Source organism: Dreissena polymorpha, chromosome 7, assembly GCF_020536995.1.
Source record: "Dreissena polymorpha isolate Duluth1 chromosome 7, UMN_Dpol_1.0, whole genome shotgun sequence".
Classification (NCBI taxonomy): Eukaryota; Metazoa; Mollusca; class Bivalvia; order Myida; family Dreissenidae; genus Dreissena; species Dreissena polymorpha.
The window spans coordinates 70,742,310-70,814,398 of NC_068361.1; the positions used below are offsets into that span (position 1 = coordinate 70,742,310).

At 32.9% G+C, this 72,089-nt stretch overlaps 2 protein-coding genes across 7 annotated transcripts; one reads left to right on the top strand and one right to left on the bottom strand.

Annotated features, from left to right (window-relative positions):
• Positions 1-3,749: 3,749 nt before the first annotated feature.
• Positions 3,750-25,023, bottom strand: LOC127838896 (uncharacterized). 6 transcript variants are annotated; one of them, XM_052366962.1, is made up of 2 exons: positions 24,891-25,023; positions 3,750-7,381 (listed from the first exon to the last, which is right to left on the bottom strand). In XM_052366962.1, the coding sequence occupies exon 2, from the start codon at positions 7,344-7,346 to the stop codon at positions 5,946-5,948; it is 1,401 nt and encodes a 466-aa protein (XP_052222922.1). In that variant the 5' UTR covers positions 7,347-7,381; positions 24,891-25,023; the 3' UTR covers positions 3,750-5,945. The 6 variants fall into 6 exon arrangements, with proteins under 6 accessions (XP_052222922.1, XP_052222919.1, XP_052222924.1 ...); XM_052366959.1 differs by lacking the exon at positions 24,891-25,023 and adding an exon at positions 14,721-14,960; XM_052366964.1 differs by lacking the exon at positions 24,891-25,023 and adding an exon at positions 14,506-14,556.
• An 8,554-nt stretch (positions 25,024-33,577) lies between these two features.
• On the top strand, positions 33,578-38,889 carry LOC127837447 (uncharacterized). The gene is made up of 4 exons (XM_052364568.1): positions 33,578-33,745; positions 34,225-34,360; positions 35,431-35,588; positions 37,089-38,889. Exons 1-4 carry the CDS (start codon positions 33,703-33,705, stop codon positions 37,289-37,291), a joined length of 540 nt encoding a protein of 179 aa, XP_052220528.1. The 5' UTR covers positions 33,578-33,702; the 3' UTR covers positions 37,292-38,889.
• Positions 38,890-72,089: the final 33,200 nt, after the last annotated feature.

Here is a 72,089-nt window from a genome sequence, read left to right on the forward strand (position 1 = left end):
AATGTGGCCTTTAATGAAACGTGATATGTCGAAGTTAAACATCGGGCCACAGGACAATTATTGTGTCAGCAAGGGTGGCCGGATTTTAATTACTAATGGGTTTCTAATGGCTGTGTTTCAAAGTACCACATTTAAACAACGGGGGCCGGCCTTTAAAGTAAAGAATAACGATTTTGTCATTGCGGAATTCTATAAATGGCTTCCATTTGATTGTCTAGTTTTGTTCACCAGACCAAAGCCGGGCCACTGGCCAAAACAAACATTTTTCACAAAGGCAAGAAAATGCGGAGTTTTTCTTATACTGCCTGGAAACATAAGTCATGCATTTGCGTACGATTCGAACCGGCAGACCGGCACAATGAACGTAAAATATCCAAGTGAGTATGTATCACTTCAGTGGCGAGTGTCAACTACACAGATGGAACGTTTACTCATGCTAGATCTAAATATTCAACAATTAAAAACTTACATCATCACAAAAATGATTAGAAAACAATTTTTACAACCTGTAGTGGATGACATGTTGAACACGTTCCATATGAAAACCGCATTTTTGTTCACAGTTGAACACTTTCCAGAAGAGTTATGGAGGGACGATAATCTCGTGCAGTGTGTTGTTTTCTGTCTGAAAACATTGAGACGATTCCTGAAGCGTCGATATTGTCCGCACTATACTAATGCACGTGTAAACCTGTTTGCTAATAAATTGCAAGCCCGCGACTGCCAAGCGCTTATTGAAAAAATAACACATATGATTAATTCAAAGCTGATATGTATCTATGACTTACACATTGACGATGTTGGAGCTAGACTGGCAATACATCCCGACACAAGCGCGAAATTAGCGTCTCGGATTGATAATCGGTCAACAATAGTTACGGAGTTGACAAGACGTTTTTTATTGAAACCATTCAATATCATATCATTTATGTGTATGTCAGGAAAGAAACATTTCGAACATGTTTTAAAGTGGCTACATATATGTCTTAGAAGATATAAAAGAGGTGAATACAGGAGTGTACTAAACCTATTTGTGCACCAAGTACAAAACACTATTGCGTCCATGGAGGCATCGTCCAGTATAGCAAATGGAAGGCATGTTTCAAAGGGTATACTCGATAAGTACCAATCCTCTCTGCGTTCAGGAAATGTAGCGAATTATCTAAAGTACGCTTCAATGTTTGCATGTACTAAACAATTTAACCGAGCAGAATCTTTGCTTGCGAAGGTTGAGTCCATTATTACTCCGGATATGGCTTTGGCCTCGACAACGCAGTTTATAAAAATACGCATAGAAGATGCCTTTTGTCCACCAATAGCATTTTTGCAATGCATGTCAAAGTTATTATTTGATGTCTACTTTACCCGACACGAGGCAAACTGCGTATCAATGCATCTTCAATACGAAATGTACGCTACGTCCTCTGATGGCGACACTCATAATAGGTCACTAGATACCGATGACTTAGACATGGCTAATGCAATCGTCTCACCTGTGCCGTTTCTTTATTACCTCCAGTACCTTTCAGCCAGACAGAGAAATGAGCAAAAAGTAGCAAAATCCAAGCTGGAAAAATACTGCACCCAGTGTGTGTACGGTGTTACTGAGCGTACAGTACCGTCTACGTTTAACATGTTTGGTCACATTTTGGAACTCGAGGGGCAACTGCATTATGCGTGGATAGCCTACATCGCTTCCATACAAGTGAAACCGCAGTGCAGTGCGGCATATTGGCATTTGTTCGACTAATAGGGCAATATTTGTATGGAAGAGAAAGACAAGCGATATTGGCGTTGCAGAGCAATATATAAAACATGCCTGAACAATACAACTGAAACAGTCAGATTTGTGGTGATAAATGATGTCATTGCATATTCATGTTTGATAAAATAAGGAAGAATTGTCTTCGTGTGAAACACTTTGGATGTCTTTTGATCGTGTGCATTTTCATTACAATTTCGTCGGGTTAAAATTGTATTCTTTGTCCATATTTCTATTTATTTTACATGGTGTAGATTGCATGTCGATGAGTTAGTACATTTTATTGAATACCAATCTTATTTTCTCTGCCAGACCACTGATTTCTCGTCACAATTACAATTACCGTCCTCTGAACGCGTTCAACACGCATGTGTTTGCTGGCTTAGTGAGTATTTGATAGAGCAGGGTACTTCGGGGTAGTGTATCATTTCGCATTATTTCTCGCTATTCCGTAGAACAGCTGGTTTCACAAGCGCATGTTCTGGTATGTGCCAATTTGTTTTTGCAACGAAAGCAAAAAATAAAACTTAACATCACCTAAGGAGCATATATGTTATTATTTAAAAAAAGCACACGAACAGGAAAGAGTCGTTCATAATATTTCATAGTATTTATTTCAGAAAGAATAATGGTATTTTTAAAGTTGACATTGTAAAATACGTATTTAGCACTTTATTTTGATAACCATTTCCAAAAAAATTCTTACAGAAAATAACACATCTGCAAACATGAATTTGCATCTAAATATAACTTCGATACTAAAACTCTACCTGGTTTTACTGATGTTTAGAAAAGCAGCTTAAAAAATGTGTATCATTATATAACAACGCTATTAAGTGTACAAAATGTGAAAGTTTAAGTTGCAGTTATTTCATAACGTATGTCTCTAATATACTATTATCCATAAAGAGATATTTTTCCAAACAAATATGAAAACGTATGTTTTTTATTTTAAAGTATCAAATACATTACAAAAATGTGGATGAAAAGAGGAACGAGCTTGTGTAAGATGTATGTTTTAAGTGCATTCATAATTTAAACAATACATATGTCCACTTTTTATGCTACACTACACTGAATGGAAAAATTGATACGATTTTAACGTTCCCATTTTTAGAATGTACATATGTACATATAGTTGATGCGCGTAAATAACGTGGCACAACGTTTTCACCGTTAAAAAAATACGTCGGGCACGTTATGCATTGCCTGTAGATTTTCAAATTTCCCGTCGTATCATGAATCTACGGTGGGAAGATTTGTCCGGGGTATTTTTAAAAATTGCAGAATAAATTAGAAGCGTTCGATTATCCGTTTCATTTGTTTTCCTCGTGTTTTATTATAATCAGGAAGTGTATGACACATGTCATGTCTCATGTGCTTGAACGATCGAAACGACTAATCTCGCAACTTAATGGTTGTCATGTAATTGTTACTACTCTGTACATTCCGCTACGCTGCATTAAACAATTGACATTGACATTGACATTGGGTTCCGATTCACTCTGAAATATGTTTTATTATTCTGAACATATTATTTTTTACCAAGTTAGTAATTGGTTCATATCATAACGATTAATAAAAACTACATATATATGTCGCTGTTAGATTCTTACCTTCGTCGGAATCTCCTGCAATACAATTAATTTATTTCACCTTCGACAATTACATGTTCACTAATAAGGCATATACGTTGTTTTAGCAACCTATAGCAAATTGATTTTATTTGACGTTGTAGTTGTCTATTACTATTAGCAATTTATAACGTACAACTTTATCGACTTAATTTGATTCTTAGACACTTTGACATGCCGGGGTCAGAATAACATTTATAATTGACACACCCCTAGCATTTAATACAATTATTATATTGTACTCTATATCGATTGAAAGGACCTCTGGGACGTCGTTTTTTCTTTCCTCATTTTTATTCATGTCACTGAAATCAATGTTTAATGGGAAAAGCACAATAAAAGCTGTAGCTGTATTTACATATTTTTCTTTAGTGTACCATTGCTGCGTCGATCCTTATAGTTGATACACTTATTTGACCAAGTTTAATGGAAATAACTAACTCCAAATGATTATATGGTCCAATTATAGCGTTTAAAATCTATGATCTATACAGAAAATTCAATAGCTCTAAAATGTAATTGCCCTCCCCAGTGAATTAATTTACGTCAAGTGGTCTCGATCAAATTACCACATTCTTTGGTATTCAACCATGTTCACTGTCACTTCACTTTGGTATTCAACCATGTTCACTGTCACTTCACTTTGGTATTCAACCATGTTCACTGTCACTTCAGTTGTAAACAGAGTATCAATAGGATATTTAAGACTAGTTGTGAATAGTGTTACACCCATTCTTACTTGCATTATAAATTATTCATCATTATAATTTATTGTCTAATAAATGTCTAGTAGAACTGTTTATGAAATTGTCGTGTCATGCAATTTACATTGAAGCCCGTTGTATTGCATTAGTTTTTCATTAGATGTTTTACCAATAGCTATGCATCCAAAATAGCCCAATTATTGCAATAGAATTAATTGAAAGGTACGGTAATCGTATTCAGTTAGCAACTTTAAAATGTCTTACATCTTATTAAATAATCGTCGAGCAACAGTGTAGACATATTAAGTGTTTAGTGTATATTTAATTATATAGTTAATATTTATTTTGTCACAATCAGATTTTTCACAATGTTTGTCTCTGACAAGAAAAATATAAGATAAATATAATTGTTTATGTCAAGATAATAAAAATTGTTTATGAAAGTACTGTCATTATTTGATTTCATCCTTAACGTTTACTACCACTACCATTTTGTAGCACTGCCAATTAAATATTCCTGTTATTCCTAAAGTAAAATGCTTCGATAGAAATTAAAACTTGCAGAGACGTAAACTAACATCTTTCATGTGAACATTGGAAATGTACAAGAGTTTGTTTGTTACTCATGATGGAATAAATATAAAGTAAAGCAATCACGCTTCATTTTATGCATACGTAGTCTATTTTGTAATTAAACCAACTCTAAATTTTAAACGTTTACACACCTTTTTTATCACATACAAAGAGTATTTATGCCTTAAACTATTAGGCCCATCATGTTTTTTTTTCAATTTTGTTTCCTTACACATTGATGTACATGCTTAGAAATCCAGCAACCACTGTTTGTGCTTATGCAACCATACATTTTTCCTTACACATTGATGTTCATGCTTAGAAATCCAGCAGCCACTGTTTTTGCTTATGCAACCATACATTTTAGTGTAGGCATTCTATAACGGTAGAAAACTGTCTTCAATCACTGGTTAGAATATAATATACGTCAGACTAAACATGTCCGAAGTATGGGATATGCACTTTTCTATTCATGATATCCACCAATTGATATAAGGTTATATTGATATAAGATAACCGTTTATCGTTCATAGTATGGTTGAATGTAATTGACCGCCCCTCCCCCCCCCCAAGAAAATAAAATAAAAAAAATAAATACATAAAATGAAATATGTTCAAAATGGCATGCTTTCTTTACAGTATGTTTGTATCAGATTCAACAAGGCATATGTCAATATAGAATAATAGCTTTGGCGAGTGCTTTTTCGTTTTCGTGCCGAGCATGATAAACCTGATCTATAATCAACACTAATCTTTTATTCTATTTATCCCACTTTTTATTTTGTAAACCTTTTTGTTTAAACAAAATTAGTTTGACTGGATAATTTCGCTGGACTTATGACGTCATTTCGTCGAAATATTGACGCCATTTCCTGCCGTTGATTATAGATGATATTTAATCAACGGGGCTTTAATCAACCAAATTCGCTGTAAAAGTTGGATAATACTTTTTCCAAAGTACATTTATCACTATTGCCTACACATTGTCACGTTTGGCAATGGCGCAACCAATCCTTCTGAGGCATTATGTTTTAGCATGTATTTTAAAGTGTATATATTTTAAATTGAGTGGAAATGAACGAACTGTGAACATACAGATCAAATGAAAATTTAACACTCGTCGCCAAAAATAACTCTAGAAATATAATGAAAGAATCAGATTACACACTGTTTGTTTCATTACGACGGAAATGAACATGGTCTGATAGGATCATTTTAAAAATGATCAACCATCGAAAACAGAAATGGATGGAAATTTAAAAATAATATAGCTCATTGTTCACGTGCTATGATTACACAGTCAGGTATTCGTGTCTTGTGCTCTTGTTCACACAAGCTGCAAAAATACCGATTAGATTTTTTACAAAAATATTCCACGGATGTTTTACTACCACTGTTGCTGTTTATGTTGCTGCAGTTGTAATTATTCTTATCACATTTTCCACAGATGTAGCAGCGCTGGACATTGTCATACACTGAATACAGTCTACGACAGGTGGCACCAGATTGGAGATTAGTCTTTGTGATATTTACCGATTCATCTTCAGGAACACCAGGAAGTAAAGTTTCAGGCGGTGGATCCTCACTGTAATATATATTGTCGGATTTGACGCACAACAAATCCTTAGGCTGTTTATTCCCATCCTCGTGTGTATTCCTCAATAACTCTTTCGGGTGTGTACGGTCAGCGCAAATTTGTCTAAGGTCATCCTGATATGTCTTCAGTTCACACAAGCGCTGGTCATCCCCTATTCCCGAAATTCTTTCTTTTGTCTGGATATGAAGTCCCTCTGCGACCGAATGATTAAGTCTTAAAACTGTGGCGAGGTCAGCAGCTACAATACCTGCTATTTCGCTCATTTCATGAACATTTGTTTTGTCAACTAGCTGCATGCGATCGTTGCGCATTGTTATTTCGCTCCCATTTGCAAGTGCATCTACACATCTCGTTGGATATGCGTCAGTAATTGATGGCCTAAACTGAAGTTGCAGTAGGTCCTTGAAATCACATGGAAAAGTTATATTTCGTGGGGGCAAGTTGAACACATTTTTAAACAATGGATTAGTTGTTACTTTGCGGACGTGTCCGCATTTCGTACACGATAACTCTTCTTTGTTCTGTGAGAGACAATTACTATTTTTGGGGTCGAATATAAAAGTGCTTTCAGCAGACGAGTAACCGGATATCATCGTAGACGATATCGAGGCGCTACTTCCGCCGCTATCGGAACTATCGGTTACAGTACTGTCGGACACCATGGAAGAAGTAAACATGCTTGATTGCTCGTTTTCACTGTCAGACATGAAATTTTCCCCTCTACAGATTACATACCCAACACTGCTGTGGCATGAACTCTCCATGTCGCTATCTTCCATATAGCATTCACATCTTATCGACATATAACTGGAACTGCTTTCGATGGACACTTCGGACGTGGGTCGCTGACGACTTTCCAAGCTGCTTAAACAGGCAGATGGACTGATTGTTTCGCCTGATGTATAGAAAAGACATGATGTACGTACTATATCGCCGATTTCGATTTCGGAAGCGAATCCGCTTCTACGGCGATCATTGTGGTCTCCTTCCGCGAATCTTAGGACCGTAGCTTTCGACCGCGTGGCGTTCCTTCGCTTCAACAGCATTTCATTACTCTCTCCACTCGCTTCAGCCATCTTGAATGTCGCAACTTAAGTAGTGCCACTTGTGCCTGAAAACATCAGTTTGATAATTAACAAGACTTGTTTTTATGAAACGAGTATCGACCTGTGACTGACGTAATAACATAACATTGTTGACAATATTTTTTAATTGCAAAGGCATTATTGTTTCCGTTTCGGCTTAGATTTAATTACAAAATTAACATTTATTGACACAATTAAAAAAATGTACAGTAATACATTGCACATTCAACGGTATAAACTTTATTTAAGAAACGATCGAATCAGTTTATTCATTCATATCGATTACATATCTTGTATATATTAAAGTGCCTGTTTATAGACCATTTCAATGTTATTGTTTTTATCCCGGATTTTTGGCGCATGCGCAGTGCACTGGTAGGCAAAAGCTCTGGTTACAGTAATGTACAACAACGGATAACGACACGTGTTTAGTCAATATATCGAAAAAAACTCCGAAAAAACACCTAAACAATATTTCAAATATATCATATGTAGAACCAATATAACGTTATTAATACATTTATTAGTTTCTTTAAAAAATACTTGTCATTATCCATCAAAGTAAAGATGGTCTGAAGACTGAAATACCGACATTATATTTTGACACAACAAAAAGGTCTATGAATGAGCCGTATTAATTATTTTGCAGAAGAGCTTCAATAAACTACAATAATAATAATACATCTTTTTATAAAATTATAATTTTTGGTGGAATGTGTACGGTAATGTAAACTGATAAAAAAATATGAGTGATAGAAAGTGTGTGGGTGCAATGAAAATAAACGTACTACAAAGCACTATTAAAAGGAAGTGAATGACGGTATTAACATGTAATTTTAAATTGGGTGGGTTTTGTAAAGTGAATGACACTATTGAGGAATATTAACATACAACTGAAAAAACACAACTTCACATGATGCGAATTGAACTGTATATTCGTGTGTATTGCAAACTCGTTACTACTGAATATGAATGACACATATCTAACATTTTAACACACACACCTACATATCTCTGTATATATTTTTATGACGTCGTTTGTGAATTGCCGTAACAGTAAATCTTCATTCGGAATGACGTGGTTTAAAAAAAACCAATATCCGCTAAAAATGTAATCTGTTCTTACGTAAATTTTATCATTATTAAAGACTTTATTTTTTATAAATTAAATGGGCTTGTATCTTAACGGTGTATAGTTTCTGATAATCTATATGGGACATATGACTTAATCTTGTTGTCTTGTTTTTATGATGTCGTTCGTGAAATGCTGTAACAATAAATCTTCATACGGAATGACGTGGTTTCAAAAAAATACGTAAAATGTTTTTACGTACATTTTATAATTATTAAATACTTTTTTTTATAAATTAAATGGGCAAGTATCTTAACGGTGTACAGTTTCTGATAATCTATATGGGAAATATGACTTATTTTTTTACAATATTTAACATTTCTTATTTAAGAAACAGTTACGTACTTTGCTGGTAATTAATTCAACCAAATTACTGCTAAATACTACAAGAACGAGAAGACACGGTGGCATCATCGTGTTTAATCTGCCAACCAGTGTGGTTTACAAAACCACGTTGTTAGTTAAGTCTCGACAATATCTGATCAAAACGAGATAACAAGTTTGTGTCTTTCTTTTGCCTACCAGTGTAGTCCGGATGTTAACACGCAGGTGCGCGTGACGTCACGCGTGAACTGGTCTATTGTATCGTACTGTTAAAGGGGAATTTTCACGTTTTGGTAAATTGACAAAATTAAAACAAATTGTTTCAGATTCGCAAATTTTCGTTGTGGTTATGATATTTGTGAGGAAACATTAATACTGAACATTTACCATGCTCTTAAACATTAAGTGTATGCATCTTTTGACGATTTAAAAACCTGAACATTATAAAGCGTAGCAACGCGAAACGATTGAATAATTTGGACTGTTCAGTTGTAGTCGTTATATTTTGTGATACTGCGAGGATTGCTTATATAAAGTATAAAATACATCACTTATTGTATGAGCACGGATGGCCGAGTGGTCTAAGCGATAAACTTTTACTCCAGGGGTCAGTGGTTCGAGCCCAGATGAGGGTAACATTTTTCTTTCTTTGTTTTAACTCTTGTTTTTCACTGGAGCTTTTTAGATCCAATGTTTACATTTATCAATATAAAGCATTTTATGACAAATTTTATACATGCACAAATCCGTGGAAAGGCCCATTTAAAGACCGTTGTCGAGGTTTATACATAAGAATACACAATTTCATTCAAAATATTGATATATGTAGACAATTTCTACGTGACAGTATTTTCTTTTATTTTAAAACCACCCATGTTTATCATTCAACATTTTGATGTCTCTGTATTTGTTGTGGTTAAAAAATCGTATGACACCGTATGTTATTTTCGTTTCATCAAGCAGGCAAAATTGTATGTGAAGACAGTGTACACTCAGAAAGCTGAAGTAGCTGAAAGTTAGGGACACCCCCTCTACGGAGGTCCCATCAACATTCGTTAGACTGATTAAAATTAATTATAGACTTGACACTTACCGAATTTTGTATTGTTGATAACAATAGTGTGTGGACTTAAAATAAAAGTCGTGTTACAAAAACAGAATATATTAAAATGCACACGACTGCAAGTTGTGTGCGTCTTTATTTTACCAAACTACTCATCAAAATTAAACAATTCCAAGCCGTAATAAATACCTTACTTAACATCACGTGTTGGGTTGAATTCTAAATGCAAACACCACGGACATGGTTGTTAAAAATTGAACATTTGGTAATATTTATCATGTTTACAGTTTACGTTTACAGTTTCGAGACGATTTAACCTTTCTTACCCATTAGTCGCCTTGCATAAAGCTTAAAAGGGCTTATTCACATTTTGGCAAAATAACAAATTAAACAAAGTTTCGTAGTTTGAAAGAGGGATATATGCATTAAATTGATAACAAGCAAAGTGATACTCCAGACTAAGAAAAATGTTACAAATATATGTTCTTTAATTGACAATCATCAAACAAAATACGAAAAAAAAAATCATGTAAAACTATTTTCATCGATAATTTAGCAAAAAATGTATTAGCAGTATAGCGTTTTAACTACCCTCGAGGTTCAAAAGTCTCGCAGTGTAGCATTAGCTGTTGCACTCACATATTCTGGGTAGAAACTTTTTGATAAATATTTTCCCCTGTTTTTATTACTATTTAAACTACTCCACATATTGCAGTCATGTAATTAAATTCGTAGATGTTTTTTTATTCATTAACAATTGGGCAAAACTTATATGAAATGTGTTACATATAAACATATATTGATATTCATGTATACTAACACGAGAAATTAAACATCCTGAGATAATTACGCGATCGACTTGCCCGTTTACTCGGGAACAGATGAAAATAATAAATAAATAAAATCCTAACAGAGAAAGAAAAAGAAGATTAATATGAAGATGGTACTTATATAAAAATCAAGAATAAATGAATATAGAACAAAATGACAAAGAAACCGTCCAGGTGGTTTTCATGTACATACCTCAAAAACACCAAATTAAAGAGTTACAAATATTACCAAAACAAACAAGAAATTCAGATATGAACGAGTGAAAGACCAGAAATTATTTAAGAAGACATGTTCATTGTATCGTACTTTATCGCCAAAGAAATAACGATCGAGGGTTCTGATTTGAACATGTTAAATGATTTACTACTAAATTACTAGATAAGGCCAGGCAATTGAACAAAGTTATTTATCGGTCGATGAATAATGCGAATACGAAATATTGAGAAGGTAAATCGTCGTGTTCTTTATGGGGAAAAAGGTGAGAATATTGTAATAACACAACATATTCAAAGAGGTAAGATGCGTTTGCCTTAGAATACATCGACAATCGTGCATTGGAATAGAGATTAGAAGATGTTAATATCGAAATAGGATTATCGTCATTCTATCGAATAGCGGAGCAAATATAAAGATGACATTCAGCGAATTATTTATAAATTATTCGGAGAATAGAAATGATATAAGAAGTCATGTCAAGGCTTTAAACGTGTATAGTTTAATTCCACAAGTTAACCCATTTATGCCTAGTGGACGCTCCCATTCTTCTAAATTGGATCAATTTATTTCCAAAAGTTGGGATGTCTAGTATATTTATTTCTATATTTAGTATATTTCTAACTGAAATTCATTTAAGCAAACAGCGCAGACCCTGATGAGACGCCGCATCATGCGGCGTCTCATCTGGGTCTACGCTGTTTGCCAAGGCCTTTTTTCTAGACGCTAGGCATAAATGGGTTAAACATTATTTGCTTATACATGTACATCATAGTGGTATATATAGGTAAACTACGTGCTATACATGTAGAACATGACTTGTTATATATCCGAGTGATACTCGGAGGTAAATTACTTCCTCTATATTGCAAGATGACTTTTGTATATCAAATTGATAAATAACATTTAATCCAATTGCTTTACAAGTAGAACATTACTGTTCATATCTCATAGTGCTGTTTACAGGTTAACTACTAGCTTTACATGCAGATCAAATTGTTGTACATACATAGTAGTTTGTGTACTTTTGGTGTAAATGTTAACCAATTTATGCCTAGCGTCTAGAAAAAAGGCCTTGACAAACAGCGTAGACCCAGATGAGACGCCGCATGATGCGGCTTCTCATCAGGGTCTGCGCTGTTTGCTTAAATTAATTTCAGTAAGAAATATTCTAAATATAGAAATAAATATGATAGACATCCCTAATTTTGGAAATAAATTGATCCAATTTTGAAGAATGGGAGCGTCCACTAGGCATAAATGGGTTGAACAAATACACAGCCAACAGCATGAGTTATTATGTTTATAGTCATCAAGTTAGGTTGCAAGTTATCAACTTATTCTAACGTGACAAGATATACATGTAGCAACCAAAATAACCGATTGACGTCAGTTCAGATATCTACTTGTCAAACACGTCAAGATGTTTGCCCCGACAATATTATGTTTCGGAACTTTCCGCATTCCTATGTCAAAAAAATCTTCGTTTTACTGATTGTTGGAAACATCTGGCAGCGATATGAAAGCAATTGTTTGTTTCTTTACGCGACTTTTAGTCGATGAAACCCTATTTTAAAATCGCACCGTTTGTTACGTTGTTACAATTGAGGTAAAAATTCCTTTTTGCTGTCCGAGGACAAGAAAAAGGGCCTGAAAATATAAATATACATATCTTTACCATAATACGTTTAATTAGATTGCCATTAAACAATGAAGTTTAATACAGACATTAATTTAATTGTGGCGAAATAAATTAAAATGGTTTAATTATAATTAATAGCGATGTGAAAAAGTTTGCATGTAAACAAGTAGTTTATCGGTAAACATCAATTTGCTATATAAAAGTCATAGCCAACCTTCGAAAAACAACTTATTTATGCCTAGCGTCTAGGAAATAGGCCTTGGCGAACAGCGTAGACCCAGATGAGACGCCGCATTATGTGGCGTCTCATCAGGGTCTTCGCTGTTTGCTTAAAGGAATTTCTGTAAGAAATATTCTAAATATAAAAATAAGTATACTAGACATCCCTAATTTTGGAAATAAATTGATTCAATGTAGAAGGATGGGAAAGTCAATTAGGCATAAATGGGTTAATACTATTAAGCGTACTAAATAAAGTTGTACTCGTTAACACAACAGTTATATAGGCTTTGACAATTCACGTTTACCTATAAAACATGATACTTGATATTTCGTGTTTTTCTGTAAATATCAGCATGATAGTCGTCTAATATGTGGTATCATTTGCTCATGGACGACGCCACTACTAAGGCTATTACAGCAATACAAAATAAATTCTACCACGACTCACGAATTGTTTTCTATAGTAAAATAAACAAAATAATTTTGCTTTATTCTGCATTTAACCATAAGCAGAGCCTAATGTTGTGAAAGAAGTTCCACGCAATACAATACATAGTCTACGGAAATGTGCCTTAATGCTTATGAAAGTAGTTCCAAGCAATACAATAAATATTTTAGGGAAATGTGCTTAAATGCTTGTGAAAGTAGTTCCAAGCAATTCAATAAATTGTCTAGAGAAATGTGCTTAAATGCTTGTCAAAGTAGTTCACATCAATACATTAAATTGTCTAGGGAAAAGTGCTTAAATGCTTGTAAATATGCAAACTTTTGACAAACTAATAATTTCTGCATTATGAAGCGCAGTGAAACACAATTATAGTAAAACTATTTTATCTAAGTTTATCAAAATGTCGAAATTGTATTTGATTGCTTTTAAATCGCATTTATTTATATTATAGATTCACTGTATTTAACAAGATATATGGCGTCACATCGAATTTTTAACTCACTGCTGATGATTGAAGCCGACTACATTGTCACTACAACGCATATTTTTCTAACAAAAATGGCATCCTATTGATGCTAGTTATCAAACCACTATTGACCTCATGGTAGAACTCCTACGCAATGGAATTCCAATCCATTGCAAATAATCGCAATAACTAACACTATGCCGGAAATTATTTCTTAAATACATCTTATTCGTGTTTTATCTGATAAAACAAGGATGTCGTATTCTCAATAAATCTTAGTTAAAACAGTTATCGGATATAATCATATATACTATTTAAAAAACATTATGATATGTAATATTTACCCGTTAATTCCAATATGATAAATATTTATAAGTTATAATTCCATTTGATATAAAAAAAATATGAACAATACAGGGTGTTGACTTCTGATAGGGTCTATACATGACAGGGTATTTCCCTGTGAGAAATATAAGATGGTTCCCAATAGCAAACAGTTCACGCAATGAAGTATTGATTCGGATGTAATTTTTAAATACCTATGAAATAACGCTCAGTTTCTTTGTGGACCTTCACCTCTACTTAGGTTACACCCTATCCGTAAACGTGAATATATCTAATAGCGGTGATAAAACATACCCGTCTACGTGAATAGATATAATACGCGGTTATTGAAGCAGAAGAGTAACACATATAACATTACCACGCCCGATATCATGTTATCAGAATATTATATAAATATACATGCTACTTTTTTAAAATAAATATAAAATAGTTATTAATCCAATCCGGTTACCAACACCCCATACATGAGAATGTACTGCATTTCTTATCGTTATGAAGTGCGTAGTCCATGGATTTTTATAACTTCCTGTTAAGATAAAACATTTAATTCAAGTGACATGGCGCATTAAATTGTATCGAGACGGGTATATGAATAAATATTATTATCATAATTTATATAAGTTAAGTATCAACATGCAAAGCGTACATGATCAGCAAAATATTAAGATAATCCCATTACCTTAGAACGATGTCATATATGTCCTTTGTTAACTCTTACGCGATCATGAGCATATTCCTTATAAATGTGTATTCCGCGCGAAACAAAGCTACCCAGTTCAATTCATAATAGGCATTTAATGCACGACTGAAGCTGCATGGAACTTAGAGAATGTTATCTCATTCGTCAACTCTATTTAAGTAAGCGTAATTTTGGTGTAAAGGAACAGTGTTTATAACGATCGGTAACTTGCCTAAAATCAAGTATCATGTTGTAAAGGAACAGTGTGTATAACGATCGGTAACTTGCCTAAAATCAAGTAGGATGTTGTAAAGGAACAGTGTGTATAACGATCGGTAACTTGCCTAAAATCAAGTATCATGTTGTAAAGGAACAGTGTTTATAACGATCGGTAACTTGCCTAAAATCAAGTATCATGTTGTAAAGGAACAGTGTGTATAACGATCGGTAACTTGCCTAAAATCAAGTATCATGTTGTAAAGGAACAGTGTATATAACGATCGATAACTTGCCTTAAATCAAGTATCATGTTGTTAGGATAAGGATGATTTTTCCGCTGATGCAGCTTGATTTTTATGTGAATATGAACTTAGGCATCCAAACATCCGGGTTTTATATTCTTCAATTTATCAGTTTAGTTGACAATCCGCGTTTTAAAAAGACATACGTTCGTTACTAGGGATTTAATACACTGTCTCTTGCGCGAAATTTTACATAGATATATCAATATATGTTAACATAAGATTCATATACAGTCTTCCTTTATTTATATTTATATTTAAATCTGACCGTTTAAAATCGTTTAAACATTTTATATGTACGCCCGCGCTGATCAGAACGACTACATTATTTCGCAATTGGACAGTTTATGGTTACAAAATATATCAAATAAAACATATCAAATAAAATACTTATTTGCACAACACATGAAAGTAATTGGGAAGTAAAGGGTACTACTGTCATGGGCGTATGATGTTCAAATATTAGATAATCATCAAGATGGCAATTACGAATCGTCTTTACAACTTCCGCGTTAACGCTGTGTAAACATGCAGAGGTAACAAATCACATTTGATGAGATGTACCTTCCCTCTTTGGTTTAAGTTCATGGTAGCAAATTAACCCTGTACACCAACCAAACCTGCATCAGATAAACCAAACTGCATACAAAAAAGGAATCTTTAGTTGATATTTTAGTGCATCTTTGCATTGTTTCCTTTGATTCTTTTAGTATATTGACCAAGTAAATTTATGGATCACATGTATAAAGCACACATTTAATCTACATCAGTCAAGTAGTTAGGGGTGATTAAAATTTGTATTTCACTTCTATAGCAGAGTCAGTAATCAAGAAGGCCAATGCAAGGTAAAAGTTTTTATATCGAAAAAAGGATTTTTTGAAAGTCGAGTAAACCAGATCACACTTTGTCATTTTTTTAAATTAGCTAAAAGTTGGCTCCGCTATATTTGGGAGATAATTTTACTCCAGTCAATAATATTCACAAAACGAATACTAGGTTCAGAGTTAGAACACAGTCAGACTCACCTAATACCGATATTAACATGCATGATTGCAAAAGGTATGCCATTCCAATGGTCAAGGGATCTGGCATAAAGTCATTTGCTTTCAATGGTTGTACTCTCTGGAACTCTCTTCCTCAGTATATCAGAGACGCCAAAAGTATTTAATCTTTTAAACACAGTTTTAGGGAGCATTTTTTAAGACAGGTAGATTTTTAATATGCATCTCTTTAAGGTTTCTTACTGTTGATTTAATACGAATGTTAATATAGATAGATTTATTGTGTCTTACCTAGTTGCTGTATGCTTATTTAATGGCATGGCAAATAATTATGTTTAACTTTTAAACACTTGAAATTTGATAACTTCTTAATTATGTCTAGTCTAGAACTTATCAGTATTTATTTTATGCTTGGTTTATAGAGAAATATCAGTAAAATAAAACTGGTATTTCACTGTTTTAAACAGTGAAAAATAACAGTGAAAAATAACGATATTTTTCACTGTTTTACTGTGAAATGACGTTATTTTTTCGACGAAATGACGTCATAAATCCAGCGAAATTATCCAGTTAAACTCTTTAACAATGTAAATTAACGGTGAAAAAAAGCATAAAATAACAAGAAAATGTGTTGGATTTGATGGAATATCGATTTTAATTCACTCGTGGTCATAAAAAAGACATATTTTCACTCGTGTCTGCGCCACTCGTGAAAATATTATTTTATATGATAAAAGAAAATCGATATTCTATCGAATTCAACAAATATCATCTATTTATGATATACTTTGATATTTTTATATACTGTGATATATAACGTTGTCTCCTATGTCATAAAATATTATATCTAAAGGATCACAATGGAAATAATGGTTTTATTGCAAACCCTTTTTTGTGCAATCCTTAACGTATAATGTTGATTGACATGGCTTTGTTTATACATGTAGGTTGTTTTTATTATTTATTGTGTGTATATAATATGCTGCAATGTTAATCTATGCATTTTATGTTGAAATAAATCTATCTATCTATCTATTTTACACGTACAGTTTACTTCTATATGTGTCAATAAAGACGCTGACAATCACATTATAACAGCGTATTTTTGTCAAATTGTGTATTTCACAAAGACATTTTATATATTCATTAATATAAACACATTAATTTATCAAATTACTTAATACATACTGGTGCCAAAAATAAATATTAAATGTGATCAAAGGTTATCTACACATACTCAACATAATAAAAGGAAATTAATCAAATATGAACATAAATCTTAACATTAGGATAGTAAGTGGTTAGTGGACCGATGAGTGCAGTAAATATTGGTAGTCATTGGTGAGTTGTCAAATCAGTCAACATGATCGTCGTGGGTGAGTTGACCTTTCAAAAAAGTTATTATTGATTGTCATGGCAGAATTGACCATTTAAAGTAGTTAATATTGATAGTCACGGATGAGTTGTGGACCATTAGGAGCAGTAAATATTGATAGGCATGGGTAAGTTGTGAACCTTTGAGAGTACATGTAGTTTATATTGATAGTTATGGAAGAATGGGCCATTAAGAGCAATTAAAATTGATAGTCATGGATGAGTTGTAAACCATTTGGAGTAGTTTATATTGATAATTATGGAAGAATAGGCCATACAGAGCAGTTAATATTGATAGTCATGGCAGAATTGACCATTAAAAGGAGTTAGTATTGATAGTAATGGATGAGTTGTGAAGCATTAGGAGCAGTAAATAATGGTAGTCATGGGCAAGTTATGAACCATTAGGAGTAGTTTATATTGTTAATTATGGAAGAATGGGCCATTAAAAGCAATTAATATTGATAGTCATGGATGAGTTGTGAACTATTAGGAGCAGTCAATGTTGATAGTCATGGGTAAGTTGATAACAGTTAGGAGTAGTTTATATTGATAGCCATGAGTGAGTTTACCGTGTATCAATATTGATAGTCATGGGTGAATTAACAATTACAAGCAGTCAATATTGATTAGTGAGGGGACATTCAAAAAGCAGTGAATATTTATAGCCATTTTTAGGCGGCTTCTTAAGAGCACTGAATATTGATAGTTATGGGTAAGTTCATATTTATGAGCAGTGTTTAATGATAGTGATTGGTATGTGGATCATCAAAAAAGATGAAAATTGATAGCCATGACTGAGTGGGCCTCTTTGCGAGCTGTGCACAATCAAATTCATGGGTAAGTGGACCATTGAAGAAGTGCAAATTTATATTGATAGGTACGTGTACCTTTAAGAGCACTGAATAGCTATAGCGATGGGTCAGTAAACTATTAAAACCAGCGTATAATCATAGTCTTGGGAAAATTGACCGTTTAAACGAAGCAGTGAATATTGATATTCATTATTACGTGGACCTTAAAGAGCTGTGAATAATCATATTCATGCAAAAAGTGAACAAATAAAGAAGTTCAAATTGATATTTCAAAGTTCAAAGTTCAATCAAGATATTGATTTAACGTGTACTTTTGAGAGCCATGAATAGCTATAGCGATGGGTCAGTGGACTTTTAAAAGTAGCGTAAAATCATAGTTATTGGAAATTTGACCGTTTAAAGCAGTGAATATTGCTATCCATTAGTACGTGGACCTTTGGGACCATAGTACAATCATATTCATAGGTAAGAGGACCATTTAAAATAGTGAATATAGATTGTCATGGCTGAAAGGACCTTTAAGGGCAGTGAATATTGGTGATTATGGGAGCAGTGTATATTGATAGAGGTAGGCGATTCGGACTCTAAAAGCTGCTGACAATATATAGTCATGGAAAGGTGAACCTTAAAGATTCTTGAATATCGATAAGTAACGAGTAAGTGAACCTGAAATATCTATAACAATGTTAAAAAAGTAAACCTTGAGTAGCATTAAATATCGTAAAGTCATGAGGACGTGGACCTGAAAGAGCATTGAATATCGTTTAGTCATGAGTACGTGAACCTTAAAGAGCACTGAATATCGTTAAGTCATGAGTAAGTGAGCCTTAAAGAGCATTGGATATCGATAACAATGAGTAAATGAACCTTTAAGAGCATCGGATATCGATAACAATGAGTACGTAAACCTCACAAAGCATTGCATATCGTTAAGTCATGAGTAAGTAAACATTAAAGTGCATTTAATATCTATAACAATGAGTAAGTGAACCTTAAAGAGCATTGAATATCGATAACAATTAGTAAATTAACTTTTAAGAGCATTGGCAATCGAAAAGTCATGAGTACCTGAACCTTAAGGGCATTGAATATCGATAGCAATGAGTAGATAAACCTTAAAGAATATTGACTATCGTAAAGTCATGAGTAAGTAAACCTTAAAGGGCATTGAATATCGATAACAATGGGTAAGTAAACCTTTAAGAGCATTGGCTATCGAAAAGTCATGAGTAAGTGAACTTTTAAGAGCAATTAATATCGATAAAGATGGGTACGTAAACCCTAAAGAGCATTGAATATCGTTAAGTCATTAATATGTGAACCTTAAAGAGCATTCAATATCGATTACAATAATTAAGTAAACCTTAAAGAGCATTGGCTATCGAAAAGTCATGAGTAAGTGAATCGAAAAGAGCACTGAATATCGATAACAATGTTTAAGTAAACCTTAAAGAGCATTGAATATCGTTAAGTCATGAGTAAGTGAACCTTAAAGAGCATTGAATATCGATAACAATTAGTAAGTAAACCTTTAAGAGCATTGCATATTTTTAAGTCATTAGTAGGTGAACCTAAAAGTGCATTAAATATTGATAACAATGAGTAAGTAAACCGTAAAGAGCATTGGCTATCGCAAAGTCATGAGTAAGTGAATCTTAAAGAGCACTGAATATCGATAACAATGTGTAAGTGAACCTTACAGAGCATTGAATATCGTTAAGTCATGAGAAAGTGAACCTTAAAGAGTATTGAATATGGATAAAAATGCGTAAGTAAACCTTAAAGAGCATTTGCTATCGAAAAGTCATGAGTAAGGGAACTTTAAAGAGCAATGAATATCAATAAAAATGGGTAAGTACACCTTAAAGAGCATTGAATATCGTTAAGTCATGCGTATGTGAACCTTCAAGAGCAATATCGATAACAATTATTAAGTAGACCTTTAAGAGCATTGCATATCTTTAAGCCATTAGTAAGTGAACCTTAAAGAGCATTAAATATTGATAACAATGAGTAAGTAAACCGTAAAGAGCATTGGCTATCGAACAGTCATGAGTAAGTGAATCTTAAAGAGCACTGAATTTAGATAACAATGTGTAAGTAAACCTTACAGAGCATTGCATATCGTTAAGTCATGAGTAAGTGAACCTTTAAGAGTATTGAATATCGATAACAATGCGTAAGTAAACCTTAAAGAGCATTGGCTATCGAAAGGTCATGAGTAAGTGAACTTTTAAGAGCAATGAATATCGATAAAAATGGGTAAGTAAGCCTTAAAGAGCATTGAATATCGTTAAGTAATTAGTAAGTGAACCTTAAAGAGCATGCAATATCGATTACAATGATTAAATAAACCTTAAAGAGCATTGGCTATCGAAAAGTCACGAGTAAGTGAATCTTAAAGAGCACTGAATATCAATAACAATGTTTAAGTAAACATTAAAGAGCATTGAATATCGTTAGGTCATGAGTAAGTGAACCTTAAAGAGCAATATCGATAACAATTAGTAAGTAGACCTTTAAGAGCATTGCATATTTTTAAGTCATTAGTAAGTGAACCTTAAAGAGCATTAAATATTGATAACAATGAGTAAGTAAACCGTAAAGAGAATTGGCTATCGAAAAGTCGTGAGTAAATGATTTTTAACGAGCACTGAATATCGATAAAAATGTGTAAGTAAACCTTACAGAGCATTGCATATCGTTAAGTCATGAGTAAGTGAACCTTAAAGAGTAGTGAATATCGATAACAATGCGTAAGTAAACCTTAAAGAGCATCGAATATCATTTGTAAGTTCCACATAAGATCGTTGAACATTGATAGTCATGGGTAAGTGGACCTGCAAGAGCAATGAACATCGATAGTCATGTGTGAGTGGGTCTTTAAGTTCAATAAACATCGATAGCCATGTGCGAGTGGACCTTTAAGAGCAGTTAATATTTGAAGTCATGTGTAAGTGGATCTGTAAGATTTACTGATCTATAGCAAATTTCATGGGTGAGTGGACCTTTAATTGCAACCGCATGTACTGAAATAGTCATGGGTAAGATATGCAATATTCTGCATAATATCCCTTCTTTAACAGTATAAGTGTGTAAAACACGAAAGGTATGCAGGTAACAATAAACTACGTGTTTGATTGAGGTGACATCTATCATATATTTAAGGCGACTTTTAATCTGAAATGAATTTCCATCTATTTCTATTGCGTCTTCTGCTACAAGATTCCTTATACGTTTAAGTAAAAACTAATGGTATATTGACTGCACAGTGACGATAGTGTATATATAATATTTATGTCCATGTTTATTAATAGAATTTTTTGGTCAAATAATGCATGTGATAAAATGTTATATATCACATGTTTGGTTTGGAATAAGTCGCACGTTTAAAAACAAAACATTAATAATCACCCACATTTTTATTTCCAGTTTGATTTCCTCATTAAAAGCTTTCATTCACCACATACTTAGATTACACTCATTTACAGTTTTTGGTGCTTTATTTTTTCTTAATTCAAGGGCTTCAAATGGTTAAAAATATAATTTGATTCTGAAAGACTAGAAGCATTTATTATAAATTGGCTATTTATTAAGTAAAACATACTATCACCACCCAGGAAACCCGATACCTTGCGGGTCGTGTAATACCATAGGGGACAGTGCTGTGCATTTTGGCATAAACTTACATAGGATAAGTAAATTGGAAAAATTAAAATTTTCAAAGTCCAATTTGAAACAACTGTGTATGAACATTGATAACAAAGGTATTGGCCTACATGTTGAAAAAATCCTGACAAATTTTCTTAAAAAATGAGCGAAATGTGGCTCCCTGAAGTAGAAGATCGGGCAAAACGGGCCATGTTCAGGCATTTAGGGGAGAACAAACTGCTTTAATTTGCAAGCCACTACAATAATTAAAGGATGTATACAAACTTTCACATGTCTGCCATAACCTCTCAGCAGGGTTTCTCCAGAAAACTATTTATTGTGGAGAAATTTGCGTTTTTAATGACCATGTTGGGAAAACATTGATACCATCTGGGGAAGACCAGGAAACCATATGTGGGCAGTGACTTTATAATTCTTTTTCAGCCATTTTGTTGCAATTTCTTTGCTTTGTAGAGGCCTGCAGTAAGTGTATGTGGGCAGATATGCATTCAATTGTACTTTTAATGCTTTTCATATGATCAATAGTGCCTTTTCAACATTCTCGAGTTGGAGAATGAAGTCGCTAAACTTGCGCTTAATTTTGTTTAGATGGCCTTAAGTTTTCTGTGATTTTACTGTTAAGCGTATTTAAGTAACATTAAAATCGGCACAGACTGGCCTTGGAAAGAATTGTCTATCAAACAAAATAATAGTTGATTTTGACCTTTTAATTTCAATGAGCTGACTTGTTACTCCCCTTTTAACGAATTTGGCCATTGCTAGTTTGTAGCCGCAAACAAGACTTCAACACATGACGTTGATACCGATTTTATACATTTAACCACACAAAGTACAGTTGATTTAAAGAATAACACTTAACTTGTGCACAGACAAGTTTAATCATTGTTATGAATTCTTGAAGGATATTTGCTGGAAAACTTTACAAATAAGTTATTAAATAATTAAACTTTAGTCATTTGTTAAATCATAATGTTTTTGTTATTTTAAGTGTTTAAATTTTAACGTAATTCCCTATGTGTTCGATAACTGGTTCGTCCACCATATTGTCAATATTAACCGCAAGGGGAGTTAGACAGTATAGATAGATGGATAGATAGATATCTGACCTTCTTGAGAAGAAGTTTGATAAGTTATTAATACCACACCACCAGAAAACACTAAGCATGTTTGCTAAAAGCATGTGATATATTAAGAAGATGAAATGGAACACTGTGCAAAAGCAACTTTTCCTGTCTACCCCACTTGCAAATGGAAAAATGCAAGTTGCCAACCAAAATGGGACTAATAAAAGCTCATATTACAGCTAGTTGCTGTAACAAATTGACAATCACAAGCAGTCTTTGATTTTGTGCAATGACAATGATAGATTTTAGAGTAACAATAGCTCTCATGTTGATATAATATGTTTGAATGTTGAAGACATTTTACCTATACTCACTTTATAACAGTATGCATTTTTAATTATTTATATTCCATTCCACCTGTGATCATAACGGTATGTGTTGCGCAAAATTCATTGATGCATCTATATATGAGGTTTTTAGAACCCAGGAAGGGCCATTGTAATGTTTCTTTATCAGAGAACACAGTGACCTTTGACCTAATGGCCAAATAATGTAGTGTGATAATGTAAAAGTCATTTAGGTATCTACATAGGAAGTCTGAAGATTGCAGATGAAAGCATTTTTGTTCTGAAGACAACATTAAAGTTTTCTATTAGAGGTTGAAGTGACATTGACATTTGACCTTGTGATCTGACACTGGATCTGACCTGTAAAACTCATTGAGGTGCATCAATATATGAATTTTGAAGGCTGTAGGTGGAAGCACTTCCATAATACAGTCTATGATAAAGTTTTCTATAAGAGATTTAAGTGACCTTGACCTATGACCTAGTGACCTAAAAGACGGTGGGGTGTATAAATAAAGCTAATAAGGTTGCATCAACATATGGAGTTTGAATGTTGTATGTTCATTTGTTCAAAATTTATTTCATGAAAATAAATCGGGCGGACAAACGGACAAAAAGTCGGGACGGACGTAACATACTGGGACAAGGACGGTCGGGACAAACTGATTCCTATATAGCTATATAGCCCCCCCCCCAACATACTTTGTGGCGGTATAATAATGTGTGTGTGTGGGGGGGCAACACTAGCATTGTGATAGCTTTTTTAAATATCTTAAGTGGACATTGAATAACCACATTATATATACGAAAAATGATTCACGTTTCTGAAATGATGTTGGATGAAAGCCTCATGATATCATTGAATGTATTAAAAAGCATTAAAAGTACATTTGTATGCATATGTGCCCACATACACTTACTACAGGCCTCTACAATGCAAAGAAGTTGCATTAAAATGACTGTAAATTAGGTTTTTTGTCACGAAAAAGAATGATAAAGCCACTGCCCACATATGGTTTCCTTGTCTTCCCCAGATGGTATCAATGATTTCCCAACATGGTCATTAAAACGCAAATTTCTCCACAATAAATAGTTTTCTGGAGAAACCCTGCTGAAAGGTTATGGCAGACACATGAAAGTTTGTATAAATCCTTTAACAATGGTAGTGGCTTGCAAATTAAAGCAGTTTGTTCTCCCCTAAATGCCTTAACATGGCCCTTTTTGCCCGATCTTCTACTTCAGGGAGCCACATTTCTCTCATTTTTTAAGAAAATTTGTCAGGATTTTTTCTATATGAAGGACAATACCTTTGTTATCAATGTTAATACACAGTTATTTCAAATTGGACTTTGAAAAAAAAATTCAAATGTACTTACCCAACGTAAGTTCATGCCAAAATGCACAGCACTGTCTCCTATGGTATTACACGACCCGCAAGGTATCGGGTTTCCTGGGGTGATCACAGGCAATCGATTTATAATGTAAACCTATATACTTTTCGTTCCGAATAGACTTCCTGAAAAAAACACACAATAAAATTCGAAACTTGGTTATTTCAGACTTCAATTAAAATAATTGAAAGTACTATCGAACGTAGCTGAATGCACCAAAGTACACCATGATTCCGCTGTTAAGAATGCTTTTCTATATTCATATCAACATTAACTACTACACTCGAGTACAACATAGGAGTGAATATGTTAAAATTGAAGGTCGGAATAATTTTTAATGGACTGAAGATGTTTACACAAGAGTTAAGGCAAAATATTAAAAAGAGCTGTAAACTACCACAAACAAAACAGGGCAAACAATAATCGACGATTTAATTATAGGATACATAGCGAGTAAATATTTATAATAACTTACCTTTCACTTCAAACTTGACTTAACTTAAAATAAACAATAAAAATATATATCGAGTTGCTTATCGACCACAAACATTTTTATGAAGGTTAAATACAACCTTTAAGTAGTGTAAGAATGAGTTTCAATGTAGCAATACAAATATACTGACCCGCTCTACTGGGTATAGGCTATTTATATTCATATGTTACACTTGGGGAACCCAGAACTGAATAATAATAATAATAATAATAATGATTATAATAGTAGTAATAATAATAATAATAATAATTATTATTATCCATTACTGGTTTTTCCCCAAGTGTAACATGAGAATATAAATAGCCTTTATTATTATTATTAATGTCATAATTTTAAGATCCATTAAAAACTGATTTTAACGAAAGCTTTTGCTATAAACTATACTATAAATTAGTAAATACAGTTGCGAATATCTGTACTCATGTATAAATTTAGTTGATTCGTTCACAACATTCGGCCACTTGAATTATTCTTTTTGCTAGCTTAATAAGTTCCAATTTATAAGTTGTCATCAACATTTGGTGGAGTTCGTTACCAGTAGGTCCATTCCGTTGTTATAACCTCCTTTAAATAGTTTCGCCTTATAGCAGCGATTTAAGACCATTAATATACAAAGTGAAATTATCAAATTTTGAATGCCGGTTTCATTACAAAAGAGACGGTAACGTTCATTTATTTGGGCATTCTGCCTTTCCAGCATTTCTTCCATTGTGAATTCTTATCGGAAGGGCCAAGGTTTCATCTTACTTACTTTCCTCGTTTTGTGGTAGTTAATATAAAACACCAATTATACTTTAATACAGGCTTAAGTACACGACACATATATAAAAAAGAAAATCATTGTGTGAATAAACTGATAATTTCTGTTTAAACCATCCATGCTTCCCTCTCAAAGTGTAAGATCAAGTGTGCACCCATGGAAAGCCATTTTGCGAAAGTGTTCGAACTATACACCTAATGTGACTACCTTTTCAATATTTTATTAATCAAACTCCTAACATTGATCTCCCCTCCCTAACAACTCACAGCGGTATCCACAAAAGCGCTTAAACAAATCACTCCACTCTGATACTTTCGGAAATTTAATAATGTATCAAATTCTTCAGAGTGAATTTCCCTTTTGTATAAAATTGAGGCCGACGAATCACAGTGGTCTCGCCTACAGTTTCGAAATAAACTCTTTCTAGTGGTATTCCATGCAGTGTAGTATTGAAACAAACACCTCACAGTGGTCTACTCTGCTGTGTAGTTTTAAAATAAACAACTTACAATGGTCTCCCCTGCTTTGTGGTATTGAAACAAACATCTCAAAGTGGTCTCCCCAGATGTGTAGTAAAAAATTGAACCAAATACCTCGCAATGGTCTCCCCTGTAGTATACATTTGAAACAAATACCTCTCAGTGGTCTCCCCTGCAGTGTAGTATTGAAACAAGCACGTGACATGGGTCTCTCCTGATGTTTAGTATTGAAATAAATTACTCACATCTGTCTTCCCCGCTGTGAAGTATTGAACCAAACACATCAAACTGTACCACTCTGCCATATAATAGTGAAGTTGTATTGAACCAAACACATCAAACTGTACCACTCTGCCATATAATAGTGAAGGAGTATTGAACCAAAACACATCAAACTGTACCACTCTGCCATATAACAGTGAAGTAGTATTGAACCAAACACATCCAACTGTACCACTCTGCCATATTATAGTGAAGTAGTATTGAACCAAACAAATCAAACTGTACCACTCTGCCATGTGATAGTGAATTAGAATTGAACCAAACACATCCAACTGTACCCTCTGCCATATAATAGTAACGTAGTTTTGAACCAAAGGCATCGAACTGTACCACGCTGCCGTAAAAATAGTGAAGTGGTATTGAACCAAACACATCCAACTGTACCACTCTGCCATATAATAGTGAAGTAATATTGAACCAAACACATCAAACTGTACCACTCTGCCATATAATAGTGAAGTAGTATTGAACCAAACACATCCAACTGTACCACTCTGCCATGTGATAGTGAATTAGAATTGAACCAAACACATCAATCTATACCACTATGTCATATAATAGTGAAGTAGTATTGATATAAACACATCAAACTGTACCACTCTGTCATATAATAGTGAAGTAGTATTGAACCAAACACATCAAACTGTACCACTCTGCCATATAATAGTGAATTAGAATTGAACCAAACACATCCAACTGTACCACTCTGCCTTAAATAGTGAAGTAGTATTGAACCAAACACATCAAACTGTACCACTCTGCCATGTGATAGTGAATTAGAATTGAACCAAACACATCCAACTGTACCACGCTGCCGTAAAAATAGTGAAATGGTATTGAATCAAACACACCAAACTGTACAACTCTGCCATATAATAGTGAAGTAATATTGAACAAAACACATCAAACTGTACCACTCTGCCATGTGATAGTGAATTAGAATTGAACCAAACACATCAATCTATACCACTATGTCATATAATAGTGAAGTAGTATTGATATAAACACATCCAACTGTACCACTCTGTCATATAATAGTGAAGTAGTATTGAACCAAACACATCAAACTGTACCACTCTGCCATGTGATAGTGAATTAGAATTGAACAAAACACATCAAACTGTAACACTCTGCCATGTGATGGTGAATTAGAATTGAAGCAAACACATCCAACTGTACCCTCTGTCATATAATAGTGACGTAGTTTTGAACCAAAAGCATCGAGCTGTACCACGCTGCCATAAAAATAGTGAAGTGGTATTGAACCAAACACATCCAACTGTTCCACTCTGCCATATAATAGTGAAGTAGTATTGAACCAAGCACATCCAACTGTACCACTTTGCCATATAATAGTGAAGTATTATTGAACCAAAAACATCCAACTGTACCACGCTGCCATATAATAGTGAAGTATTATTGAACCAAACACATCCAACTGTACCACTCTGCCATATAATAATGAAGTATTATTGAACCAAAAACATCCAACTGTACCACTCTGCCACATAATAGTGAAGTAGTATTGAACCAAACTCATCCAACTGTACCACTCTGCCATATAAAAGTGAAGTAGTATTGAACCAAACACATCCAACTGTACCACTCTGCCATATAATAGTGAAGTAGTATTGAACCAAACACATCAAAATGTACCACTCTGCCATATAAAAGTGAAGTAGTATTGAACCAAACACATCAAACTGTACCACTCTGCCATTTGATAGTGAATTAGAATTGAACCAAACACATCAATCTATACCACTATGTCATATAATAGTGAAGTAGTATTGATATAAACACATCAAACTGTTCCGCTCTGCCATATAATAGTGAAGTAGTATTGAACCAAACACATCAAACTGTACCACTCTGCCATATAATAGTGAAGTATTATTGGACCAAAAACATCCAACTGTACCACTATGCCATATAATAGTGAAGTATTAATGAACCAAACACATCAAAATGTACCACTCTGCCATATAATAGTGAAGTATTATTGAACCCAAAACATCCAACTGTACCACTCTGCCATAAAATAGTAAAGTAGTATTGAACCAAACACATCAAACTGTACCACTCTGCCATTTAATAGTGAAGTAGTATTGAACCAAACACATCAAACTGTACCACTTTGCAATAAAATAGTGAAGTAGTATTGAACCAAACACATCAAACTGTACCACTCTGCCATATAATAGTGAGGTAGTATTGAACCAAACACATCAAACTGTACCACTCTGCCATATAATAGTGAAGTAGTATTGAACCAAACACATCAAACTGTACCACTCTGCCATAAATAGTAAAGTAGTTATGAACCAAACACATCAAACTGTACCACTCTGCCATAAAGTAGTAAAGTATTAATGAACCAAACACATCAAACTGTACCATTCTGCCATATAATAGTGAAGTAGTATTGAAACAAACACATCAAACTGTACCACTCTGCCATATAATAGTGAAGTAGTATTGAACCAAACACATCAAACTGTACCACTCTGCTATATAATAGTGAAGTAGGATTTAACCAAACACATCAAAATGTACCACTCTTCCATATAATAGTGAAGTAGGATTAAACCAAACACATCAAACTGTACCACTCTGCAATGTGATAGTGAATAAGAATTGAACCAACACATCAAACTGTACCAATTTGCCATATAATAGTTAAGTAGTATTGAACCAAATACATCCAACTGTACCACTCTGCAATATGATAGTGAAGAAGAATTGAACCAAACACATCAATCTGTACCACTCTGTCATATAATAGTGAAGTAGTTTTGAACCAAACATATCAAACTGTACCACTTTGCCATATAATAGTGAAGTATTATTTAACCAAAAACATCAAACTGTACCACTTTGCTATATAATAGTGAAGTATTATTGAACCAAAAACATCAAACTGTACAACTTTGCCATATAATAGTGAATTAGAATTGAACCAAACACATCAAACTGTACCAATTTGCCATATAATAGTGAAGTAGTATTGAACCAAACACATCAAACTGTACCACTCTTCAATATAATAGTGAAGAAGAATTGAACCAAACACATCAATCTCTACCACTCTGACATATAATAGTGAAGAAGTATTGAACCAAACACATCAAACTGTACCACTTTGTCATATAATAGTGAAGTATTATTGAAACAAAAACATCAAACTGTACAACTCTGCCATATAATAGTGTAGTAGTATTGAACCAAACAAATCAAACTGTACCACTCTGCCACATAATAGTGAAGTAGTATTGAACCAAATACATCCAACTGTACAACTCTGCAATATAATAGTGAAAAAGTATTGAACCAAACACATCCAACTGTACAACTCTGCAATATAATAGTGAAGAAGAATTGAACCAAACACATCAATCTGTACCACTCTGTCATATGAAAGTGAAGTAGTATTGATAGAAACACATCAAAGTGTACAACTCTGCCATATAATAGTGAAGTAGTATTGAACCAAACACATCCAACATTACCACTCTGTCATAAAATCGTGAAGTAGTATTGAACCAAACACATCAAACTCTAACATACTCTGTCATATAATAGTGAAAAATCACTTCACCGTGACTCAATGTAGCATTAATAAAACATCCAACAGATATCTTCCTGGAAGTTTAGTATTCAACCAAACACATCATACTAATCGTCTCTTTAAGTGTTATATTGAAAGATCAAACACCTTTCGTTCAGTATATAATTGAAGCAAACACCTTACAGTAATCTTCTTTGCAGTGTAGTATTGAACAAAACACTGCACTGAACACCAGAACTTGTTCTCACCTGAAGTATAGAATTGAATAGAACAACCGACAACTATCACCCTTGCAGTATAGTTTGAACTAAACACCTCACAGTGATACCCCCACCCTGCAGTCGAGTATTAAATCTTACACCTCAATATGGTTTCTCTAACAGTCTGTAATAAAAAAACTCGCACTGATCTCCCCTGCGATCTCAAATAAACAGCTCATTGTGACCTAGCTTTCAATTAGCATAAATGCAGTATTGAACAAAAATCCTAACTGTTATCTCCAGTGCCCCAGATAAGCTGCGTATCTGCGTCTTTCATCCTATTTAAATGTTTAAAAACGTAAAGAAATTAAGTATCAAGCGTATAGAAAACGCAACCAATTTGATTGTTTCGCAAATATGTCAAATTCGATGCGTACGACACAATAGCTTCGATCGAAAATGCTTTGTTCATTTTCGGTATTTTCAGTTTGAAATTATTATCGTAACGCGGCGACGCTTTTATTCAGATAGCGCCTGGATGACGGAGCAAGAAAACACAAAGTTATTGAACGCTCTGTGGACTCCTAGATTTCATAGTTTAATAAAGCGTCTGACAAAAGTATATACCACGGCATACATGCGTTTTCAATCTGACTTATTCCGTCGCTGATTGTGCATGTATTTTTAAAGCGTCTGTACTTTCAAATTCTATTACGATGCGAAATAAAAAGAGTATTCGAAAGACGTCCGCTATTGTTGCGCCAAAATATCAGTCGATCGCAAACTTTTTCGAACCAAGAAAGCAAGAGCCAATAAGTGCCGAATCATTCGTGTTATCGATTTTGTTTGTAAGTTTAACGTTTATATCATGGATAGTTTCAAGGATTAAAGATGTTATGAAACATCAGTTTATTAAAGTTAATGATAGTTTACAGTTTAATTGAATCACTACAAGTGTGCAGCTTTAACAGAAGTAAAGGAACAATGATTTTAAGGTATGCATTTTTATAACTCATTTCATCCTATTTCAAGAATGAAATCACCCTATTTTTCAAAATCAATGGGTGAAAACCCTATTTCCCAAATAATTATCAGGGGCACTGGTTATCTCCCCTGTAGTCTAGTTTAAAAATCTCCAAATGATCCCAACTGTAGTCAAGTTTAAACACATCACTTTGAACTTCCCATGTAGTCTAGTATTCAAGCAAACACCTCGCTGTGACTACGGTGATGACTATGATATTGTAGATAAACAAAATGCATTGCTACTATCATGTATACATGACGTATCAAGGTCAAAGTCAATTCCCTTGCATGGGAACACAATCATCGTCTAGGCTAGTCGTCTTTGATTGTGTGTGAAGTCTATACGATTTATGATCAAGGCTATGAATCATTTATAGAAAATAGCTTGCTGTGTTAACCAAATAATTACAAGTGAAAAAAATACTTTTTTTTTATCACACTATTCTTAGCTTGAACACATACTCAGCAGCAGACCATTAAAGGTAGGGGAGATCACTTAAACGTTTACATTAAAATAAAAAGACAACTGTGTCCTTTTCCAGCGTTGATATAACGTGTCATCAAACTCATTTTGACCAACGCCATCTATACGTATCCCCTCCTTTGAATTATGGTGATCTTGAGTCAGTGGCCTATTTAAGAAACACTCGAAGATCGTTTAAAAAAAACTTACATCAAACCATCACTTGATGTAAGGGACATAACTCACATTTGAGAAATAGATCTATGAACTAGATAATGATTACATGTTCTATTGTCAAATCAACATAACATGATCGTCGACAACCTACGAATTAACGCACATGGGGCCATTTTTGACATACCGATTTCTAGCCCTAAATCTAACTGAAACAAGATATACTGATTGCTTGCCTGCAAAGCGCCCGATACCAAGGATATGAATCGGGGGTAAAAATAGTTAAGGTGATTCATAAGTCCAAACGGGTAGACATTATATCAGTCGGAGTAAAATTAAACATAGCCTTTTCTTTTTTCTATTATTAATGTAAGATGGTATATAACGAAATAAATGATGAGTTTAGTTTGAATTTCTAGATGTTTCGATTGGGGTGTACCTGACGAAAGGATATAACACATATAGATAATTGCTACTTAACGCAGTCATATTGAGGTCAAACAAGTTTCAGCACATGCACTCTGTAATTGCGTGTATGAAGCTTGTTCAGCATTGTATTTGTCTCATGGCATGTTGAATAAAATAAATTTTTCTTCCATTTTTACACTATTACTACGAAGGTTATGAATCTCAAAAAAGTCCCAACATCATATGTTATCCGATTAGAATGCCCTGTGCATCTGATTGTTTTGTTTTTCGATTGCTTTCAATTCAGGATGGACTTCAGACTTAGGATCGAGATTTGTGCTCAAAAACGTTCGTAATCATGATGCATGGAGTGATCGCTACAATTTAACGAAACCCGGTAAATCACTTTCAAAGTTGAATATGCATAAATAGACTAACAAACAGGGAGACAACAGTGTAAACAGAAAACAACGTACAATACTTATTTTTATGGAACGTTATTTTCCCCGGGCGTTTTTCAAGATGAACGTACGCTTATATATGGTTATTTAGAATTATGATGTAATTCCTTTAAAAAGCAGTCATGTATGTTTTAACTAATTTCATGTAAAATTGTTGTTCGTCTGAAGTGTTCGTGGAATTGTGTAATCGCTTAAGTTAGATCTGTGTAAGGTGATTAGTTCTACGCTGTGTTTCTGATAATATGTATACAGTCGTGTTTCATGCAAATGACATTTTCAAAATGCATGAATTTTATCTTATAAACGCAATGTCATGGTTACTGTTATCAGTTAAAGATACATCGAGGCCATATTTTGTTATCATAGCGTTATGTTCTCATTGATATGGTTCGAAGTAACACAAATTTTACCTGCAGATAAGAGTTGGGCAAATTGTGCAAACTAGCCGGATCACAAGTAGTGCAATAGTCATCGTGAATCGACATGCATTCTTCTTTAATAATCGTGATCTTTTGCTGCTGCTTTGGTAATAATGGAAAATCAGCAACAATTAATAAACTAAAAACGTTACTATAACGTAATAAGAGATGTTGTATTTAATGTGCACATAAAAGTGAGAAATAAATAAAAAATACATTAGTTAGACATATTTTTTTTTATTCACAGTGCTGGGATACACGTTTATTTTTTAATAGTCTGTAGCATAAAAATACGAAGATAATGGTGTCATCAAATTTAATTTGATGACTGGAAATAGAGATAATTTACATGTTTTTACCGCTGATTGACGAAATGATTGCATCTCTTTCCATTAATGATATACAGTAACACGTTTTCAAGCAAAACACGAACACAAATGTCTGTACAACATTTTTAGAGGTTCAGTATACTATTATGTTATGCACTTTATTTGTGTGGTTTATAGGAAACCACCTCATAAACTGCTTTGATTTCGCATCTTTCGAACCATTTTTAACGGCAACATAGTGCTCTGTTTATTTACAGGAAGACTAGTGGAAGCTTCTGAGAGGTGCGATTCTAGCCTCAGCTGTTACAGCGGTACATATTGCTGTATAGACACTAACTACCTACGTACTAGCTACAAATGCTGTCCTAGCGCGACATCCGCCCCAGAATACTCGTACGTTTTTATCTTAAATTTTCACAAATAGTAATGTATAGACACCAAAGGAATCTAACTAGTATGTACAAAAACATGTGTCTCATTTAAAAATTGGTATTTTAAAGTAGTTTCTGCCGTTTCTTTTGTTTTCGAGTTCGAAAATGGTTTCGGTTGGTTGAAAACAAGGCCGCCAGGGGGGCATGGCATTTTTCCTTAAATGGCTTTACTAAAACCTTGCTAATACTCTAGAGGCCACACTTATTGTCCGATCTTCTTGAAACTTTGTCACAAGATTTGTCCCAACGATATATTGAACGAGTTAGAAAAATGTCTTCCGTTGCTTAAAAAAACATGGCCGTCAGGGGGCGGGGCAGTTTTTCAAATATGGCTTAAGCAAAAAAAATTGTTGACACTGTAGAGGCCACATTTATTGTCCGATCTTTATGAAACGTTGTCAGAATGTTTGTCTCAACGATATCTTGGATGCGTTTAAAAAAAATCCGGTTTGTTGAAAAACATGGCCGCCAGGGGGCGGGGCATTTGTCCTTATATGGCTATAGTAAAACTTTGTCAACTTTCTAGAAATCGCATTTATTATCCAATCTTCATATAGCTCGGTCATGTATTTTAATTTTATTAGATGAGTTGGAAAATGGTTCCGGTTTGTTGAAAAAAAAAACATGGCCGCTAGGGGGTGGGGCATTTTTCCTTATATGGTTATAGTAAAACTTTTTTAACACGCACATTTTATAGTTCAGTCTTTATTGAACTTGCCCAGAATATGTTTTGTAATGATATCTTGTATTAGTTCGAATTAATTCTGGGTTTTAAAAAAGCATTGTCGCCTGTTGGGGCAGGGCATTTTCCTTATATGGCTGTCATAAAACCTTGTTAACACTCCGAAAGTCACATGTATAGTTCAATCTTTATAAAACTTGGTCAGAACATTGTTTTAATGATATATTGAGCTGCCCAGAACAGGTAAGTACCCTTGTGTCTCAGGTTAGCGACGTTGAGCCTTCCAGGCCCTCTTGTTTGTTGACGACAGAGAGGTAGTCTGTTAAAGAAATATTCAATTATCTATTCAGGAGTACTGGAGGAATAGCAGGCGGAGTCGTCGGTACGATCTCATTTATCATCTTTATCGTCTGCTGCGGCGTTTGCTGTCGTCGTCGTCGTCTTCGTGCGGTCATAGTGCGAGAAGCCGCTGCGAACCCTAGCATCACCGTCATATCTAACAATCAACGTATGTTCACTTACATTAAGTTAATAACCACATTTATTAACCAACCTTACGTTTTCGAGTTAATGATAAGCCGAGTAAAACTACACCGGCATTTTAGTATAACAAGGTCCTTTTAAAATTGCATATAAATTATTAATATTAATTTAAATATTAATTTCATATTCGGATTGCCCTGGCAATCGTCAAGTTGCGTCATACATGATATCTTCAACGATTATCATAACCAGTATGTGAAATATTTAAGTGTTTAACCCAGCAAACTTGTTCGATGATTGCATATGCTGACTGTAAATATTAAAGTTACATAAATTCTCAAAATCAACGAATATTTCGCAAAATATTTCGTAAAATAAAATTAACCATAAAAAATCAGTCCTCATAGCCCATTTCACCAGGAGATCGGCAATATTCGCAGAAACTCGGAAGTCTACTATCTATCAGCTGACCACGCTAACCAATCAAATTCTGGAGTATTATGTTTACATTAAATCAGCATGGCGTCTGCTTCAACAGATTCATTTGTTGAAATAAAAAATGCCGTTTCAATCGGTAGTTTGCCACAATCACTAAACAATTTAATATATCATCAATAATTAGTTACTTTCCCAACATACATTCGGACTTTCGTTCAATCAGAGAAGTTTCATACGAGCTGTTTACAACGATCGTATAAACATGCGGTTTATACTATCGCTATTTTTAGATCAGAATTGTTTTTTTTCCAAAAATTGGAGAGTCTGTTTTTGTCAACTACGGAAACTCAAAATCGTTCAAAAATGCGATTTGATAATTATTACTGGAAATAAGGAGGAAATAATAGGATAAATAGAATATTATGTGAGTTTTGGATACAGATCAAGTGTATCATGCTCGGCTCGAACCATGTTATTTAACGCTCGGCAAGCCTCGCGTTGGTACATCGGTTCTAAGTCTCGCATGATAAACTGGATCTTTATCCGAAATTCGCATAATATTCTCTATTAACATCGTTTCCACCACCGCCCATATTCTTACAACTTTTCACATGGCTCACGTGCGGCATTTTCTCCGGTGTATTCTCTATTTATCAGTAAAATATCCGCCATAAATTTACAAATATTGCTACTATAAATAGATTAATTGTACATTTTACTCCAGCATTTCATTTGTCAGCCAGTTACCTGTTCGGAGTCTTATCGGCTGAAATCGTAAATATTCGTGACTACTCGGATTGAAATGGGCTATAGCAATAGCCAAAATTTCAACGCTAGATGTGGTATGGTAAACATAGATTAAACGATATACGAAATGCTCGTTTTTATTTTTTTGTGGCACAATATATTCCATTTAGATTTCCTGCAACGACATCTATTCATACGACACATGAACACTTACATGGTACATGAACACATGTTTACATGAATACATGTGTATATACATAAAAAAGAAAAAAGAGCATTTGTATCTTGTTAAATCTATGTTACCAGACACACATCTAGCGTTGAAATTTGTGTATTGTAGAGATGGCAAATATGATGCCTCAACCAATGGCATACGCCCCGTATCCCGGGCAACCCGCCCCGTATGCCGGACAACCTGGTCCGTATGCCGGACAACCTGGTCCGTATGCCGGACAACCTGGTCCGTATCCCGGACAGCCCGCTCCGTATCCAGGACAACCAGGCGGCTACCCACAATCCCCGCCTCAATACGCACCGGCGTAACGCGACTTCAGGTGCGAGCGTGTTGCAAAGTAGACTATAATACCATGTTATGGCGATTAGTTTCAGGAGCAATGTTAGTGGTATATCGTGCGCAATTGTGTATATGGTTAATGTAATTATTTAAATGAGGTTTATTATAAATAAACATGTGTACTCTCTCAACAGGACAAATTCAATATCAGTATTGTCAAGATTAAGTTTCAAGTAATGTGTATCAAACGTGTCACTTTCTTGTTGTAGCTTCAATTTCATTGCGTTCATTAATTGAAAAGTTTCATCACTTTGGTAACATTTTCACAACGAGTTTCTATTATTCGTTATACATTAATGAACACGTGCTTTAAAAGATATCATGTAAGCGTTTTAAATAAGTTGTACAGTTATATATCTTTTTTGTATTATGCTATGGTAAAATCCAAATTTAAAAAATCACTCAATTGTACCGCCTCTTTCTGATTGGTTGTTCTTCTGTGCGAAATACATTTTCGTTTACGTTTCCAAAAAAAGAATGTGCATTATGGTTTTGTAAATGTACCATTACTATATAATGTATAACCGTACAGTTAGTCTGGTACCCGGTTCGTGCCGACATGACACACCAGTTGGGGTTTTGGATACTTTCATTTTCCATTTGTTGTGTCTGTGTTGCAACAATTCTTTTTGTAATTCAGTGTGATCCATTTATAATTCAAACGCCACAAGCCAGCGATTATTAATACTCCCTCCAAAATACTGCATTATATGTGAAAGTTGTTTTTACAATTTCAAGTAGATATGGTGTACACATATGGTTTTCTTGGTAGTCGTTATCCTTGATCATTGTATCTGTCATGCAAGAGCCGTAGTCCAACGTTCCAAGTTTGTATCGCATGTTAAACAATCGTGTACAAGGCCAAAGGTGTATGTTATCTATGCCGACATCATAAAACAATTACATGGAAAATATCCAGCTGAATATTAGAACGTTGATGTCGGTACAGGGACTTCTCTGACATGTTTAGATTAAGATTAATTTGCATCATTATGAAATATTAAAGTCCAGTGTAAGAAAAAAAAATTGTATACAGTAATACATCAAACGATGTGAGCGTAAAATCACTTTCATGTTGTTAAGAAGATTGACTGAAGTGAAGAATTTGTTTAACAGTAATAGAAAAAGTTATTTGAAAAAATGAAGACTATTTTCACAGAAGGAAACTAAATGTATATGTATACGCGTATATGAAGCTTATCCCATTTATGCCTAGCGTCTAGAAAAAAAGCCCTGGCAAACAACGTAGACCCAGATGAGACCCCGCATGATGCGGCGTCTCATCAGGGTCTGCGTTGTTTTCTCAAAGGAATTTCTGTAATAAATATTCCAAATATAGAAATAAATATACTAGACATCCCTAATTTTGGAAATAAATTGATCCAATGGATGGGAGATTCCACTAGGCATAAATGGTATAACCTTGTGGAATAGTGATGATGCAAGCCATCGTGGTGTCTTTTTGGACATTGCCTGACTCCACGATCATGTTTTGCAATATGAAATATGTGTAGTAACTAGATGAATAAGTTGCTTTAAACACGATTGTATGCTTTCAAAAATGTCATCATGTTTTGTTTGTTTTTATTTGGTACAAGCGAACACATACGTTTCTTTGCAATTTCATTATGGAGCCTTGACATGGCGTATAGAGTCGATCCTCTGTTGCGTGAAAATTCTCTCATAATGTTCTTAATGGAATTGTGCATTTAAGCTATTATTATGCTCGTAACCGACTTGCTTGTTAATGACATATAAAGCATACGCCGATTGAACATTCAAACGTAGAAAACGAATGTGCTTTTGACAAAGAATCAGCACACCAAAGATATATATGACCACGTGTTGTGAAAATAAATGGCCACGTAATTGCATAAATATCATGATCACAAAAATACCGACAGAAAAATCAAAGGTATGAAGTACATATAATTACAAGATAAGTATTGATGCAAAGCATCAAAGGGCAACAGGAATTTCAATGTAAAAGGCACTCAATGAAGTTACATGGAACGATTTTTTTCTACTGTTAATATTAATATATTGGCCGATTATTTTAAACAAAATAGAAAAAGATACTGGTATAACCAGTATCTCTGATTTTGTGTTATAACTCCCAAATAACCATTATCTATGATTTTGTGTTGTAACCCCAAATATTTCATAGTTTATTTTATTTACATTGGTTTTCTTTTTTATGCTCCCCCAAACATTTTTGGATGGAGCATATAGTCGCCGCTTCGTCTGTCCGTCCGTCCGTGTGTCCGTCCGTGTGTCCGGACGTGTGTCCGTCCGTGCACAATTTTTGTCCGGGCTATTTCTCAGCAACTAATGACCGGAATTCAATGAAACTTTATGGGAAGCTTCACTACCAAGAGGAGATGTGCATATCATCAGCGGGTTCTGGTCGGATGATTTTTCACAGAGTTATGGCCCTTTGAAATTTTCCATTAACTGTACATATAGTGCAATTCTTGTCCGGGCTATTTCGCAGCAACTCATGACCGGAATTCAATGAAACTTTATGGGAAGCTTCACTACCAAGAGGAGATGTGCATGTTATCAGCGGGTTCTGGTTGAATGATTTTTCACAGAGTTATGGCCCCTTGAAATTTTCCATTAACTGTACATATAGTGCAATTCTTGTCCGGGCTATTTCTCAGCAACTAATGACCGAAATTCAATGAAACTTTATGGGAAGCTTCACTACCAAGAGGAGATGTGCATATTATCAGCGGGTTCTGGTCGGATGATTTTTCACAGAGTTATGGCCCTTTGAAATTTTATATAAAAAAATATTGTCCAATCAACTACTGTGCCCTCAAGACGTTTCCTTTTATCTGAATATATAGTGCAATATTGTGACAAAAAACCTTTGGGGAGCATCACCCGTCTCCGACGGTTTCTTGTTTTACTGGCATCCATGTGCAGTTTTCATAGATAGAACATAACTGTGTAGGTTTTAAAAAATCTGCTTCATCTTGTAAGCGTAATTTCATATTTTTCTCAACTCCAAGGGAAGATGATTCTGAACTTATTCTTACGTTGCTCATTTACGATAGGGGTTGACGAACCCCCCCCCCCCCCCCCCCCCCCACACACACACCCTCTCACACATATATTTCATGGGCATTATAAAAACAAAAAATGGTTACAATAAAACAGCATATTTATTTAAACTAAAATGTCTACATCTAAACAAAAAGTTAACATAGAACACAAATAAAATAATTTGATTCTACTGGGGCTTGAACATTGGGCCTCTAACATGTTAAGCGAGCGTGTAACCACTACACTACGGAACCGCTTGAAAAATCACCTTCTAACTAAGATATTAATAAGTGACTGTAGTGTAACGGTTATCAATAAAGCAATAAAACGTGTAATCGCTGTCGTCTTGTAAAATTGAAGAAAATATGCGTTAACCAAAACTCGAACAGCAAAAGTCTGCGCTATTGTTAGAAAAAACACAAAATAAATATATTTTGATTATGTTTTGTTTTTTTATACAAAACCAGAAAGTTTCACCGGTTCGCGTATTTGCCCAGTCCCTGTGATCTTTTATTATTGCCCAGTCCTTGTGATCAGTTATTAATTAAACTAATTAGCTTTGCATTATTGGCATTAAATGTTGTAGTAAGTGTAATAGGCACAAATGCAGTACTTATTTACACTAATTTACACAAAAAATCACCACTATGCAAGATATTCTGACAACAAAAATATATAGATTGATACGTACAATAACTTCTCCTCCCATAAGCGAAAAAAAAACGTATTACATACGAGTCGGCGCACTTCAGTGCGACGCCAATAACATGACCTACGCTCCAGGAGTGAAATAACGTAATGCTCAATTTTGTTTAATACACGGGTGTTATTACACTAGTTATATAAATTTGAAATGACTTCGTTTTTGTGACGAAATGGCGTTATTATTCCAGCGAATTTCCTCAGTTGAACTCGTTTACAATGTGAATAAACGGTGAAAAGAGCATAAAATAAACAGAAAATTTGTTGGTCATGTTATAAATAGAAAACTTAGATTCGTGGTCATTTTGTATTGAATTTATTAAACACGTCATCTAAATAGAGATAAAAACTCGGCAAGCCTCGTCTTTATCCTTATTTAGATGACTCGTTTAAAAATTTACTACAAAACGACCACTCATGCAAGATCCTATATAAAGTTTGAATTAACTTTCTTCCAAAAGCCAATATGAAATTGCAGAAAACACATTCGGTATGAAAGCATGATTTTTTGCCTTTAGATGTATACAATAGCGTATGAACTGTGAATACAAATGAAACAATATCAAAGCAGAATGATTGGTCAATGTATGTTTTCAATATTTGACTTTTGTAAATGCCCAGCGGGGACAACTTCGAAACGGTATCCCTGTACATTATACGTTAGTATCAAAGTTATTCTGATAAAATCGGTAATTACTTTCTGATTCTAGTTTTAAAAGTGTTATGATACAAATTATTGCTTCATCAAGGCAGCACCGTATGTAAAAAATCATTTACAAAGTATAAAAATTTATAAACGAAGTGTTTCAATTTTGTATGCTGAGCGAGCGTATATTTGTAATTATAATGTGATCACCTCTCGCATTAATACCCGAGTTCCTCTTCTTGATCGCCGCTACACTTGGAGTCCGGATGCAAGGATGCAACTGGTGGTCATCTGTAGAGCCTCCATCGATTCATAACCATTATATCATTGGTTGTTATGACATTAGATCATGAGTTTAGTTGATCATTATGACATTAAAACTCGAGTTTAGTTGATCATTATGACATTAGATCTCGAGTTTAGTGGATCATTATGACATTAGATCTCGAGTTTAGTGGATCATTATGACATTAGATCTCGAGTTTTAGTGAATCATTATGACATTAGATCTCGAGTTTAGTTGATCATTATGACATAAGATCTCGAGTTTAGTGGATCATTATGACATTAGATCTCGAGTTTAGTGGATCATTATGACATTAAATCTCGAGTTAAGTGGATCATTATGACATTAGATCTCGAGTTTTGTGGATCATTATGACATTAGATCTCGAGTTTTGTGGATCATTATGATATTAAATCATGAGTTTAGTGGATCATTATGGCATTAAATCATGAGTTCAGTGGATCATAATAACATTAGATCATTAGTTCAGTAGAACATTATGACATAAGATCATTGGTATAGTGGATCATTATGGCAGGGGATCATGCGTATAATGGGCTTCAATATAATGAGATCATTAGTTAAGCGTATCATAATATCATACGATATTATAAGATGAGTTTAGTATATTATAATGCCATATGATCATGACTTTAGTGGATCATGAGTTTGATGGATCATGATAGCAGGAGTTATGTGTTTAGTGGATCATTATGACAAAGTGTCATGAGTTAAGTGTGTCCTGGTTACACGGGATCTTGAGTTTAAATGAACATACAGGCATAGGATCATGAGTTTAGTGGTTGATGAAGACAAACACGTCATGAGTTTAGTGGATCATGGGGACATTGAATCATGACTTTAGTAGAACATACATACATAGGATCATGTATTCATTAGATAATGAAAATATGCGATAATGAGGTTAGTGTTGATCGCTAACAAAGTTTGTGAATTATACTCATAAAAGCAAATATAAATTAGATTTTACTTAAAGGGACCGTCAACTGCGATTGACGAAAAAAGAAAAGTTCTAAAATACCGTATTATTTACAGTTATTAGTTTATATTGATTAAAATATCACGACTGGTATATTGCATTACTTGAAAAATGTTCATCTTTTCAGTATATTCTGTAATAAAATTTCGCGATGTAAAATCGAATATACATAGCGAAAATATGTGACATAGCGATAAACACACTATTAATAACGCAAGTAGATTGATTATTTTATAAATAAAAAATATACAATTTACTACGGCTGCACAATTTGCATTCCTGGGTTTACAACGTGACGATGATGATCAATCTACTTGCGTTATTTATAGTTAACCGGTTGTTACCTGATACCTGTAACAAGAAAAAACTATTACCGAATATACTGAAAATATGAAAACTAAACAACTTTTTTCAAGTAATGTAATATACAAGTCGTGATATTTTAATCAATATAAATAATAATTAAAAAAAAATACGGTATTTTAGAACTTTTCTTTTTTCGTCAATCGTGGTTGACGGTCCCTTAAAGGTTATAGCAGACTAATGGAGGCGGGTAGTATCGACTTTGTTCGTGAGGTATCGTTTCTCTACGTATATTGACGGATATTAATAGAACGTCAAATTAACATAAATGACGTGTAGTATTTATGTTCATAAACGATAAACTTCCACGGAAATTTCAATTATACATCATTACCTACAAGAACTTTGTATGATTAATGTATACCTTACTAGGTAACTGTCAGTTTAATACATATTTCGTTTTGACTTCGTGATTAAACAAATGAACACACGCCTGTTGTTAACACTGAAATTAATTGTTTCAACATAATCGCGTTTCAAAATATAGGCTCATGTAAAAAACAGAGGGCCATGATGGCCCTGTATCGCTCCACTGCTGAAAAATGGCTGAAAAAAAAAAATTCTCGGCATGTGCAAATACTTAAATATAGGCCCTATTTAAGCACATGTACACTTTTGTGACCCCCTGGGCTGGGTCAAATTTAACCCCAGGGGCATAATTTGAGCAAACTTTGTAGAGGACTACTATATATCATTACATACAAAATGTGGTAGCCCTAGGTCCTAGAGTTTAAGACAAGAATATTTTAAAAGATTTCACAAAATTAGCAAGATGTAAAGCGTATATAATGCTCAATTTTGTGACCCGCGGGTCAGGGTCAAATTTGATCCAAAGGGCATAATTTGAACAAACTTGGTAGAGGACTATAAGATGTTACTGCATACCAAATATGGTAGCCATAGTCCGAATGGTTTTCGATTAGAAGTTTTTTTTTAAAGATTTCACAAAATAGGCGCATTATAAGCGTTTATTCAATTTTGTGACCCCACTGGGCAGGGTCAAAGTTGACCACAAAGGCATTATTTGAACAAATTTGGTAGAGGTTTATTAGATGTCACTACATACCAAATTTGGTAGCCCTAGGCCCAATGGTTATGTACAGAAAGATTTTTTAAGTTTTAACAAAATAGGCCCCATATAAGCGTATGTTCAGTTTTGTGACCCCCCCAGGCAGGGTCAATTTTGACCCAAAGGGCATAATTTGAACAAACTTGGTAGAGAACTATTAGATGTCAATACATACCAAATTTGGTAGCCCTATGCATTATAGTTAGGGACAAGAAGATTTTTTAAGTTTTCACAAAATAGGCACTATATAAGCATATAATCGATTTTGTGGCCCCCATGGCAGGGTCAAATTTGACCCCTGGGGCATAATTTGAAAAAACTAAGTAGAAGACTATACAATGTCACTACATACCGAATTGTGAAGCCCTAGGCCTAATGGTTATGGACAGGAAGATTTTTTAAAGTTTTCACAAAATAGGCATTATATAAGCAAATGTTCAAATTTGTTACCCCCGGGGCAGGGTCAAATTTGACACCAGGGATAAAATTTGAACAAATTTGGTAGAGGACTATTAAATGTCACTACATACATGTACCAAATTTGATAGCCCAAGGCCGGATGGTTATGGACAAGTAGAATTTTGAAGTTTTCACAAAAAAAGGCCTTATAAAAGAAGCATATGTTCAATTTTGTGACCCCCAGGGGCAGGGTCAAATTTGACCCCAGGGATAAAAATTGAACAAATTTGGTAGGGGACTATTAGATGTCACTACATACCAAATTTGATAGCCCTAGGCCGGATGGTTATGGACAAGAAAAATAGTAAAGCATATACAAATTAAATTAATCAAGTTGAATTCGGAGTCACACTTGCAACATTTATTGCTAAACAATATAAGCAAGCTATACAAATCTTATATCCGATGGTTCGGATGTTTCAGCAGAGACTTAATAATAACTGTCTCTAACACTAGTTCAAAGTCTTCCTCGATATTACTTAATGTTCCCGAAACAATCATATCCGAAACTGTGTCATTATGTTGGACTTCTTCCGTTGTTGGTCTACTATCTGTCAACAAGGTCTTCAGGCGATCGTATGACAAAACTCCTCGTTTTTTGCCTTTTTCAAGAGTGTGTGATAAATTCAATCTGGAGTAAAATGCATAACATTCGCACCATATATTAATTATTTGAACTCATAAGAAGACACACAACACTTTTGAAGCAAGTTTTTACTATTTACGACATGCTTGAATTATGAGTGATCATCATATGTCAATTATACATATAGTACTTACTTACGTGTAAGTGAATGTATCTCTTAAGCTTTGCTATAAATAATTTTATTGTTCAGGGTAAAAAAGTATAGTATAGTATAGTACAAAAAGCAGTGAAAATGAATTGCTTTTTATTCGTTTTATGATAAAGTATTTATCATTATTTTTTTGCTTTTATCATCAATTAAGTATTATTAACTACTATTATTAAGAGATAACACTTTGTTTATTATCACATGATTGTTAAGAAGAACTATAGCTTATACTAACAATTGAGTGTACTTTGCTTGTTACATGTTGTTTGTTAACCATGGATGTATCAAATGTGGTTATGTTTTTATATGTATTCCATGTCACATTATAACTTGCAATTAGAGCACTCTCACTCTCCAGTGATGAGTGATTTATGAATTGATGAATGTAATTTATACAGTGTTATTATTTATATCCATCACGCATGTCTGTAACATTATCATGTATTTGTATATGACGATAAGCTTGTTATGCTTAAGTCAAAATAAAAAAAATTGTTCTGTTGTTCTGTATTATTTGCCGGCCGTAATAAACAAATAAGCGGTACACACGATGACGTCATACGCCCGTGCACATTTGTTTAAATATTAATAAATAAACTGTTCGAGCGTTTTAACTGTTCAAACGTTTTTAAAATTCGAGATGGTACACCTACACAGTTGTTTTATTATAACGGCATTCAGTTACAGTGAATAATGTGTGTACGTATTATATTATAAATATTGAACTTTAAGCACAAAATAATCATACTACACCATGCATGCAATGCGAATACTATACATAAACGGTATAAAAGCGACATTTATGTTGTCTTCCGTGCTAAAAAGTGAACATGGAAATGGTAGTGCTGAACTATTTACAAAACTACATTAAGCAGATCTTGTGATAATAGTGTTTCTTGCTTTTTTTTCTTCATGTCCTAGCTGATGATGGATTGTTTACGTTTATAGTGTGGCGTAACTCGTAATTACTCCGAACAACGACAAAGTAATACAATTCAGAACAAAGTCTTTTATAAAATTGATTTCAATTTAATTCTTTTAAAATAATAATAATTATGTGATGTTATTGCATTTTTATACAAAGCTTTCAAATATTATAGTTTCAAAGTCCTTAACAACAATTGTCAGTTTCAATTTTTATGAAATCAGCAATACGTCTAAATGTTCTCCTACAAGCTAATTTTCAAAATGAGCTGAGCTACTTTTCTGAATACACATCCCGCTTTTTATATTGAAATGGATGCCTTTAGTTTTGTCTCTAAAAACATACCTTGTTTTATAATAAAAATACATTCAAATTATTCTTATTATAAAAGTACACGTAATAGTCGGAATTTTGTTTGAAGTCAGAAGTTATATAAATATATTGTCGTTAAATTTCATGACAAATAGTATGATTAATTCACCCTCATTATGCTATTACATAAAAACAGTCGGTTTTTAGTTTAGTCAGAGTAACCTGTAAATACAATCGACAAATATTATTTGTGAACGTGTGAGCGTCTTGGGGTCCCCACACTCCATGAATTGATTTAATAAAACGTATATGGATAATAGATATAATACGTTGTTATGAAATCAGTCAGTTTCATAATCGAAGCTTTTTAGTTGAATTCACAACACTCCATCAATAGATTTAATACCACTTTTATAAATAACATATACAAATACGTTGTTATAAAATCGGTTAATTTGATAGTCAAAGTTTTTTTGTAAAATTCATAATTTAAATAAACACTTTATGGCTAAATTTAATTATCTTAGTCGAAACACAAAACCCGTACGTAACATACATATTTTTCATCAAACTAGATTTTTATATTTTATGATTTAAAGGGATCTTTTCACGCTTTGATAAATTGACAAAATTGAAAAAAGTTGTTTCAGATTCGTGAGTTTTCGTTTTAGTTATGATATTTGTGAGGAAACAGTAATACTGAACATTATCCATGCTCTAATATAGCCATTATATGCATCTTTTGACGATTTTAAAACCTAAAAATTATAAAGCGTTGCAACGCGAAACGATTGAATAATTTGGAGAGTTCTGTTTTTGTCGTTAAATTTTGTGAAACTACGAAGATTGCTTTTATAAGGTATAAAATACGTCAAGAATGTGTACTCGGCGAAATAGCTCAGTAGGCTAAAGCGTTTTTACTTCAGGACTCTGGCAGGACTCCAGGGGTCACTGGTTCGAAACCTGCTCCGGGCAATGTTCTTTTCCTTTTTTTAATCTATTTCTTGATTTTTTACTGGAGCTTTTATGATCCAATGTTTACATTTATCAATATAAAGCATTTAATGAATAAGTTAAAAAAAATGCCAAAATCTGTGAAAAGGCCCCTTTAAAAATCTATACTAGGTCCACATGAAAAATTAAAAAAATAAAAAGTCATTTTTTTATCTTATACACAATATAGAATTCTACAACATGAAATATTATTACATATCATAACAATCATACTAGCCCAATACTTGAACATCATTCTTAAATACACAAAGCGAGAGAGATACACAGACAATTATCTTGAAATATTATAACCATCATATTTGGACATTTCGAGATGCGACCAACGACAATAAACAATAATGTTAAATCATTATTTAATTAAATGATGATTTTTTTATTATTTTATCATTAAAAAAATATTATTTTGATGATACAAATCTTGAAACAGTTATAAAATAATATGATGATATTTTTTACATCGATGAGCATCATATTTAGATATTATAAAATACAAAACAAATAAGTATTCATACATTTATACATTTTTTAATTATTATGATTGTTTTATATCTGAATTATTTATTTACTTATTTTTTTGATGATAATAATCTTGAAACAATGATAAATAATAAAATGATGATGTTTTTCGACATTGATAAGCATAATATTTGGACATTATAAAATACATAACATGACAGTTGAGATGAGACCAACGACAATAGACAATAATCTTTAATCATGATAACATGATGATTTTATTAATTATTATTCAATATTTATATTTATTTTTTATGATGATATCTTCAGACAATTATAAATACAATTATTATGGTGTTTTTGAAATTGATAAGAATCCTATTTGGGCATTTTAAAATGCAAAACATGATAGTTGAAATGAGACCAACGACAATTGAAAATAATTTTAAATCATGATACAAAAATAAGATTTTCTAACGGGTTTTGTATATCGACTTAGATATTTAAATATAGCGATCAAGTGTTTATATAATTATGAATTCAACCACAAATTGAAATCGATCAAGTTTTCATAATCCGAGCTTTTTTATTTAATTCTACAAAACATCGTATTTATGGCTGTTTTGCTCTTACTGCACATGGGGTAAATTGCTGGTTTACATTTACCATATGCAGTGTCTATTTTTAGTTTACACTTGTTTCATACAGTGTATATAAAAATCTCAACTATGTGCTTTGTAAATGCGAAACGTATTCAGTCGAATGTCCTTTAAATTTAAAAGACTATATTGTATGTGTTATTAGATAGAACGACCTGGGTATTAAATGGAATACTAAAAGCCATCAACTGCTGCAAAATTAAGTCAAATATTAATTACTTCATTAATAATACGTATACTTAAGCTGAGACGAGTCAAAATAGCCAGATTATAGCCTTACAGTGTTAAATTTATAATAATAAATAATACATTAATTAATCAATTAGCAAATATTATTTAGAAAGAAGCAAAATCAAGTTTAAAAAAAGAGTTTTATCTCTGAAAAAAAATGACAATTTGCATAAGAAATATTGCTAACTGTTTAAATGTCCTGTAAGTTTATCATTTGATCGCTTCATTTTATATTACGATTTAAAAAAAAAGTTCAAAATATTTTTAAGTGAAAGATTTCTTTATATTTAAATATATAAATTAATTTCAAATTTTATTCTTTTTAAATAATATTAATTATGCGATGTTATTGATTTTTTATACACAGGTTCCAGATATTATAATTTCCAACTTCTAAACAACAATTGTCAGTTTCATTTTTTATGAAATCGTTCAAATTCATAATCGAAGCTTTTAAGTTAAATTCACAACAATCCTTCAATGGATTTCATAACACTTGTATGCATACTATATTATACGTTTTTATGAAATCGGTTAATTTCATAGTCATAGTTTTTTGGTTAAATTCATAATTTATCAAAACACTATCGCTAGATATAACTATCCAAGTCGATACACAAAACCCGTACGTAACTTTCATCTTTTTCATCAAACTAGATTTTGATATTTTATGATTTAAAAATCTATACTAAGTTCACATGAAAACCAAAAAAGTCAATCTTATTATCTTATACACAATATAGAATTCTTCAACATGAAATATTAATACATATCATAACAATCATACTAGCCCAATACTTGAACATCATTCTCAAATACACAATGATATATATTGAGAGATACATAAATACTTATCTTAAAGTATGATAGCCATCATATTTGGACATTTCGTGATGCGCCCAACAACAATAAACAATAATGTAAAATCATGATACAATTTAATGATGATTTTTAAAAATTATTTTATAAATTATTTATTATTGTATTAAAAATATTATTTTGATGATACAAATCTTTTAACAATTGTAAAATAATATGATAATGGTATCGATGAGCATCATATTTAGCCATTAAACTACAAAACATGATACAATACTATGATATTTTTTATATATTTTTTAAATTTTATTTTACAAATTATTCATACATTTATACATTTATTCAATAATGATGATTTTTTTTTATTATTCATATTTTTTTATTATTTAGATGATAATAATCTTGAATTAATGATAACATAATATAATGACGAAGTTTTTTTATAAGCTTAATAATATTATAGTTGAGATGAGACCAACGACAATTGACAATACTCATGATAACATGATGACTTATTATTTTATTCATTATTTATATTTTTTACGATGATAAACTTCAGACAATTATATATAAAATTATGATGATGTTTTTAAATTGATAAGCATCATATTTGGGAATTTTATAATACTAAACATAATATTGGAGATCAGACCAACAACAATTGAAAAGAACTTCAAATCATGATGCAATCATATGATTTTTAACGGGTTTTGTGTCTAGACTGTGATATATCAACCAACAATTGAAATCGATCAATTTCATTATCCGAGCTTTTTGATTGAATCGATAGAAAACATCGTATATATGGCTGTTTTGCTCCTACTGCACATGGTGTAAATTGCTGGTTTACATTTACAATATACAGTGTCTATTGCTAGTTTACACTTTTTTCATACAGTGTATATTAAAATATCAACTATGTGTTTTGTAAATACGAAAAGTATTCAGTCGAACGTCCTTTAAATTTAAAAGACTATATTATATATGTTATGAGATAGTATGGCCTGGTTATTAAATGGAATACTCAAACCCACCAGCTGCGGGAAAATTAAGTCAAATATTAATTACTTCATGAATAATACGTATACAAATTAAGCTGAGTCGTGTCAAAATAGCCTTTCAGTGTTAAATTAATATTAATTAATTAATACATTAATTAGTAAGCAAATATTATTTAAAAAGAAGCAAACTTAAGTTGTGAAAAAAATGTTTTATCTCTGATAACAAATGACAGTTTGGATAAGACATATTGCTTACTATTGAAATGTCCTGTAAGTATTTCATTTGACCGCTTCATTCTCTGATACAATTTTCAAAAAATATTTCCGACTTTTTTAAAGTAAATTTTTTCTTAATATTTCAGCACATAAAATTAATTCCAACTTTATTCGTTTTATGTGATGTTATTGATTTTTTATGCAAAGTTCCCAATTATTATAATTTCAAACTCCTAAACAACAATTGTCAGTTTCAATTTTTATAAAATCATTAATACGTCTAAATGTTCTCCTACAAGCTATTTTTCAAAATGAGCTGATCTTCTTTTCTGAATACACATCCCGCTTTTTATCTTGAATGGATGACTATAGTTTTGTCCCTACAAACATACGTTGTCGGTCACATTTATAATAAAAAATGTATTTAATGTATTCTTATATAAAAGTACACGTAATAATCGGCATTTTGTTTAGGTGTCATACGTAATATAAATATATTGTCGGTAAATTTCATGACCAATAATATAATTAATTTATCCTTATTATGCTATTACATAAAAACAGTCGGTTTTTAGTTTGAAGTCAGAAAATGTGTAAATACAATCGACAACTGTTATGTGTGAATGTATAAGTGTCTGGCGGTCACCACACTCCATGAATAGATTGAACAAAACGTATATGCATAACAGATAAAATACGTTGTTATGAAATCGGTCAATTTCATAATCGAAGCGTTTTAGTTGAATTCACAACACTCCATCAATATATTAAATAACACTAATATGCATAATATATAAAAATACGTTGTTATAAAATCAGTTAATTTCATAGTCAAAGTATTTTGGTTGAATTCATAATTTATATAAACACTTTTTTGCTAGATTCAATTATCCTAGTCGATACACAAAACCCGTACGTAACATACCTCTTTTTCATCAAACTAGATTTTTATATTTTATGAATTAACAATCTATACTAAGTCCTCATAAAAACTTAAAAATAAAAAGTCAATCTTATTATCTAATACACAATATAGAATTCTACAACATGATAAAGTATGACATATCATAACAATCATACTGGCCCAATACTTGAACATCATTCTTAAATATACAAAGCTAGAGTGATACACAGACAATTATCTTGAAATATGATAACCATCATATTTGGACATTTTGAGATGCGACCTATCGACAATAAACAATAATTTTGAATCATGATATAATTAAAGATGATTTCTTAAAAAATATTTAATAAATTATTCATTTTATTTTATTATAATTTTAAATCATGATATAATGACTCGATTTTTTTAATTTTATGATTGAAATATCTTTACTTAGTCCACATGAAAACTAACAAAAAGTCAATCTTATGATCCAATACACAATAAAGAATTCTACAACATGGAATATTATGACATATCATAACAATCATATGACCCAATATTCTTGAAACAATTATAAAATAATATGATGATATTTTTGACATCAATGAGCATAACATTTAGACATAAAATACAAGACATGATACATGCTATGATGAATTTTTTATGTGTTTTTTTACAAATTATTTATACATTTATTTAATTTGAAATCATGATACAATGATGATTTTTTTGTATGAAACATTTACATTTTTTTTAATTATTTAATGATTATAATCTTTAAACAGTTATACAAAAATATATGATGATGTTTTTTGACATTGATGAGCATCATATTTGGACATTTTATAATACAAAACACGAAAGTTAAGATGAGACTAACGACACTTGAAAATAATTTTAAATCATGATACAATGATATGCTTTGTTAATGGATTTTGTGTATCGACTGTGATGATTAAATCTAGTGATGAAGTGTGTATATAATTATAAATTTAGCCAAAAGGCTCCGATTATTTAATCGGTCTAGCGAATGTTTCTATAAATTATGTATTCAACGAAAAAGCTAAGATGAGGAAAATCGCCGATTTTATAATCGGAGCTTTTTGGATAAGTTAATTATTTATATAAACACCTTATCGCTAGATTTAAATTAGCTTAGTCGATACACAAAACCAGTTATGCTACAAAAGTATACATTGTAGTTTGCTGGTTTACACTTACTTACAAACATAGTATATATATGGCTTTTTTTTCACATACTTTACGTGGTTTAAAATGCTGGTTTACATTTACTCCATGCTGTCTATATTGCTAGTTAACACTTTTCATACAGAGTACAATAAAATCTCACGTACGTGCTTTGTAAATACGAAAAGTATACAGTCGAACGTCATTTAAATTTAAAAGATTAGTGTATATGTGTTATTAGATAGAAAGGCCTGGGCATAAAATGGAAAACTCAAAGCCATCAAATTCGGCATAATTAAGTCAAATATTAATTACTTCATTAATAATACCTATATAACTTATGCTAAGACGAGTCAAAATAGCCAGACTATAGCCTTAGTGTGTTATATTAATATTAATTAATGAATACATTAATAAATAAGCAAATATTATTTAAAAAGGAACAAAAGCAAGTTGTGATAAAAATTAATAACTCTTATAAAAAATAAGAGTTTTGATAAGACATATTGCTTACTGTTTAAATGTCCTGTAAGTTTTTCGTTTGACCGCTACATTCTATAATACAAATTTAAAAACAGTTCAGAATATTTTTAAGTGAATTTTTTCTTAATATTTCAGCATTTACTTAAACATTGGGTAATCATTTGATAACAATAATTCATTAAAAGGACAAACCAATGACCGGACGCTAATTTACGTATGACGTAGAGTGACTAAATGATACTGTTTAACGTAATTTTATAATTGAAAACAGCTTCTTTACGTCTTCTCGGAATTTCCGTCCACTAAGTATATACACGTAAAAGTTAAGGGCGTGATTAAGATACACGAGTATCACACCGAGTTCCCTTATTATTTGCTCCTGAAACACATCTAAATTAAAAATATGTCGATATGTATAAATCAAAGTATTGATTATTCTAAAAGGGATGATGGTCACAAGGAATGTTAAATTGGCGACCAATAAATTAATTGTCACAGAACGCACCTTGTCGGAGTTTGCGTGTCTTCCGCCAAATGATGTCCGAAGCTTTACACAAATAACTATACTAGCTGAAATTATGATGAAACATGGAAGAATAAAAACACATATCCAGTCAGAAATAAAGAACATATTTTGCCACGCAATGTTTATCGGACGAAGCAACAGTATCCCCCGTAAATTGATGAGTTGGACTGCGATGAAGTGGAGTAAAAATTGAATAACAAAAACAGCTAAAGATGTTACGCCCTCTGCTATAACGACCACGCGAAGAGTAAGAACTTGTTTCACTTTCAAAGGAATTGTTATACTTAAGAATCGCTCTATCGTTATAACAACCAGAGTCCAAATCGATAGGCAAACCGATGTTTGGAATCCGAACTCCAGCGAAATTATAACCAACGGATAACCATCCAGAACTTTCCGTGCAACGGAGCTATTTAAAACTATTCTATAGCATGGCCCAAGGATTGTTACAAATAAATCTTTGACTGCAAGTACTCCGAACAAAAAACTTGTTGTAGTTAGTTTGTTCTTCGCAACAACTACTATAATTAACATATTGCCGAATATCGACGACGCCGCAATAAGCATATAAAGGAAATTAAATACTTCGTACATTGTTTCCATCCGATTTCCGAAACCACTATTCGCCGAGGCGTTTCCTGATTCATTCATTTGTGTATGTGGATGATGTATGAAATGCTTTCGCAAATGACACAGACGCATATATCCGTAGTATTTAAAGGCCGCGTATAACCAAGAGATTAGCGGACCGAACGCAGGACATACGTTACCTTTTTAACTACCATTTTAATACTTTAAAACTAATAATTACGGAAAATTAACTTCATAGAAACTAATCTGACTGAAAATAACATGAAAGTCTAGTTTAGTACTTCACAGCGATAACACACCGATTACTTCAAGGGTGATTTTAGACGATCTTTCATGATCTAAATCATATAACTTACACTTTGATCGGTGCCTTTGATTACGTCACCTGTACGTGAATTTACATTAACGTTCTCCTGCGTCCTCCTTTCATCGTATAAATTTTGCAATTATGCCGAACGGGTTCGCCACGATTTATTCTTGTTGCCTTTTGTTGTATCTTTCCGTTTCTCTTTCTTCTTGGGAAGTTATATAAGCTCAGATTACGTCCACTAATTCAATTATTTATCTGATAAACGTTGTTAACTATGTAAGCCATACATGTTAGAGTAACAAAATGATAATGCAGTGTTATAATAAATTACCAAGCTTCTTAAAGGGGCCTTTTCACAGATTTTGGCGTGTTTTGAAGTGTGTCATTAAATGCTTTATATTGATAAATATAAACATTTGATATAAAAAGCTCCAGTTAAAACTTAAGAATAAATTTTAAAAAAGGTAACCCTCGGCAGGACTCGAACCACTGACCCCTGGTGTCCTGGAGTAAAACGTCTACGACTTAGACCACTCGACCATGCTCCCCGATACAATTACACACGTATTTTATACTTCATATAAGCAATCTTCGTAGTTTTCCAAAATGTAATGACAACAACAGAACTCTCCAAGTTATTAATTCGTTTCGCGTTGCAACGCTTTATAACTTTCGGGTTTTTAAATGGGCAAAAGCACAAGTGGTTAGCGAGTGGCTATGATATTAATTAGTGAAAACATCATTTTGAATGATAAATAATCATATTATAACGAAAAATTAAGTTTTTTGAAAAAAAATTTTCACTATCAAATATATATATAGCAAGGTATGCAACTCAAAATCACCCCAAAACGGGTTGCATCGCTTTGAACAGCCATATCTTCATCAATTGTGCAGCGGTTTTCACGATCTCGGTCTTATTCAACGCAGAAATTAATTTCCGTTCTGGCAATGTATATGTCTTGCAATATTTTTACAAATGCTGGGTCAACTTTTAAGAAATAACACGATACACAACTCGAATTTTTGATAAAAGTTAATTTTTCGTTATAATATGATTATTTATCATTCAAAATTATGCTTTCACTAATTAATATCATAGCCACACGCTAACCACCTGTGGGCAAAGATGCATATAATGGCTATTTTAGAGCATGGTAAATGTTCAGTATTACGGTTTCCTCATAAATATCATAACTAAAACGAAAATTTGCGAATCTGAAAAACTTTTTTCGATTTTGTCAATTTACCCAAACGTGAAAAGGCCCCTATAAGGAGTGTTGCGGAAGTTTATTTAATCGAGGATATATTAATAGCAACACCAAAGATGCTATTATCACAATTCATTATTTTTGTGATCAGTATCATAATAAATGACCGAGTTGTATGGAACGCCTTCACTGTCTTATAATACTAAAACTTGTGATATTACGTCAATCTGACTGTGTATGAATGCCTGTAACCATTATATATTTGCATAATCACAATATATAAATACATAATTTGAATATATACAGATAAAGCATTAATGTATAAAGACATAATTTCTTATATATAGATAAAATGTAAAAATATACAGATACGAATGTATTATACACAGATAATCTTCCATTGTATAAAGGCATTACTGCTTTATATGAAGGCAAAATATCTTTATATGAACATAAATCGTTATTTAATAATTATAACGAATATTTTCTCATTATATATAGGCATAACTTGTTTATATAAAGGCAGAATACCTTTATATAAACATGAATCGTAATTATATAAACCCATATCGTCTTTATATGCAGATAAAATTTGAAAAATACGTTAAAAATCTTAAATTAATTTATGTAAATATGTTATTTCAACACGTAAAGATAAATTTATAGTACAGAAAGATTTTAATGTTTTGTATGTGCATAAATAGTTGTTTTATTAAGATAATTACGTTATTACATAAATCCATACAAAGTTAAGATGCTTATGAACATCGAAATAAATTACATTAATACCTAATTTCGTAAGCAATATATATAATCTAAATGATTTAAAGATAACATTAAAAATATACGAAGCTTTTATTACACACGGGATAATTTTTTTTTGCATTATTTCACAACAATGGATATGGATTTGATACTTGAGCGAATTGGAGTGGAAGAAGGAGTGATACGGCGCTTCAGACAAGAGAAGATAACACCGGACATCATATCACTTATGTCACTGTACGACTTTAATTGCTTGGGTGTAAATGACAAAACAACTATCATGAAATTTCGTGTTGAATGTGTTTGTTAACGGAGTAATCCGTGGTAGCATAATACTAACTTATGTTCATATAAAGATCTTTTGCCTTCATATAAAGAAGTAATGCCTTTATATAATGGAAGATAATATATCTATATATAAGAGAATTATATCTTTATATATTAATGCTTTACCTGTATATACTGAAATTATGTATTTATATATTGTGATTATGAATATATATAATGGTTACAGGCATTCATATAAAGATCTTTTGCCTTCATATAAAGAAGTAATGCCTTTATATAATGGAAGATTATATATCTATATATAAGAAAATTATATCTTTATATATTAATGCTTTATAAGTATATATTCAAAATATGTATTTACATATTGTTATTATGCATATACATAATGGTTTCAGGCATTCATATAAAGATCTTTTGCCTTCATATAAAGAAGTAATGCCTTTATATAATGGAATATTATCTGTATATAATACATTCGTATCTGTATATGTTTACATTTTATCTATATATAAGAAAATTATATCTTTATTTATTGATGCTTTATAAGTATATATTTGAATAATGTATTTATATATTGTGATTATGCATATGTATAATGGTTACAGGCATTCATGCACAGTCAGATTGACGTAATATCACAAGTATTAGTATAATAAGACAGTCAAGGCGTTCCATAGAGTTGGTGCGTAATACAATTATCAGTGGTTCAATCCCGGTTGGGTTAACTTTTTTTTAAACTTTTTTTTCTTTCTTTCATTTCATTCTTGTTTTATACTGGAGCTCTTTAGTCCTGTTGTTTACATTTATCAATTTACAGCATTTAATCACAAACTTCAAAACATGCCGAAATCTGTGAACAAGTACATGAAAGTTATTACTGATTAAGGTTGAGTTTGATACTGTATGGTCTTTTGTTTGTGATTAAATATTGTTTTTTATTAACGTCTTTTGGTAAGCTGTTGTGATCCCAGTTAAGATTGTAAAATGTTTATGCATAGTTTAACAATCTATGCACCGGTACTTGGGTTTTGCCTAATTGCTGTTTTTTATGAAATTTACCGCAGGACGGTAGGGATTGTTCAAACAAAAAAATCTCTGTTAAAAGTGCGGTGACCCCCTTTTTTATTTGTAGTTTATGATGAAAATACGTAGATGAACATATTTGAGTAGTTTCGCAGAATTAGACAGAATTTTTTTTTCATTTATGTGGTTACAATAGTAAAAAAATGACATTTTTTGGGGTGACATAAAAATTATAAAAAAATAATTTCTTAAAATTTAACTTGTGTACTCAATTTTATTGGTATTGTGTGGTTTAATCAAATGGTATTTGATGTATCTTAGTATATATTATATATACATGTTGCCAATTTCATAGGTTATAAATTATTTTTACGCAATTAGAGATTTTTCAATTTTTATTGAAAAAGTACATGTTATATAATGGTGAATAAAATCAAAACGAGGCCGGTGACCCATGTTTTTATTTCATTTTCATATAGTTGATATATATATAAATATATATATATATATATATATATATATATATATATATATATATATATATATATCTTAAATATAAATTTTGGACAAAATCCATTAGATGGAAAAAAATCAGCAAAACTGCAGAAACACCCCTTAAACGAAGTTCATTACAATTACTTATCATCACCATTTAATCATATAGACCATCGCACTATTTTTAGAATGAAAAACTCAAATAATGAACTACAAGTAAGACACACTTTACCAAATAGAACACATAAAATCAGCAAAGTGCAAATTTGCGTTAATTAATTAACACAGTTTGAATAAATATCACACTTGTGGATGATATTATAAAATCTAGGTACCATTACGATGGAAAAAATGTATCCTCGGGTTTATCAGAAACTGAAGATATTGGTAGCGCTTTTCTATCAACTATTATGCAAAAGTAACACTGGCTTCAGACTGCAAGAGTAGCGGCAATCGGTGAAGAACAAACAGTAACATTAAGCTCCATTCAATGATCACTACAATCATAAATAATTAAAACGATTAAGTGATTGATGGCAAAAAGAAAACTTACCGCATTGTCCTGGGAAACATATAAAACTTTTTTAATGAAAGAAATAAATGTATTTTGCAAACCAATTTTACAGAAGAATCAAAGATTGTATATCAATCTATTTAGGAATTTGAAGTTCAAGAAACATTATTTATGTTCACTGAAAGCTTTTACAAACCGATTAGAAGGCATGTCGAAATGACGCTTAGCCAATGTGAATTGCAACATCACAAAACTGTAAGTAAACGTTAACTCAACTGCATTATAATTCAAATTTATAAGCAAAACAAATAAAGATACATGTTGTAGATCTTTAAATCAATACGATGTGAAGAATTTACGCCCATGGAAGTTTCGTTCCTGTTTATACCATAGATGCATACTACCGGATATAGCTGGTTTAAAAAAAGCATGCTTGATAATAATAATTGACGGTCGCGTAATTTAATTTAAACAGAAGACAGCCTATATGATTTACGTGTAATTTCATTTAAATTACCATGTGAACATGAAATAGAATAACAGAACAAGACAAAATGTCTATGTTAACATACTTACTTGACAAACTATGTTGCAATTTCTTCTCAATTTGTTGCAATTTATAAACGAAAGAAGCGTTTAAATGCCAAAATGCTCTCAGCTTTTAAACAGTATTGTTACCACTACGTAATGTAAGATTATGCAAACCAGTTATTACCATTGTTTCGCTTTAACCATGTTTAATTGAAATTTATAAAACAGGCATACATAATTTATAGGAATAACCGCAAGTCAGGTCAATGCAATTCTAATGCATTAACTCTTTCAGTGCTTGAACCGAATGTTGAATGCTTTTGCAAACAGTTTGGATACAGATGAGACGCCACAGAACGTGGCGTCTCATCAGGATCCAAACTGTTTGCTATTCTGATAGTATTCTTTGAAAAAATATCGAAAAAAATGCTAATTAAAAAAATTCTGCAGACAACATTTTAGCAGACGACAAATTTCCCAGCATGCAATTGGTTAAAGAAACATGGGAAGGACAAATGCGAGTGCATTTAAATACTTCTGAAACATGTATTTTACTCTAGCGAATCAGTATATTTGCATAATTTCATTTACAAATAAGACACAATTACACAGTTAATATCTAATTGAGTTCTTGTTAAAACAATTACACATGCCAGTAAAATAAGTCTTTTTATGATAGGTTTTATCATCCAGAAAAACAAAGAAATTACTCCGTAATTTATTGGTTTATTACTGATTGTAATGCTGATAGTGTGTGTTCAGTGTATGAACAATCTCACCTCAAACTCGTGCCCATTTGTTGAGATATAGCATGGGTTTACTAGTGTATTAACTACCTATCAAGATTGCAGCATTTCCATTGCGTATTGGCCAAGAAATATCCATGGCACAAACAATATATCACAATTAAACGTGATGACAAATATTGGTCGCTATTGTAGTCACAGGTTGCTGTGATTTGCATAATTTTCTTACTAGCTTACGATCCATCTTTATTAACAAAAAGAGTAAACAACCTGTGTATAAAATAATTACCCAAAATGAGTCTGCGGCAGTGTGCATAAATAAATTGGCGAATATGTTTAACTATATTGAAAAAAAAAAATGGCGACATATCTTTGTTTTGGTTTGGTTTATTTATTCGCATAATCAGCAATACATGCTTTTGGGAAAATAAATCATAAATAGATGTACACAGTTTCCATATCACACTGGGTACGAATTTGCAGCGGTTTCAATACAGAATTACACATAGAATCATAGGTACAAACTCCTTCTTAATTGAAATTGGAAATGCCACCTCAGTCAACTGCACTTTTTTCAAACTGAATGTGAAACTAGTCAATATTTATTATTGGAATGTATGTCAATACACTATTAGCATAATTGTTTTCTGGCTGTAATCGAATTTCGAACTGTCTAAACATGCCTTCCTTTATACTGGGACGTGGAAATACAAATGGGCCTTTAAGCCTTATATTTATTTTAATTAAAATATATCTTTGTAATAGTAAAATACACTAAACTATGCCTACACTCAAAACAACAAAATCGTACCTGTCCTTACATTACCTTGTATTAAATTATTTTTTTAATGATTTGATGCAAAAAAATGAATGGGAACTAGTGTCACTACTTTTTCAGTAGTTTTAAAAATAGACATAATAAGTCATATATTGTCAAATATTTTTTTGCTTTCTGTATTGCAATGTAAAAGCTATTGATGGTAAAATGTACAAGATGCATATATTTCTTGTAAACCCTGAACGGTGTGGATATATATGTGCGTGTGTGCGTGTGTGCGTGTGTGTGTGTGTTTGCACGCACACACGCATACACACAAAAACAACAACAAACACACACCCAAAATCTCTCTCACACACACAAACACACACGCAAACACGCACATCCCCACGCACACACGCTTGCACCCACAAGTACACATCACATATTTAAACGAACCCGAACAAAACGTTTTAAACAATGAAAAAGTAGAGAAGCTCATTATTAGTGAAAAACGTATAATAAGTGATAAAGTTCTTAAAAAAATAATTTCCGAATAATTCCTTTAATGAAAATAAACAAAACACACAAGCGATCAAATTCATTTACCGATAAGTAAGCCCTATCGAAAAAGAAATATATAAATCATTCAGTAAATATTAAAAAATGATTTCAGCAAATTACGTGGCAACAGATGTCCGTATAGTGGATTTTTTACTTCTCGGTTCGCTTCTGGTACGGCAACCATTCAAAGCTGTGTAACATATTTGACGGAGAAGACAATGACACGATAAACATAGACAGAGTCCATTTCTGATTTCTTAACGTTTTATTTCTGCTTATTAACACAACACAACGTTTTCAAAATGTTTGACAAATGCAAGATATTACGCGAAGCCCACAACGGGCCTAGCCCTCGACAGCAAGCAATAATGCGCCTTTTATGTCCCGCTGCTCAAGTAAGACTCCTTATTAATATAGATATAAACAACGAATGCTTTGATAATTGTTACGTGTGCAATTCTGATTGGCTGTTTGTAAAGTCACGTGTCTGCAACATAAAAATGCCGTATGCAACGGACACATAACGAAAACATACGGAATCGACTGAAGATTGACAAATAAGGTAAGCAAATATTCGTGTTCGGTACTTACTGACATTTGATTACCCGAGGCTACTGAAATGTTGATCTAGGTGACTGCCTATTAAAGATTGTTTGACATTTGTTACAAATTTTGATTATTATAGAGTGTTATGTTACAAAATCTACGACTGCATGTATTCCGATCAAAACGCTTGTTGTCGTGACGTTATTTTTTGTAACAACGACAAGAATTAGCACATTTTTAAAAATTGACGAAGCAACCAATGGCATGAGGAGGAAAGTGTAGACGTCGTGTATAAGGGAAAATAGTTTTTCGTAATTAGAAAACAGAGTGGCGTTTCCTGTCGTGTTATTCATGATGTATTTTTCATCCGCAGCTACATGAGATAACTCCAAAACGGAAGTATATGTAGGCTGAACACCACGAAATAAGAAAATTAAAACAAAGCATGAACTTCAAGATGGCGATCATATCAACATATCAAACGTTTTCAATTAGTCGCAATTAAAAATGAATTCACTGTTAATCTTTTCGAACAACGAATCAACTGTTTACGGTCAATTATACGCATTGGTATAATTTTGCAAGAAAACAAACGAACATTCTAATACAAAGATACTAAACAATAAAACCATAAAACATTTAATTATATAAATAATCTATACAGACTGGACGAAAATTGTCAGTTCTTCCGGCCCTTATTATTCTTTTAAGCTTTATGTTTGTTTGATTAGTAATTGTTTTTTTTAGCGTTTTATGAATACATGAAAATAATGAACGTATGAAGACTGCTATAATTACATAAATTATTGAATTGATATGCTATCTCTACACTAGAACATTCAAGAGATGTGTTGTTCCGTGAAACACGGTGATTAAGCATAAACGTGCATGGATCGCGAGGACTTAAATCGAACATGCAAGAAATGATGTTCGGTGAAACATTCGGCTTAATCATAACAATTGCATAGGCGTACATGAATCGCTTACAATTCATATTTAAGTACACATATAGTTATTTAAGCAGTGATAGTGGCAGGATGTGCTTTGAATCTGCTACGTAAATATGAGGATTAAATACGGTCTGTGTCATATTTTGGATTCATGTTTGCATAGGTATAAAAAAAACCTGGGTTAGACGCCACAACACATGTTAAACGTGAACTCATATTATGACTACTTAATCTTCAACGATATAGCATGTAATTAATGTATTAATGTATTATATCAATATTCTTAAAACAGCGTTTGAGTGCCCCTTTTCCATACTGTTTGTTTCGCACAGATATCCCTTGCATGCAAGATGATTTACAAGATCCAATTACTTTCACTTTGTCTATTCATAGCAAACAGTTTGTTCAAAAATTAAAATTTTTGACAGCCAATAACAGGATGAGCTTCGCCTGCCGGAAACTCACTAAAAAGATCATCTTTGTCTAATATATCAAATTTGACAGGACATGTTTGTTGAGTTCAACGTCTTCATTTTCTTGTCTAATAACACGTGTTTTATTCCATAATGACATAAATCAAAGACTTATAAATTATAATTTAATTCGTAAGTCGTGGGCAAGAGACCTCAATAGGTGTTTTGTTTTATGTGTATTGCTTATTTGTGGTGTCTGCCAATCAATGCCGTTCAATAAAAGTCGTTATAAAGACAAGATAATTAACATTTAGGAATATGGAAATCATAGGTTGTCGCATAGTCGGTGGAACACAAGAACGTACACAAGACCATACAGTTATCATGGAGATTTATTTTCGTTGATTGATCTTTAACACAAACGTTTTAAATGTTCACAAAATACAAGATAAAAGCGGGTCCTTACGGCCTCGCTAAAACATTAAGTAAGTGTGACATATCTGCGGTTGTATAGCGTGCATAGCTTTCCCTACTGAAGTTAATATGAACAGCTACATGCCTATCAAGCAATGATGCCGTATTTAAAATTTGATTGGAAAATATTGTTCGCCCGTGCACGTGCTCACTGTTGATTGACTAATTTACTAATTAAATCACGTGGTAGAAACTGCTCTAAATTATTTTCTGACGCTTGACCCGATTGACGAGGGGTGTGTTGACAGTAATTTGGAAAAGAATACAGGAATACCATAAAACCGAGTAAACGTTTGTACGTAATGTATGGCTGTCATTAACATCCATTTATGTGTAAGAATTATGTTACGAATTTATTCCTTTAGGTAAACATTTTGTATGGGTGTTTTCTTTTTTATATTGAATGTTTTGTCAAATTTCAATTATTTTATTTCTTCAACCACGTCTGTTATGATATAAACGCTATTGATAATTTCCAAAATATGATTTTTCTATTTAGACAATCATGTCCGTATGGTAAATGATCTATGAACACTTTTTTTATAAAACTTTAATTATATACTATAATGTTTTGAAATTCTTTGGAACAATCGTAAAGTTCGGAGCTTTCTAAAACCTGTTTAAACAGCAGATGTTCTTTTATTTATTGTCCCAAATCTGTTATAACAAATTGATTTATTTTTTTCCATGTGTGAATCTTGTCAATTATGTGTGTTTTGTGTCTTTCAGTTTGGCAATTAGTTCTCTCCAAGAAATGCAATGCTATCATAGTTTTAAATCTGCTGGTGAAGCCAACTTTGCACATATTTGTCACTCGTTAAAGACGGAGGGATATAGAATTGGGCTTGTCATTCCGTCAGTCCGTCTGTCACAAAGCCTTTAGGGCTATCTCTCTGAGACATAAGAAATCCACATACAACTTCATAGATGTAATGATACCAATAAGGAAAAGTGCCATACTAAAAACAAAAATTCTTCACTTTCTTTAAAAGAAAGTTATTGCCCTCTGTTGTTTTGGCATGATTGAACTGTTCAAGGCTAGTTCAACATGAAACGTCATTGGTGTGTATAACTCAGTGGGCAGAAGAGCCAGGCGCAAGAACCATAACCCTGCACTTTGTTAACTATGAGTTTTTTGCCATTTGTTGTTTTGTATGATGTAACCTTTCAAGGCTATATCTCAGATACGCTATAAGATTGCAACATAAAACATCATGGTAGTGTAGATATCAGTAAAGATAATTGAAATTAACCAAAAATACCCTACACTTAATTATTACCTAGTAATTATAACCCTACACTTAATGATTTTACTGTATATCAAGGGACATGTACCGATCCATAAACACAGTTTATTTTGCGTGGGATATCAATTCAACGACTTTGCTTGTCATTGAAAGATATGTATTTTTTATAAGGTAATTGAATATAATTTAAGCATATCCTGATTTAAAACAGTAAATTATTCACTGCATATTTCTAAAGTAACAGTAATCAAAGACAGAAACTGAAAGATTGTAAAAAGGATTCTGACTTATCTGTAGAAGACCTGCGTTCAAATCACAATGAAAGAGAATATCTGATAAATATTTTTTTAAAGTTTGCCGAACATAAAAAACGAGGACAATGCTATTTTAAATCATTCAATCCGAAATTGCACTTTAAGTGAAATCGCTCGTTAAAAGTCTAAAGTCGAAAATTGTCGCTCGCTGGGAGCAAGGCGTCGTCAATTATCTAGAGTTTTGTTTGGTGCACATCTCCGCTTTTGCTTGATATGGAAATTCGGAAGTATTAACAAGTAAATAGACATTTTTTGGAGTCTTGGCGGGTGATATCTAAAACTGCTAATTTTCTCTGAAATGTACTTACAAATCTATCCGTAACGTCGATATTTGTTTTCAAACTTGGTTCTATGTTCTCACAAAGCTGTGAGAAGCTTAAACAGCTAATGGTGCAGCTTATTTAACATAAATAGAAAACGAAAAGTAAAATCTGCACTGGAGATATTTATTATCCCAAAATATGAAATACAAAGTAATTAATTTGCATCATTCTATTGGAACTTCGTTATCATTTATTATTTACATAACATCATTTAATATCAGCGATGTTTACCCAATGTTTTTGTTTGTTCAACCTTTAAAATAAATCTTAAATTCAGTCCAATCACTTCAATATAATTGTCAATTTCAGGATTGAACGTTTTATATGCTGTTTGAGGGTGAAACGGCTCCTTAGGAGTACATTGTTTGTATATTAAACGGTTGTTGTTGTTCTTTTTGACGCATTGAGCATGTGAAACGGTACTCTAGATTCAAACAAATTAACCGACTGTAAGTACAGTTCTAATATTTACTAGTGAGCATTTTGTCAAAGACATTAAGTGAAAACATGAGATAATGACTATACATGGACCACCAGCAACGTCTTGGCGCTCGTTTTCTTCTACAGCTGCCTCTCTTGACATGGCGTGACGATCAGCTCAGTTATATCCGGCTCGACAGCATTCAACGGTCTCATCTTTTCTAATTCTTGTTGAAACAATTCTATGTCGTTCATGTGTGTCACAATTCATTAACTTAATGTTCCTGTTAATTGCGAAATGCGAACACAATACCTCTTGATTAAGTTTTTTGTTTCTTCAACAACAATGCCAACCAGTAGCATGGTCAATAGTATTGCTGACAACATGTTTCTAGATGTCGTATTATTAGATAGTTGTTTTAAATTAAAACAGTCAAACTATTTGTGAAGACTTACCTTTCACGCCTTTTATTCTCTTATATAAGTGTGGCCTTCCCAGAGCGATACAAATGATGTATTTGAAGAGTTTGGAGACGTTCATCGTGAGATCGTATTCTTATTAACAACTAGTTTAACCTAATTGTCTGCTCAAAATACGACAGTAAAAAACGTTTTGAGATAGCGTCCATGTCAAGATCAAAGTATAAACATAACACATAAGTATTATTTGCGTACTTGTTAAACATCGATACAACATTTTACAATAAAATGTTAGAAAGAGTACAGTAGTTGTTTACTGCTGAATTGGATTACTCTAATGCACATAATCTGCATGGAAAAAGTCAGTGGACTTACAAACCATAAACAGACAGTCTGAATAGTTTATTAACGTTTTTCTTTTAACATAAAAACACAGCATATCAGAGAAAATCATTTATAAATATAGTATGTACACATTCGTCAGAAATATAAAAAGATCATTCAGGAAATTCAATTTTAAATTATTAATTTTCTTTAAAACAAAATATATTTTAACTCACATCTTCAATAAGAGAATATACAATGTGTACTTTATGAACAGGTGTGCAGTTACGATTTATTATTTGATACGCAATTTACTATGCGCACACATTTAATTGATAATATATACATGTGGTTGTGTCTCTTCATTAAAATGTCATGATAGGCTCTGGAACTGGGTTGAATGATGCGATCATCTGACAGCAAGAACTTAATTTTCTCTCTTTTGTTTAATTTGCTACCAAAAGAGCACTTTCTGTTAAAGTGGCTTTTATATTTGCGTTTAACGGACACATCATTAAGGCATGTTGTTCACGTTCGACAAACGTCTTACAGATACAACAATATCGTTTATTGTCCTGTAAATCTTCATAACGTACTGTCTCTATACGAAGAGGTGCAACACCCCAGCGAAATTAATTTTGCCAAGGCAATACGTTTCGCTCATCTTATCGTATAACTTTTGACGTATGGCTCCACAGTGAATTCTGACATAAACTGCCTATTGTTCCGAATTGTATTACCCCTCAACATTTCCACATATTATCCATAAACGATGTCTTCCCATTTACGCTTAAATGCGTTCAACATGGTTTGTTGAAATCTATTAATTATCGACGTTTGTTGATCTTTGCTATATATATGATTATGGCCAAGAGTGGCATTTTGCAGTTTTGTATTGACTTTCGTGATTATAATTTTGCTGTAGTTGTTTCGGCGTGCGTCCTGTCTAGTAAAGAAGTCAAAGTGCTGTTTCTTACGTCTGGTGTCGTCCATCCTGTTTAAGCGAAACCATTGTCCTAGCAAAGATTTCTATTGTCGAATGTGCGGCTGGGTCCATCCCAAGTCTACTTTCATTGCTGCGTTTGATGTATACATGTATCTCCCTGCACATAGAGAGAAGCGAGAGGCTTTATGATTGACGGCAGTTACTCATGAAAATTCCTGTATTCCCAATATTGCAGCTCCGTAGACTAGTGTCGGCCACACCAGTGTTTCGTAAAGCATAGTAAATACTTCACAGTCCTCTCCCTTTAGCACTTTATACTTCGAGATAAGTAATCTTTGAGCTCTGGACGCCCTCTGTTGTACGTTTTTGCGGTTACAGAATAGTCCAATTTGTCAATTTAAACAATGTCCAGATTGCGATATTGGCTGAATCGTTCAATAATTAATAGGTTTCGCTTGAACATAAATTCCGTCGGCGATGTGTTTGCTGTTCTGAAACGAAAGATTTTCATTTCATTGATATTTATTGTAATGTTGTCATGCACTTTTGACATAATACATCGATCAGTAGATGCAGGTTTTCCTCGTTTTTTTACTTACAATGGTAACGTAGTCTTTAAAACAAAATTAACGTACACAAATCCATTTCAGTGTTTATATCGTTTAATTTCTATTTATTTAATTACAACACAACGTTTTCCAGTGTTCGTAAAATATGCTGAACTACAAGCTAAATGTATCGGTCCCATGACAATAACAAATTGTATGACCACAATATCCGGCGTTGTGCGTAGCAATGACCTCTCTACTGAAGAACAATACACTAATATAGTTGGTACCCTTAATGGTGACGTGTTCGATTTCCGACGGGAATGTATGCAAAACCACATGCCCAAATGTAGCAACGTAATATGATATATGAAACGGACGTATATGGAAGTCGGCCCGCCATTTACATAAAATATACAACAATCAATGGACAAATATACAAATATAGATTTCAACTACCCCTATTAATATATCTTAGGCATTATGTGACACAATATAAGGTAATCCGCGTAAAATAGGTAATTCATCGATTTTATATCCAAGTCAATACCTATACCACTTTTGTTTAAGTGTTCACTCAAATCATTTATGTACAGATAAAAGATTGCGTTTAGAAATTTACCTTTTATACCGTAACTCGATAGTTTATTAAAAAGTAGTCCATGGTTCATTGGGTCATAGGCTTTGGAAAGTCTACGTTTACGTTTTATGTACTCCAGTATGTCGGTCAGCGTCGATAAATGAGCAGTTGTACTACGCTTTAAAACGCCGTTTTGGTTGATACATATTTTATTGTTTTCCTCAGCCTCGGTCTTCATTTGTTTTGTTCAGCACAGCGCATTATGCTTTAGAGAAGGCCGAAGTAACCGTTATACCTCGACTGCTTCGATTGCAGGATTTATAATACAGGTGTTATTATACGTGTGTCAAGTTTTGTTATTGTACATTTCACTTGGTATGTGGTCAAAGTCTGATCATTTGTTTTTTTGCTGATGCACACGTTTGACCCTAGTACATCGAGATCTTTATTTCACCATGTTTTTTTCCCTCGATTCACCGGATGGAATCATCATACGAATTGTCAATACGTTTCCGCTCATGTTTATTTGTTTCTTAATTATTTTTTATTGCGAATCAATTCAATTACATTACTACATCATGAACGTCTCTGATTTATTTCCTCGGTAGTATCGTGTGCTTTGAATTCGGCGTATATTATTGTCTTTTGGGCGTTAACTGTTTCTCAAACTGTAGTAAGACAGATATTCTATTCCGGGAGTGAATGGTCTGGAAAATATGTTTATTTAGGCTGATAATGTTTAATGAATTGGATACAAAAGGATATAGGCGCAAAACTTGAAAATTCGTAAATTTGTTTAACTGTTCGTATGGCAGTAAACAGTGGTCGACTACCGCACACCTACGCTTTAAAACGCTATTGAAGTCGTTGTTTTCGTAATGTTTTCTTCCGTAAAGTATTAACAAGTTTGCACTAAATAGAAAGTCTACAAAAGGTAAACAATATTGATTTTTTACGTATTCAATTTCATCACGATGCACTAGTTAGTCAATGGGAGAAGTGTATCACCGATACGTGCGTTGGAATCACAAATCACTGTCAGTATTGTCCAATTCGATTGACGTCATTTTAACCTAGAAGTTTGTGCAGAAAATCGTTTTCATTTCCCTGTCTCGACGAGTCTGTGGTATATTTGCTTTTCTATGGATATCAATATTATTCCTTTATAGGATTTATCTAAACGATTTATATGGAAGCGTTCAAAGAGTTCATTTTTCACACAAATACCGACTCCCTTTTCGGGCGTTTATATGTGTATCGGTTCAATTGTTTCCATACCAAGTGTACTCTCTCAACTTTATGTTTTTGGATTCTTTAATCTACTTTCGGCGATCCCAACGATATCTAGCTTTAAATTATTGGTGCAGTATTTTTTTAGCATAAAATTGTCAGATGAATGATTTGTATTAAGCCTATTTGGATTCCAAACTCTCATGCCACCTTATGACGCCGGTAGGATGTTTCCCTGTAGGGGCGCCCTGCGTTATTGGAGTAATTGCCTTTGTTTTCGTTATGTGAAGTTTCCGATGTAACCTCTGCCATCGTCCCTGCGGGACTCGTGACTCGCACCTGTTCGTGCCAAAGTGTATGTTAATCTCTGTTCGTGAGCTTGCGATCCGCGGGTAACGTGCCTATATGTGTCTTGTCGTTCTTCCGCCAATGTTCTTCCGGTTGTCAGCGTCCATGTCGAGGTACACGCTTCTTTCCTCGCAATGTTATATTGTCTTTACCGATACGATTCGCAATCGTTGTAAGATAAAATATCGCTTCTCTTTCTAACGATACTCTAGATTTTTCGATCAACATTTTGCTGTATGCTCTGCTAAGCTTCAATGTATTTTTAGCTTTCACGATTTTATCAAGTTCGTCTTCATGTTTGCATTGAGCTATTATGATTCCAAGTTCGTAGTTGGATATTACCATCTTCGGTTGCTACTGCTTTCACGTTATCAATACTCCATCTGTTCACCTTAGTTAGCTTTATGACGACTATTTTTTGTCGCGTGTGTCTGGTTGGATGCTTATATGTAAAGACGGCTTCGCTGTCATTCTCACGTTACATGTTACTATTACTCTTCCTATTGCATTTTCGGACGCAAGTTTAACGTTTGCACGGACCTTTGTAGTTCTTTGTTAAGATCGTTATGTTTTTAAGAGATTGCTTGTCCAACCTCTGTGTTCACTGTGATGTATGTTTATTTTATCATCAATACTAATTTCTAGTTCCATTCTATTTCTCAGACTTTCACGCATTTTGTTTGTAAGTTTATATAAGGCTGTAATAATGCATACATTTCCCGCTATTATAGAGAGTGTACTTTCGTTGTCTAGTGTATTATGAGTTCCACAAGCCGACGTTCTTACTCTTTCGTTTC

What these genes read in the sequence shown, in the direction of transcription:
- LOC127838896 (XM_052366962.1), bottom strand. Translation starts at nt 7,346, where the DNA reads ATGGCTGAAGCGAGTGGAGAGAGTAATGAAATGCTGTTGAAGCGAAGG.
- LOC127837447 (XM_052364568.1), top strand. Translation starts at nt 33,703, where the DNA reads ATGCATTCTTCTTTAATAATCGTGATCTTTTGCTGCTGCTTTG. An exon ending in ACATCCGCCCCAGAATACTC is followed by an intron (nt 34,361 to 35,430) that starts GTACGTTTTTAT and finishes TTATCTATTCAG; the next exon opens with GAGTACTGGAGGAATAGCAG. An exon ending in CGTCATATCTAACAATCAAC is followed by an intron (nt 35,589 to 37,088) that starts GTATGTTCACTT and finishes TGTGTATTGTAG; the next exon opens with AGATGGCAAATATGATGCCT.